Source organism: Gadus morhua, chromosome 19, assembly GCF_902167405.1.
Source record: "Gadus morhua chromosome 19, gadMor3.0, whole genome shotgun sequence".
Lineage (NCBI taxonomy): Eukaryota > Metazoa > Chordata > Actinopteri > Gadiformes > Gadidae > Gadus > Gadus morhua.
This window is the reverse complement of record NC_044066.1, coordinates 16,227,726-16,284,941: the sequence shown is the minus strand read 5'-3', so window position 1 is coordinate 16,284,941 and position 57,216 is coordinate 16,227,726. Positions and strand designations below refer to the sequence as shown.

Sequence of the window (57,216 nt, the reverse complement as noted above, 5' to 3'; positions counted from 1 at the left end):
TTTCTCTCACACATTTTGAGTGCCCTGCCTGCGCAAACATTTTCTGGACTGTCCCGTTTTATTTTGGCCATTTTAACATCTTTATTAATAAATTAATTAATAATCTTTATTAATTACCAAACTAAGAACATAAAGGCGCAATGCGTTTTACTAAAACGCATCCAATAGACGGAATGTCCGATGGTGTCGCCACTGAGGCTATAGCTGACGATTCTCTTAGAGTCCTACGAGTACCTACGAGCACCCCTGGAGTACTCGTTAGCTACGAGCGTTTTCAAGACGTTCGTTCCCCACGATGCTTTCGGGAAACGCGGTGAAAACTCTACGATGCCCTTTCGACGCACTTCACGATCCACTTAGGCTAACGACGCTTTCGGGAAACGGGGCCCTGGTCTCTACTGATGTTGTCTGTGTGTTTGCCCTAGCATATGATTGGGTGAAAACGGCTCAAATCTATTGGCTGAGAAAATTGAGGGGAGGAGCGCATTAGCATATTAACAGCACGCGTGCTGTTAATATGCTAATATGCGTTCTGAGCGCGCGCGCAGAAATGCCGGAACGCGTTCTTGGCGCGCGCGCTGAAATGCCAGAACGCGTTCTGGGCGCGCGCGCTGAAACGCTGGGCGCGCGCGCTGAAACGCCGGAACGCGTTCTGGGCGCGCGCGCTGAAACGCCGGAACGCGTTTTGGAAAACCAAAACGCGTTCTGGCCACGCGTGCTGGCGTTTCAGAACGCGTTTAATTGAAGTCGAATTGTGGCACACTCGGCTTGCCATACTGAAACGCCGGAACGCGTTCTGGGCGCGCGCGCTGAAACGCCGGAACGCGTTTTGGAAAACCAAAACGCGTTCTGGCCACGCGTGCTGGCGTTTCAGAACGCGTTTAATTGAAGTCGAATTGTGGCACACTCGGCTTGCCATACGCGTGCTGGCGTTTCAGAACGCGTTTAATTGAAGTCGAATTGTGGCACACTCGGCTTGCCATAGTAGGCCGATGTTACTCACAGCCGTGCTGATATTCAGCAACAGCACAACCTCGAGTGTGATATTGCACCATTTATTAGTTAACAGCAATAAGCAACGACATATGATCCGTTTGTTTAATGATTTATTTGGCTCCGCCAACACAAATAGATCCACAACTGGACTGGGACTGAACTGTTGCCAAGAAACACATAAATACAGTAGCTTGCTACTTTGTATAGGTCTACACGTTACGTTACGTTCCCTTGGTCCTCTTCTGACGACCATTCGTAATTTGACTCAAATCTTTTACCTGTTCATCTTTGCTCTGAAAAGTTAGGTGCAATCCAAGCTACATAAAGACCGTAACGGTTATGAGAACACCCGTAAAGCGGGGGGATACATGCATAGTTAAAAGTCCCAGTGCTGTTATACTCCATCAGCACCCATGATAAGCCTCTCGTCCAATCAAATCCATGATAAGCCTCTCGTCCAATCCAATTACTTGTCGGAACTAACTGTTGTATAAAGTTCTATAATTACAAAAAAGAAGCAATGGAACTTTACAATGTACAAGTTTATTTTTAATGAACTCTTCAGTGGTTGTTGTCACAGCACAGCTTGCATGTATGAAGCCACACACTTATTTTACAAGATGGAGCGAGGAGGGGGAAGCAAAAACATGGGGAGAAAAAGCTCAACAAATAAAATCAAAACCAAGGGATAGATAGTCAACATTCTGCCGGACATTTCTCTGCTAAAAAAATTCTCTAAAAGAATCTTTAAAAAAAAAAAAAACTATCTTAAAAAGGCCACTGAAATGCATATGTGTTTTCAGAAGCACAGGGCGACTTGATGGTGGCAAGGTATGACAGTATCGACAGTGCATGTAGACATCGTTGTTAAAAAGGACCGGGTTAGCCATAGCCAAGATATTTTAAAGTTTATTTTAGTGACAACACCTTTTCGCTATAATACTACAGCTTAGAAAAAAACAACAACTGAACAGCACTCTTCCAAGGATACAATGTGTGAAATGTTGTGAAGCAATTATATTATTATTTTTTTAAAACACTTTCTATTTAAACCGCGTAAAGGAAGCAAAAAATACCCCCCGGGGGGGGGGGGGGGGCGGCGGGGTGGGGGGGCCGTCCCCTGTAACAGAGCGGCCGTGCTGTCGATCGTCTGATGGCCTCAGACGAAAAACAAAGTTAAAACACACCTTTTTTTGTCCTCTGGGATTGGTATATGTTTAATAGTAACAGACGAGTGCATGCCATGTGCTGATTCAAACGATACATTACAGAAACCGACCTCACTACCGACTAAGAACAAAGGGGGCGGGGCTAAATAACAAAGGGGGCGGGGCTAAAGGGGGCTTCGGATACAGCAGAAGAGTGGAAACAATATCCTACCGGCAATGGACTCGTCTTTAAAGCGTTTAAAAAGTAGAAATAAAAATGCATATTGCACATAAAGTGAAAGCTTAAACTCTGTCTTGTTTCAGAAAAAGCAAGATTCGTCTTTATCTCTCGCTTTTTTGTCTCCCGTCGGGAAGAAAAAAAGACAAAAAACGTTTGGAAGGGGTGAGAGTTTGGGGGAGGTGGGGTGCATGAGCCTGTGCACACACAGGGCTCACGTGTGTGTGTGTATGTGTGTGTGTGTGTGTGTGTGTGTGTGTGTGTGTGTGTGTGTGTGTGTGTGTGTGTGTGTGTGTGTGTGTGTGGAATTCATGACGGACTTTCAACGAGAAATCCGAACGAAAATGGGTTGGGTTGGGGGGACAATTTCTCACCCCAACAGGTCGGAGGGGGAAGGTAAAGCAAGGTGTCTCTGAGCTCGAGGGAGGTGGAAAGTCAAAAGAAAGATGGATACAAGTGTTTTTTCTTACATTTTTTTCCTTATGTACAACTAAGGCTTATTGGTTAAATAACAACTCTCAGGCGCCCCCCCCACCCTCTGTGTTTCTACGTCCCCTGCTGCCCCTGCTCCACCTGTCCTCTGTAAACTCAGTGGTTCCATCCGGGTGATAAGATGTCTGGGTGGAGGTGGAGGTGGAGGTGGGGGTGGAGGTGTGGGGGGGGGGGGGGGTGGAGGGACAAATAGGAGGTAAAGAAAGGGTACGGGGGCGAGAGAAAAGGAATTCTCTCATTTCTGATGTCTGTTGCAATTAATATCTAATATGTGCGTTCCATCGGCCACTGCCATGGAGGGGTTGAGGGGGGGGGGGGGCATAGTGATGGGCAAAGCGGGGGGATGCGGGGGGCGCAGAGGACAGGCGGGGGCTTTGGGGGGGAGGTGTCTACTTGGAGAGCTTGCTGATGACTCTGATGAGAGCTCCGTTCTCGTCTTTGAGTCTCTGGTTGTCGGCTTTCAAGTCCGGTAGCGTCTGAAAGACAGAGAGAGAGAGAGAGAGGGAGAGAGGGAGAGGGAGAAGGAGGTTAGACAAAGTGCGGACACACACACACACCTAGTTGTTAACCCGACGGTCCCGGGTGGCAAACGGTTAATTGCAGCGTAGGCAGCAAACTTGGACCAATCACGAAGCCTCCTGAAAGGACTTTAGATCTTCATTTGTACGAATGGTTTTGGCTTTCCTCTGCGTGCCGAGACAGAGGAGAGAGAGAGGGGGGGGAGGGGGGGCAGGGGATGGAACCAAACACAAACTGGAGCCCCGAACGTCTGGGGAGGCGAGGGAGAGAGCAGAGCCATGCAAAACCAGTATGGCTGCCGGGCCACTGCTGCCAACGGGCAAGGCAGCCAACCGGGATTCAAACCCACAGCACAAACAAGCACCTGGTTTTCCGCTCACCCAAACCGAAACGCCGTGGTTTGGCGGAGAGCGAGAGCCGAGAGTGGTTTGTCTTCCAGGAGAACACGAGGTCACGACGGGCGGTTTGAGAACATAGAACGTACGACGTTCCGTCAAATCCACGACGGCGCAGGCTCTGATTGTTCAGAGCTGCGCCTGGAAGGAGCTTCGGTGAAACCTCAAAACGCCAATGGTTGTAACGAGTCAATTGGAGCAGCGGGGATAAACTCGCACGATGGTCGAATCAACCTGTTTTTATACACACACACACACACACACACACACACTACGGCAAAACACGATCATCTTCCTGTACAGCCCAATGTATCCTGAATGACATTTTGGGTCCCATTTGCAAAGGTACAACAAAGTTTCAGAATCGTTCAATTATCGGGGCGCACCTGCCGGGCCTTTAACTGAAACCGGAAGTTATAGCGCCCCCTTCTGAAACATGTTTGGGACCTGCTTACCGGGGATATGTATACAGTATATTCCCAAAATTGGACAACTTTTGACCAGTCCACCGCAGAGATAATGGCGTTACCAATCCAATATCATAATGATACCCATCCCCTTGAAAAGCTATCCACAGACACTCTGAATACCCAACAGGCCTCAGTCATGCAGCGGAAGCCAAGACTGCGAACAGAACGCAACCCTCGCACCCTCGGACGGACGGGGCCGGAACCAGGGGGTCAGGGTGCGTTTAGAGGGAACGAGGGGGGTGGGGTCGCGTCCCTTTACAGTACAGTACAGTCGGGTGAAACGGGGGGCTCACAGATCAGGGGTTACTGATGAGTGACCGTTGAAGTCTAAAACCATGCCCAGATCAAATTGTGTCACACCCCCCCCCCCCCCTTTCCCTTAGTGATGTGCTGTAAGAGGACAGCGACCGATTCAACTCCACGCCTCTCGGAGGAACACAACAAACGCATCCCCCTCGACATCACCTCCAAACCAGGAGGTTTGGAGCAGCACAGGGAAAAGGGGAAACGAGTTCACACGCAAACACACACACACAGACGCACAAACACACACTGTGTGGACGGCTGGGGCACCTGCCTTGCTACGGGGACGTGGCGGAGCGCGAATGGAAGGCACAGAAAAGAGTTGGGATGGATTGGAGGAGCGTGAACGGAGGGGGGAGGAAGGAAGAAAAGGGGAGGAGGAGGAGGTGGTGGTGACGGAGGTGGTTTGTTTTGGGTTTAGAGGTCGATGGAGGAGGAGGAGGAGGAGGAGGAGGAGGCGGCGGAGGCGGGCCGGCGGTTGCGGGACTGCGAGAGCTTGGCCACCACGCGGCCCAGCGCCCGGTTCTCCGTCTGCAAGCGCTCCTTCACCTGCCGCAGGGCCTGCACCTGCTTTACCTGGGGCAGGCTCTGCAGGGGGCGGGGGAGGGCGGGGGAGACACAGGGGAGGGGGGGAGGCACAGGGGAGGCACAGGGGGAGGAGGGAGGGAGGGAGGAGAGGGGAGGCACAGGGGGAGAGGGAAGGCACAGGGGGGGGAGGAGACACAGGGGGGAGACACAAGGGGAGGGAGAGGGGAGGCATAGGGGGGGGGGAGGGGGGAGACACAGGGGGAGGGAGGGAGGAGACAAGGGGGGGAGGGGGGAGACACAGGGGGAGGGGGGAGACGCAGGGGGAGGGGGGAGACGCAGGGGGGAGAGACATGGGGAGACACAGGGGAGGGAGGGGAGACAGGGGGAGGGAGGGGAGGGACAAGACACGGGGGGGGGGGGGGGGGGAAGAGCCATGGGGAGACACAGGGGAGGGAGGGGACACAGGGGGAGGGAGGGGACACAGGGAGGCCGGGAGTGGGCGAGGGACCATGGGACACAGCGGAGCAGGAGAACGGGAGAGAGGAAATGAAAGGATGGTGGAAGGAGAGAGAAGAGGGTCAAAACGGGCGAAGAGGGAAACGGAGGAATGTGGAAGTGGGTTAAAAGGAGAGGGAGGGGGGGGTACAATACAGGGACGATGTGAAATAATAAGAGGGAACAAGGAGAGGAACACGAGCACAGAAGAGGACAAAGTTTAGAAAATGGGGACAAAGTTTAGACAGCGAGTAACGACTAGCAATGCACGGGGGAGCTCTAAGATAACAGAGATGGAGAGGTTGACGACTGGCCTAGGAGACACACACAACATGGCTCGATGAGATTCAGTGGTTATTGGTCACCTGACGCGTCAATCTGAGATGATTGGACCCCCTGAAGCTTAAGGGTAAGTTCATAACCTTTGGCTGATGTTACTTCTAGGAAAATAACTGCCCCTGTATTTTATTTTGCTGGATCACAGCGTGGAACATTATCTGGCAGAGGGAATGTGTTCCCAGTGTCACCTCAAGGGGGCGCTGTTAGTTAGCGAGCTGATCCTGCCCAAATGAGGGCTTCTACTGGGTCATTATCAACATGTTGAGGACTGGATCCTTGTCCAGACTCCCTTTGAACACACTTTTTTTAAATACTGTGTCTGTTTGTCTATCTGTCTCTGGGGGGGAGGGGGGGGGTGTTCTCTGTGGGGTGTGTCTCTGGGGGGCGGGCTTGTGCCTGTGTGTGTCTGTAGAGGAGGACTTTACCTTCAGCTCCTCCTCCATCTCAGAGATCTTCCTTTCAAGCGCTCTTCTTTCCTGTGGGCGGGGGAGAAGAGCGTCACTGAGGCGCACATACACACACTGCAGGGTTCAAAGGTCAAAGGTCCAACACAACACAGGCTAAGCATGTGCTAAAAGACACCGGGTGAGGGACGGGGACAGGGGGGGAGGGAGGAGAGGGGTGAGGAAGTTTGGGGGTGTTGCGCACACACACACACACACACACGCGTGAACACACGCAGGACTGTGAGGTGACCGCTTCGGCGACCTCAGCGTCAGAATGGCAGTGAAAGAATGAATGAATGAATCGATGAATTTATGAATGGATGAATTGATGAATTAAGACATGTGGGACAGCGGGAGGGGGATATTGATCAGTTGGGTTAAGACTCCAGAAAGATGATTCCTGGAACATGTGAGGGATTGTTGGTCCCGTCCGACCCCAGGTAAGATAACGGGCTCTTTGTTCATTCCAGACAGGGAACAGGCCCGTTATGCGGCGGACATTTTGACAGGTCATAGCGGGGTTAACACGGGTGCGAAATGCTTCAGGGTGTGGCTGCCTTAAGTGGGTCTCAGCCAATCCAGTGAGACCGCATACACCATATCAGGGCCATACTATAGGGCAGTGGTACTCAAATGGGGGTACGCGTACCCTTAGGGGTAGCTTGGAGTACCGCAGGGGGTACGCCGTAAATCACAATTTTCTTTTTTTTTTTAAAGAAAGGTGAACTATCATTTATTTCTCCGGTGCCGTTGTGCTTCTTAGCCAACAGTTGCATGACGCACAGGCCCATGATTCTCACTAAATTGCGAGTACTTTCAACCTCTTAATGTTCATGTTTACACTGCCATTGGACCCCACATACATTCATTATGTTAATTAGGGGTCCTACCGAAAAAGTGTAGGAACCATATTATATTCGTTAGTATTATCTTACACTAGTAGAAAACGTTTGAGAACCACTACTGTAGGGTATTAATTACACCCGTCTTCAACCTGCAAGACATGTCAAAATGGCTGCTGTAAGAAGGGCCAATCAGGGGAGGGGGGCGGGGACATGAGGTTTCCTTCGTCCGCCATGGTGACCCGAGTCTGAGTCAGTGAGCCTTCCTGGACTCTGGTCTACAGAATCTGGACAAACACGACATGGTGACCACACACTGCCCGGAAGGTCATGTGACAGGAATGATGCGAGAGAGACTGAGGAAGATGGACCCAAAAAAGGAGCGCGAGAGAGTAAAGGGAAAGGGAAAGAGAGGGGAACCAAGAGAAAGAACGAGAGAATGGGAAGAGTAGGAAAAATAGGGAAAGAGTGAGAGATAGAGGCCAGAACGGTAGAACAACATGAGCTACAAAGAAAAGACTACAAGATAGCAAGAGAAAACAAAGTTAGAAAACCACGATAAATATACACGTACAATAACAGAACCGACCGCGAGAACGCATGAGAGAAAGTCAAATAAAATGAGACGAGGACGAGAGACAGAAAGAGGTCAAGGGAGAGACAGAAAGAGGTCCAGAGAGAGACAGAAAGAGGTCCAGAGAGAGAGACAGAAAGAGGTCGAGAGGGAGACAGAAAGAGGACGAGAGTAAGACAGAAAGAGGACGAGAGTAAGACAGAAAGAGGACGAGAGTAAGACAGAAAGAGGACGAGAGTAAGACAGAAAGAGGACGAGAGTAAGACAGAAAGAGGACGAGAGTAAGACAGAAAGAGGTCGAGAGTAAGACAGAAAGAGGTCGAGAGTAAGACAGAAAGAGGTCGAGAGTAAGACAGAAAGGGGTAGAGTGAGACTGAGAAGGTAGAGAGTGAGACACGAGAGTCGCGGGGCAACCCCCCCAGCTGCTACTGGAGCCAGCGATCAGAACGGGTGAGACAGGAGGACAGCCAGCAGTGGAGATCAGCTATAAACTCTGAAGAAAACCATACCACCACCACCACCACCACCACCAGCAACAGCAGCAGCAACGGCCCCCAGCTGATAGTGGGGCCTGCCTGCTACCTTCAGACATAAACCCAGGGGAGCCACACGTTACCACGCAGCCAGCCACCGGGGATCAGCTCAGTTAGTCCTCACTTGAGACTTTAGGAGATGAATAGCGTACGTTTTGGGGTCTCTCAGGCAGAAGCGTTACAACATGTCGGATATGGGAGTGGTGTTAAAAAAGGTGAACAAATGGCGGTTACCCTTTTCTCCATTTCCAGCTGCGACCGGTCGGCGTAGCGTTCCTGCCTCTGGAGAAGGGAAACATTGGAGGTAAGTGAGTGGGCGGGGCTAAGGCCAACTGACCAAAAACTGCATTGTCAATCATAATCACATTTCGGTTGTATCGCTTTTTTGCACAAAAAAATAATCGATCAAACGATTTTTTATCGGACAAGCAACCAGATAAAAACACAACATACCATTGAGAAACGAACATAAGATTTATTTTATGTATTTTTAAATATAAATACCAAAATGATTGATGAAATAACCAAATTATAAAATCAACAAAATTTCAGTTGACCGACTAACACACAATGCTCAGCACTGATCACAGCCGTGCTGTGTTAAGTGTTATTCAACAGATCGTGTAGCCCTCTAAAGTGATATTGTTAAGGTAAGGGAGCGGTGGGGGCCTGAGGGAACCAGGGGGGGGGGGGTCATGCGTACCGCCGTGGCCTTCTCCAGCTGGAGCTTCAGGTCGGCCAGCTCTAGGTCCGTGTCGCGTAACTGGGCCTTCAGCTTCTCGTTCTCAGCTAGGATCTGCTCATAGAGCTGGGGGGGGGGGGGGGGGGGGGGGGGGGAAGAGAGAAGACCTGGTTACAGCACAACTCGGACTGGGAATATAGTGCTGCTTTAGAGCTGTGCACGCCTGGCCTATATTACATCATATTATTTTTAGGATAAGAGGCCACAGCAGAGTGATAACCAACTGTCAGCTTGCAAAGAAGAGCATGAAAAACGACTTTAAAAACAGACTATAAAAAGACCAGTTAAATGCCCCAAAACAAAGACTGGCGTCAACCGTTTAATTTTGCGAAATGTATTACAGGAGAACTGCATACATTTTTCATGACATGGCCAGGGACCCTGAAACCGGGAAAACTACGAGGATTTACAAGAAACAAAAATCAATAATCAATAAACGGTTGGAATACCTTCTTGTAGTCAGTGTTGTCGTCCCTGTCTAGCCTGCTCGAGTAGGGCCTCCGACCGTCGCCATAGGTACGGCCGCCCACCGACTCGTTGCGTTCATAGGAAGTGCTGCCGTCATTCCTTTGACCACAACAAACCGCTTTTTAGTCAAAGCTTTATTGACAACATTGAGACAATTTAATTGAAATTGCTGGAAAAACAATGTTTTGAAATATAACTGTCCAATGCGTAGTACCTGCATAAATAATAACAATCAACATTTATAAAGTGCATAGAAAGCAGAGTTTAACATACCTTGACAGTCTGTCGCTCTGTAAAGAAAATGCAAGAAGAAAAGTATGAATGAGTATTCTTCCATCGATTCCCTTTCCATGCTGCTCAAGTTACTTTGAACAAACAGGAACATTCGATATCTGAATATCCGACCTAACCTTGTGTAAGTGAAGCCCCTGATTTAGCTTGAATTTGAACAATGAGAAAAACTTTCATAAACAGTTTGGTGGAGACCGGCAAAAGCGTAGGATCTTACTCCAGTTTTCTCCTATTTTAGTAACTGACAAAATGGCATAGATGAATCTGCTGACGACCAAATAAGACCTATCACGTGAAAATAGTTACAGGTTTGCCTTAACATTTGCCCTGCAAAGTCCAAAAATAAGATGAAAGAAAGCTTGGTGGGTAACAGGACATTTATCTGTTGAGACCCTGGCCAAGCACAATGCACTGCCTTTCTTAACTTTATTAAGAATCATCTCAATAACAATGCGAACATCTTCAAGGTAGAATTGCGTTAACCTCTGTGTGTCTTAAAATACCTGCTCCCAGACCGGCAGTTATGTGTGAGTGGAACTATGCATAATGTTTTTAATGCAAGGTTATCGTCACAGATGGCAAAACAGGGTGACTGTTAGAAATTCATAAGAGGGTGGAGGGAGGTCTATCGAGGCCAACCGGAGATTGAAAATATGTAAGCTCTCGGCTGAAAGACACGAGACATGACACTATAAGCAATGAGAGGTTTAGGAGGAGTCTGCCGTAATAGCACTCTATGTAAGCAGCTCACGCCCCTGCTGCTTAAACACGTGTGTGTGTGTGTGTGTGTGTGTGTGTGTGTGTGTGTGTGTGTGTGTGTGTGTGTGTGTGTGTGTGTGTGTACCTGAGGCTCGCTCTTAACGCTGCCGTCCTCCGAGTCCGACTGTGGGTCGGGGTCATTCTCATCACTCTGAAATATGAATAATATGATTAAAAATATGAATAATATTCATTATAATAATCAATCAGCTAAGAGGTTTCTCAATGTGAACATGCATAATAAGATGCCATTCAAAAGGCGTGTTGTTTATTGATGACAGAATTGTTCCCCCCCCGGGGGCGTGGCCTACCTCGTGGGTCCAGAAGGACACCCCCGTGGAGCGCCTCTTCTCGCGGGGCCGCCGGCGATCCCGGATGGAGCGGGGCTGGGACTTGTCCTCGCCCTCCTTCTCCTCCTCCTTGTCAGTCTCTGTGGGGACAGAAGGACCACCGCGGGCTAAGAGTTAGCCGCTAACCCTTTAACAACCACCGCAGGCTAAGAGTTAGCCGCTAACCCTTTAACAACCACCGCGGGCTAAGAGTTAGCCGCTAACCCTTTAACAACCACCGCAGGCTAAGAGTTAGCCGCTAACCCTTTGAGCAACTCTAAATATTGACCAGTGTGGGCCGAGAGTTAGCCGCTAACCCTTTAACAACCACCGCAGGCTAAGAGTTAGCCGCTAACCCTTTAGCAACTCAATATAATGACCACTGCGGGCTAGGAGTTAGCCGCTTACCCTTTAGCAACCACTGCAGGCTAAGTGTTAGCCGCTAACCCATTAGCAACTCGATAGAATGACCCCCACAGGCTGAGAGTTGGCGCTAACCTCTTAGCAACTCAATAGAATGACCCCCACAGGCTTTAGGTTAGCCGCTAAACCTTTATGAACTAAGGAGTTCTCACCACGTATACAACACCTCCAGAATAATGACAAAACACCACTAACTTGTATGTTCATGTAAACACCACCTTTCGCGGACACTGAAAATCGAAGGTGCCCCTTTTTGTAGTTCTATATAATCATAATTCATCAAGACTACAAATCCCATGACCAGGGGAAAGCGATGACTGAGTGCCGTGCGCGAGCTCCGCCGGGCGTGGCTCACCCTTCTCCGTGTCCCGGGAGGAGCGGCAGTAGGAGGAGGTGATGCCCGTCAGGGAGTTGGGCCGGTGGAGGGAGGAGGAGGTGGAGGAGAGGGGCGCGGAGGAGGTGCTCACGCTGCTGGAGGTGGTGGAGGTGGCCGAGGGGCGGTACCGCTGGTAGGTCTGAGGGGGAGAGATGGAGAGAGACGAGAGACGGAGATGAGTGAGAGAGACAAAGAGTGGATAAGTGAAACAGAGCGACAGAAAGAACGAAGAGTGAATGAGAGACAGAAGAGGCCGAGAGAATGAATGAGTGAGACAAACATGATTGAATGAGAGCGAGTCAAAGATGAGACTGAAAGAACGAATGAGTGAAACAGGCAGAAGTAGTAGACGAGTGAAACAGACAGAAAAAACGATTGAGTGAATGAGAGACAAAGACAAGAGAGACAGAAAGAACGAGTGAGTGAAAGAAACGGAAAGAACCGATGAGTGAATGAGCGAGACGACGACACGAGAGAGGCAGAAAGAGCGCATGACAGGGTGAGAGAATGAGAAAAACATTGCCGCACGCGCGAGAGAGAGGGCGGGACGGAGATCCAAGAAGAAGGGCTTTAAAGTGCCGACAAATGCACAGAAACATAATTCAGACGATCAAAAGACACACTGGTGTTCTTTAAAACACCACAAACCTAAAACATACTTCCCCCCCCCATTTAAAAAAAAAAAAGAGTTGTGGAATCTAAAATGGCAACATGGGCCCTTTCTCTGTCTCCATTCTGCTGAACACCCCCCCCCCCCCCCCAGGCCACGGGCCGGGCCGCGCACCTCGTCCAAGCTGCGGTAGCGCGACCGGTAGTCGTCCTCCCTGGTCTCCGTCTCCTTGCGCTCCTCCTGCAGCTTCTCCTTGTCCTGCTTCTCGCGCTCCTCCTCACGGCTCCGAGGGGTCCGTCCCTTACCGATCTTCTCCGCCTCCTGGAGGTCCGTCAGGGTCACGCCCTGGAGGGGGGGGGGGGGGGGGGGGCAGAGGGTGAGTCGTGCTGCTCTGGGTGGTGGTCAGTGCTGGGGTGGACGAGTGAGTGAGTGGGGCAGTGAGTGTTTCTCTGGGTCGATCCCTGGAGGGCGAGACCGAGGGGGGGAGGAGGGTGAGGAAGTCGCTCTGGGGGACGGTTAGCGGTGGGGTGGAACAGTGTGTGAGTGAGGGAGGGAGTGTTTCTCTTGGTGATTGTCCGGTGGTGGGCTCGAAGAGTGAGTGAGTGTTTTTCTGGGTGAGTGTATGCTAAGGTGAGTGTTCCTCCGGGGGATTGAGGGATTGACTGCTTTTTCTGGGGGATTGTCCTTTGGTGGGGATGTAAAAGTGAGTGAGTGTTACTCTACGCCAGCGAGTGCGTCTGTACCTGGGTAGACCTCCTAGACTGCCGCGCCTGCCTGGAGCGAGCCTTCCTCTGAGACTCCGACTCCTCGTCCCTCACTGGCGTCAGGTACGACCTGAGGCACACAACAGGGCAGATGGAACACATCGTACAGACATCTGTCCCGCATGCAAAGTGAGGCTGTGGCCTTGGGCAGCAGTCATCTTCCTTCCATCTTCCAAGCATAACAGTAGCATATCAGTCCATCAGCACCCCCCCCCCCCACCCCAACACACAGCAGGTGGCTCCTTCAGCGCACCAAGAACCCGAATCTGTTCCTTCTCAAGGTCCATCTCTATATATACTTAAAACTGAATCTAAATCAGCATAGGGACTGCTGTTGAACACGATCAAATGTAGCAAAACATGTTCAAAACGACATTATTTTAGACTTTGGGTTTCAAAAACGAAATAAGTTCTTTTTTTTAACTCAAAAACACGCGAGGCAGGAAGGCCATGTTCTGCCAACAACATTGACACTCCCCTCCTCCACGACGTCATCTGTCCTTCATGGTTGTCGCGTCTTCCATACATGAATAGTAATGTGATTGTCCTCGACCCAGAGCCGTCACGTGACCCTGGCCACTGGTCGTCACCCGTCCGACACGAGCCCTGCACGTACCTGCGTCTCTCCCTGCCGTCCGAGCCGATGATGGTGCTAGTGGTGGAGGAGGTGGTGGTGGTGGAGCCAGTGTTCATTGTGGGGATGACCGCCGCGGACTCCTTCTCCTTGTCCCGGTCGGAGCTCTCCTCCGACCAGTACCTGGCCACAAGGAAACGTTTCCCAACGTGAGCGAGAACAGAAGCACTACAAAATGGCTCCCGGGCTGAACCCACGAACGGCGGAAACGGTGTTGTGCGTACAACACACTGCTACACAATTGTTTGATTTTAGGGTGGAGGGTATGATTTAAGTTTGCTTAGCCGAATTAAAGCACCCTTTTCCGGAGCAGATATAGAACCAGCATCGCACCCACCCTCACCCAGCCTCACCCACACTCACCCACACTCACCCACCCACACTCACCCAGCAATATAAGGTGGTGCAGGGGTGCTAATCAGCACAGTTCCCTTTAACAAAAACGCCACCAGCCACGTCGGGCCAATCCCCCCCACCCAAGGACGGAGCGTACCTGCTGGTGAGGCTGGTGGGGGGCCGGGTGGAGGAGGTGCCGAGGCTGGAGAGCAGACCGCGGTGGCCGGTGGGTGAGGTAACCGAGGAGGAGGAGGTGGAGGTGGTGGTGGAGGTGGTGGTGGTTGTGGTGGAGGAGACGGGGCTGGAGGTGGTGGTGGTCGTCGGGGAGGTGGAGGTGGTGGTGGAGGTCAGGTCCTCGTGCTGACCCCGCCTGCCGAAGGAGCCACTGAAGGGACACGGCATTCACTTTAATACTTTGTACCATGAGGAGGACCGCTGATGGGACGTCGGCGGATAGTTCAGCACCAACCCCTCCCTGGTTTAAATCAAGACCGGTTGGTCAGATTTGTTCAACTCAAACCCACCATCATTGCCTAAATGTCGTGATAACGTTTATAAACTGGGTGGATACATTTACTTATTTTTATTCAAAGGACATTTAAAGTGGCATCTGTCTAGATCAGTGGTTCTCAAACGGGGGTACGTGTACCCCACGGGGTACAAAAGCGGGTACTCATAAAAATGAATAAAATAAAAAAGCTAACTCATTCACACTGAGCAAGTTTCAATTCTGAAAGAATCTGTTTCGTGCTGGTGAAGGGGGTACTCAGCTAAACATCTTAGAGGGGGGTTCACTCATAAAAATAGTTTGAGAACCACTGCTCTAGATGATGATGAAATAGGAAAGACTCGTTATTTTGCCTCTCACTTAAGATAAGGGCACATTGGTATGTTAATCGACGTAGTCTGGGAGTCTATGGTACCCCATTTAGTAATATCCCGAGTTAACACCAAGGTGGGGAGATGCTTCTAAGCTGAGATTCATTACATTAAGGCCCAATCCCATTTCTACCCCTTACCCCTTCAAAACAAGGGGGAGGGGTAAGGGGTAGAAATGGGATTGGGCCCCAAGTCTTTGGTTGACTATTTTCCTGCCTAAAGTTTCGAGCGTCGCGGTAAGTAATGGAGCGACGGCTCCATAAACGAACCCATAAACGAAGTGTGCTCATCGTTTAAATGTCATTTCTAATAACCTTCTAAGTGATAACCTTCACCTTCTCAAAGCATCTCTCCATTTGGCTTTAAGAATGAAAAAGGAATTTAGCTTAAAAAAAAGAACAGTGTGGCTTCTTCAAGTAGGAGCTAGTTGCCCATAAAACAGAGATGGAGAGACAGACAGAGAGACCAACAGAGATAGACAGTGAGATACAGACTGATGACATATATGGAGAGACAGACAGAGAGACCAACAGAGATAGACAGTGAGATACAGACAGATGACATATGGAGAGACAGACAGAGAGAGGCCAACAGAGACAGTGAGATAGACAGAAGACAGAGAGAGAGACACAGACCAAGACAGTGAAAGATAGAAAGTGAGAGAGATACAAATAGAAAGAGAAAGAAAGAGATACAAACTAAGAGAGACAGAAAGAGGTACAGACAGAGAAAGCGAGAGAGAGAAAGTAAGAGATACAGACCGAGAGAGACAGAAAGAGGTACAGACAGAGAAAGTAAGAGATAGTCAAAGACACAGACTGAGAGATAGACAGAGAGATAGTTTGAGACACAGACGGTAAGATACAAAGAGGAACAGACAGGTCCTTGTGAGACAGAGAGACATAGACCGAGGGACACAGACGGTGAGCGGCACGGACAGACAGATCTAGAGGAACCCCGCAGACGGACGGAGGTGGGGGCCGGGGAGAGGCGGCGGCGGCGGCGGCGGCGGTGGCGGCGGCGGCGGCAGGCGGGGCCTGGGTTCTGTACCTGCGGTAAATGCTGTAAGACTGGTAATGGGAGGAGGGCGACTGCCAGGGTTTAGTGTTAGAGGCGTTAGGCTCCAAGCTGGAGGTGGACCACGACTTGGACGGCACGTCCCGCGTGCTGCCGCTGCGCCCTAGTGCCAGCGTGTGGGACGTGCTGGGGGCGGGAACCACGGTGCAGAGAGGGGGGGGGGGGGTGTGCATTTGTATGTGGGAGAGGGTGTGTGTGTGTGGGTGAGAGAGTGGGCGTGTGTGTGTGTGTTTTTTGGTGTGTGTGTGTTTTGGTGTGTGTGTGTGTGTGTTTTGGTGTGTGTGTGTGTGTGTGTGTGTGTGTGTGTGTGTGTGTGTGTGTGTGTGTGTGTGTGTGTGTGTGTGTGTGTGTGTGTGTGTGTGTGTGTGTGTGTGTGTGTGTGTGTGTGTGTGTGTGTGTGTGTGTGTGTGTGTGTGGGGAAGGGGAGGTTTAGGGATGGAGGGAGGAGGCGAGAGCAGCAAGTTAGCATAGGGCAGACACGGGCACACTAATATCCAACGCACACGCATGTACACAGGTCTGGCTAATAGCGTCTGTGTCTAGGGTTCGTGCCGTAACAATTTGCTTCAATTATGAAAATTTGAATGTTAATGGTCAGAATCCCACCCATCATCAACAACTTAAAGGCACATCACCCCTGACTGGACAGTCACGTGACACAGGTCCGTGGCCGTGACACTAGTGTAGGAAGGTAGAGGATGACTAGGATGATGGGGGGGTTTACAGAAGCAGCTGCCGGCACACATGGAAGCACCTGTGCATGCACACGCACAAACGCACGCACGCATGCATGTCTCTGCGGCATCATGGGTGTGACGGGACGGCTACAACACTACGATCGTACTACGAAGGTCATCTCGTCTACGCTACGTTAGTCGGTTCACGATAAAAGGAGACGGGGGTTCACGATCTATTCTGTAGACGGTAGAAGGTCGTCTTAAGAGTCCACCCAGCAGGTCTCAAGTGATGGAGCGAGTGCTGGGTGGAGGAGGAGGAGGCGGTCCCCACAGGGCAGCGGTGGGCGGCTAACCTGCGCTGGTAGATGGGGACTCGGTTGGTGGTGGTGGTGGTGGTGGAGGCGGTGGTGGTGGACGCGGTGCTGTCGCTGTTCTTCAGGTCGTCGTCCCAGCGCCGGCGGGTGTAGGAGCTGCTGCGGGCCAGAGAGGCGGAGTCCCTGGTGGGTGGGGAAGGGGCGGAGGAACCACAGGGGAGATGAGGCAGGGTCCAGGGGCGCCACAGAGCCAGTAACGCTTCCTGACGTAGGAGTGTCTGTGGGGTCCTGTGATTTAATCCGATACTGCTAAAGAAGAACTTTCCCATGATAACATTCAGGAATCAGCAAATACTCAATGAAATGATAAAATAATGAACCTACAGCAATACCTTTTGAATACTATTCAATTCATATTACCATTCATAAAGGATGAATGCTAGGAATCAGGTAAAGGTGCTTATGAGCTCGGACAGAACTGGGTAAAAGGCCTAAAAGGTTTTTGCACCATCTTCCTGGAATAACCTGCAGAAGCAGCTCAAACTTCAGGACTGAGTAAATCTCAGTGAATTTAAATCTGTTAACAGTTTGACGTCAGGCTCCATTGGAAATTAAAAATTGTTTTGGTCAATGATCCTGTATTCAATGTATTTTCACTATTGCACTTAGTATTGAACTTGACCTTTTGGGAGTTGGGCAGACGTTACACAGAGCCAGGCGGCAGCAGTGCGCTCCACACCATGCATTGCACAGAGCTCCTGGGACTGTGATACACAGCAGTGGACTGTAGGGGGCGCTGATGTCCACAGAGCATCGGGCCCTTACCTGTTCTCTTTCTCGTCAATGTCTGAAGTGCTGGCCAGTCTGCGGGGAATGGTCGGGGCGACGTAGGCCAGTCGGGTGCTCTTGTCCTTCTCCTGGGAGGGAGGAATAGGAAGGAGAAGGCATCAGGAAGAGGGGGCGGCCATTTTACATTTGACAGTTAACATTTTTCTCAGTCAAGATTTTCTTAATTATTTCCTCAACATTTTGCCACAAATAAAACAGCAGTTTCAACATTAAAGATGGGGGGTAAGGGGAAGGGGTAAGGGGTAGAAATGGGATTGGGCCCCAAGTCTTTGGTTGACTATTTTCCTGACTAAAGTTTCGAGCGTCGCGGTAAGTAATGGAGCGACGGCTCCAATACTTACCCATGAACGAAGTGTGCTCATCGTTTGAATGTCATTTCTAATAAACTTCTCAGTTTCAACATTAAAGATGAATGTCAAAAAACAAACAAATTCAACCCATTCTTCGTCTACAACAAGATAGCTAGGATATGATGCTACACAAGGCTACGTACTATTTTTAAGTGCAAGGACACACAACTAGGGATCGACCGATATATCGGTCGGCCGATATTATCGGCCGATATTCGCGTTTTTTACGTGCATCGGTATCGGCCGATACGCGGCTGATTTTCGCAGATTTTTTTTTCGCCGTTCTTTTTTTTTTTTACTTGTTCTACCTCACCTGTTTTTAATATTTGTTAAATATTGTTCATCTACTTGTTCTACCTCACCTGTTTTTACTATTTGTTAAATATTGTTTTTTATATTGAAGTTCAATAAATGTTCCTTTTTTTTAATTGAGACTTGTAACATTTGTTATCAGCGTAATATTTATGATTGAGGCAGAAAAAGCAGTATCGGCTCTAAATATCGGCTCTAAAAAAAAAAAAAAAAAAAAAAAAAAAAAAAGGTATCGGTGTATCGGCTAAGGCTGATGAAAAAATATCGGTATCGTATCGGCCCTAAAAAATCTGTATCGGTCGATCCCTACACACAACATCAATTAGTGCATCATCCCCAAATGACCAATAAATCTGTTTACTCGACAACAACATAGTTATAACAATTCCACAAAAGCGGAAAAAAAAAAGCACAAAGAGTGAGCGAACAGGGGTCCTATACACCAGCGGCCTGCGGCCCACCTTGTCCTTGTTGTCCATGGAGACCGAGGAGGAGAGGCGCGGGCTGGAGGCCGAGCGCATCACGCCCGCCGCGTCCTTCTCCTTCTGGGACTCCTTGGTGGCCGTGATCTCGGCCAGCGCGCCGTAGCTCCCCGTCTTCCTCAGGCCCAGGCGCCACGAGGCGGGGGACTCGTCCTTGCGGTCCTCCTCCGTCGCCCGCGGCGACGACACCTTGGCCGTGGGCGACGCCGGGACCTGGAGGGATGGAGGTGACGGAGATGGTTTATTGGAGGAAGGTGGTGGAGGTGGTTGGTTGTGTTGTTTGGAGGGGGGGTTGGTTATGCTGATGGAGGTCAGGCAGACGTTAAGGAGCTGTTTGTGAGTCACACATGGGCGGAGCACATCCTGTGGAGAGTCAGGTGGTGGAGAAGGGCCGGTTTTGTTTTAATAAAATACAACAATCTTTGTTGTACACGGGAATGGGTTAACAATTGTAGATGCACTCGTTTCTACGAATATCTTTACTCTACCGAAAGCAATACATATTGTTTCTCTATTTCTTCTGACAAATGCATTAGTTGCAAGTCGCTTTGCATGAATGCATCTGCTAAATGCTCTAAATGCAAAAATCGAAACGTAAAAAGAGTAGTGTGTGCACATTGTCATTTTTCTTTCACAATTCATCCCGAGAACCTTTTATAAAATGTAATCTCAATGCAGCCGAATTAGCCTTTTAACTTTTCGGCAGATGTATTTGGATTGAAAGATATGGAGGGACATTTTGGGACATTTGAAGTTGCAGACGTAAACACATGCTCCGGTCAGACACACACACCCAACTCAGTGAAACACACAACAGACGAGAAACACCTTGAGCGTACAAACCGATAAAGAGAAACAAACAAAGCCAGGCAGGAATCGTTAGGATGGTGTGAAGTGAGGCAAGCAGAAGATAGTCTGAGGAGGTCAGTGACAGGAAGTTGAACAAGAGAGGACAAACTGGACCACGTTTAAGGGTTTGGCGCCACCTACAGGCTGGCTCCATCATGACACTCAATTATCTTATGTAGCCACTGATTGGAAAGGCAAATATGCTTAATAGATATAGATCGTCCTTAAGGTGGTAGCAAACTCTTTTGTGGTCTAGGATATATTATTTATTTTTATAAAGGACCCCCACGCGTGTAATTATTTAACTCCTGCCATTTCCGATCGCCCTGTCTTTCAAAAGTCTCATCGCACACGATTCATAAAGCTTTAGGCTAATAAAGCTTCATAAAGATCTCTCCTCTAATGACCACTCCATTAACCAGCCCTTATTTCACCACCAGATGTGATGTTGACTAGCCATCCAAAGCAGTTCAAAATCAACCCTCTAGTGACATCACACATGGCACTGTCCAACACGATGTGGCACTTAAGAATAGTACTTAGCATCATGTAGCGTCTATCCTAGCTATCTTGTATCTAAATGTACTTATCGTAAGCCGCTTTGGATAAAAACATCTACCAAATGACTGAATGTAAATTATGTGTGATGCAAAGGGGGTAAAACCAAGTGGCCCTTGATGCATGGAATTGGCATTACTAAAAGACATGAATTGGGGCTCTCGAAAAAATGGCAATAAGTTAAAAGAACCCACACCCATGGGGTCTGTTGGGAGAGCAGACAGCGTGGTTATTTATTCAGAGTCTTAGTGGTCAGTGCACGGGTTCACCATATTAAACACGAACGAAGGGGGTTGTTGGTTTGGTTTGGGGGGGAGGGGGGGAACTCTGGTGCACACCAATGTCTCACCATCACTTTTTTGGGCGCTAGAGATATGCCCGTTTTACGCAAACCCTGGCGCCACAATGCAGGACAGCCCGGCTCGGCCACGGGCGAGAGACAATCAGACTTATAAAGCAGAGAGAGAGAGAGAGAGAGAGAAAGAGCGACAGAGACAGAGAGAGAGAGAGACAGGGACAGAGAGAGGGGAAAAGAGAGACAGAGAGAGAGGGGGTAAAAGAGAGAAATCGAGAAAGAGAGAAGGGGAAGGAAATAAAGAGAAACGGAGAGAGAAAAAACAGGAGAAGATGGAGAGGGAGAGAGAGAGAGAGAGAGATAGAGGATGGGGATAGAGAATGAAAGAGAAACAGCCAAAATAAGACACATAAGTGGCAGCAGCAGCAGAAGCAGAAGAAGCCAGGAGGATGGCTTTGGGAGAAGGACATAGAAAAAAGAAGATGTTTTCTTTAACTATCGTGAACCCAAGGAGCTTTAGACTATTCCCTCAAGGTGAGGGAAGGGGGCAGGTTACTCCATTAACTGAAAAGCATGAAGTACTCGGTTTGACAAATGCTAGCCCACAAGTGGATAAGCACATTGTAAGGTCAGCATTTTAGGAAGGATCGCAAAAAACATAATTTATGAAAAATATATACGAGAAATGGTGTGCATGGCCTGCACGATGCATTTAAAGCAGTAAGGTGAAATAAATAGCCTGATTCCTTTAGTAATGCATTCCCATTTCCAATGAAGTGCGTGGTTTCCCGTTGAAATGTGAATTTTAAGAAACACATTTCAACCACAGCTTGTTCCAACTCTGACTCCATGTAAAGCAGCCACAAAGAGCAGTTATGGTGCGTTCCAGAGCCCATCCAAACCAGTGGGACGTGGGACTTATCCTACCTCCAACTAAGAAAAGTGACCTGGAATGCCTGTCGAAGTGGAACATCCCACCGTCGAAGTGGAACCTCCTACTATCGAACTGGGGGGTGATCGACCTACCCCCACTTCACCAAGTAGGAGCTAGTACAGTTCAGGTAGGATAAGTCCCAAATCCCATTTCTTTGGAAGGGCTCTGGAACGCACCATATATCTCCTCCAAGACCCAAAAGAAACAAGAAATCAGGTCAAAATAAAGGCCTGACAAGGACTTCATTTACCTCGATTTACCTCGAGTGTCATCTGGATAGAAGTGTAGAGTATGTGAATATAGGAAATCGCAGATTTGGACTATTCGAAAGCAGTGATGCCGTTGGTGTAAGAAAAAAGAACCAACTGATCCTCCGTTATGCCAGTACCTTACACCCCCAGTTCTGTCCGTTTGGCCTCCCAGGTGACGTGCTCAGAGGTGGGGCAGTGGGGGGTTTCTACAACTGGGTATAAACCAGTACACAGATGCACCTAATGCATCCGTGTCTGCGTGCGTCTAAGGTGAAGGGAGTGGCCTATCGTCACGGAAACGGTGAGGAGAGTGGGTGGGCGGTGTCCGGCAGGTCGTACCTTCTTGACCGGTGAGGTGGGGGTGGTCACCTGGTTGGTGGGGCTGGATGGGGTCGCCACGGTGACGGCGGCGGGGGGGGTCGTCACGGCAGCCGTGGTGGCGAGGCTGACTGGAGGACCGGGGGTCTTGGTCTTCTCTGGAGGGTCCAGAGAGGGGAGCAGTGAGGAGGAGAGAAGAGGAGTCAGGCTTTGGTGAGGAGGGGTGGACAGACATTTTGAACTCAAACCAATGTATTTCGCCTGGAGAGGAGAGGAGTACGTCTCAAAGCGGTAATCCTTGTCTTCATGTTTAGGAATCGGTTTTAGGATCATTAAAGTTAATCACAACGAACCGAAGCTGCGAATGAGACAGTGTGACAAGGTATAGGTTTAGTTAGAAGACAAAATGCTTCGTTGAATGAACACGACCAGACCCCATTGGGGGAGTTTGACAGGGCAACAATGTTTTATGGGAGATAATGCGACTAAGTTTAATAAAAAAAAAAAACAGAAGAGCCACAAAAGTAGGCCGTTTATCCCGGGGGAAGCTCAGAAGTTTTCCTTATTTTCATTGCTCAGTTGACTTCGAGCGGCACGTGCTTAGACACACGGGGGCCGGGGGAGGGGGGGGGGGCGAGGTTTACCTGCTTCATTCTCGGACTCAGAGTCCTCCTCCTCTTCCTCCTCGCTGGAGCAGCTTGACTCGTCCTTCTTCCCCTCCTCCTCCTCGTCCACCTTCTCCTGCTCCAGCACCTCGATGTGGGCCACGATCTTCTCCGGCTCCAGCAGCACCGTCTTTTCGCTGGGGGGGGGGAAACGGAACACACAACAACCATGGTACTTCCTGTGCGTGGCGCCGCGGCAACGGCGATATACATCAGCACACCCGGTGTATACACTGCTGCTGACAGCGTGCGTATATACACTGCCCCCTGACAGCGTGTGTACACTAGCGCCGCGTACATCTAGCAAGGGGGGGGGGGGGGCTTTTACACGCGAGCGGAAAAAGGCACTCGAAGGAGCAACGAGTCTGCATTGTGTGAAGGGAGTAGTAAAAAGAGAAACGAGAGCGGCTAGGTGCGGTGTAAACACTCGTTACTCTCCCGGTGGCAGCGCCGGCTCACCTCTTAGGCGGCTTCAGGGATTGGTTGTTGTCTCCGGTCGTGGTCGTCTCGATCAGGGGGGATTTCTTCACGTCCTTCTTGTCGTTCGAGAGCTGCAATGAGGGACCAACGGTTAGAAGAAAAGGTCTACCCTAGGTCTCGTAGGGTATTAGGATTCTACTTTTGCATACCTATATATTCACGTGACTTAAGTCATGCATCGCAATGTTGTTGCGGCCGATGCTACTTCTACCAGTGAACTCGAGGCCAGGCTGGTATCGAAAGTGCCTTGATTGACACATTTCCGGATATACACAGGCCTTCGAACAATAAGCAAGTTCTAGTGGGAGAAGAGAGAGACATACCAGATCCTGTTTCTTATGCAGCTCTTCCAAGTAGCCGAGGACATCCTCGTCTGAAACGTCGAAGGCCGTCTGACCCTGGGAAGACACGAGAAGATACAACGGAAAATCACCATGACGATCTCCATGGAGACGAGATGAGAGAGAGAGAGAGAGAGGTGTGCACGCGGATTCGATTAGTGCAAGTGTGTGTTGTTTTGTGTGCACGTATGTGCACGTGCTGTGTGTACGTGCACAAGTTGTGTGTGCACATGTGTGTGCAAACGTGTTCCTTTTGTGCGTGTACTACTTGCACACGTGTGGTACATGTACGCGTGTTGCCCGCTCACCACTTTGTTGATGAGGTCCATGTCGCAGTGGTTCTCCACCAGGATCCTGCAGGCCTCCTGCTTGCCCCAGTGAGCCGCTGCGTGGAGCGAGGTCCAGCCATCGTAGTCCTTAATGTTTACATCATAGCCCGCCTGGATCAAGAGCCTGTAGTAGTGGAGAGAGGGGGGGAAAATAAACACAAATGATAAGAATAGAGCTCGCTAGATCTGGAGTTCACTAGAAATAGAGTTCCCTAGAATTACACAATTCCTTCTCCTGTCCCGTCCCTCCCTTTAGATGTGGCTTAGGTCAGAACCAGTGTCATTATTTGCGCTCCGATTTGTTTTCAGTCGGGTTTCTGTCGAAATGCGTCATCCGCTGTCGACTTCACATGAAACGCGTCCCTGTCCGTTCTTGTGAACGGCAAGTCAATGCTCAGAGAGAGGCCGCAGGATTGGGGGGGGGGGGGGGGGGGGGGAGATGCTGTGCTCCACACGGCAATGGCAGTGCTGGCTACGGGGAGACCGGGCGGCGTTTGGCCCAGAGCCCAGCCAGACACAGCAGGCAGGCAGACAAAGGTGCTCTGCTGAGTTAGCTGGAGGTTTCAGTGAGCCTGACAGTGCTGGGTTCAATGGAGCGCGGTGACATACACTTGTGTGTGTGTGCATCAACTGCACACTGACAAAGTAGGTACAGTATATATACACGCCAATCACTGGATGCTTGTAACCAAAGAGCTTACGACACACTGTGTACATGTAATTGTACATAGATACATGTACATAGATCTATATCTGTATAGATGTACATAGATAGCTCTATATATCTGTATGCAAGTACATAGATACACATTCGTTGAACAGGGCCTTCTTCAGTGGGAATTGAACCCCTAACCATGGGAATGTAAATGTAGTGTTCAAACTGCTGATATAGATGAAAAAACTATGCATTAAGGAAAAGCCCTGCGTTATAAAACCAACTAAACAACTACAAAATTGTGGGTGGTAGTTTAGTGGCTAAGGGCGTTTTACCCCAAGCCAAAGGGTACTGGGTTCGATCCCCAATGTATGCAATCTACCGGTAAGAATCCCTGAGTAGGATGCCCTTGATGTTACAACTGTTAGTCTCCCCTCTACTAAACCTTACTCTGCAAATGACCGTAGCAAAAAAAGATCACAAAATAAAAACAGAAAGACTTTTGTTTGTTTGTTTTAGTTAGAGTACAAAATGTCAGACGCTCACTTTAAAACTTCTACGTAGCCCTTGGCGGCGGCGACGTGGAGCGCCGTCCCTCCGGACTTGGTGTGGCGGACATCTTGGATCTGGCCGCTGTTGAGCCACTGCCTGGCGTCCCGCAGCATGATGCGCTCCTCCTCCTTCCTGGCCGCCTCGATGTCCACACCTGGAGATTGTGGGGGAGAGATTCAGTGGTCAACGTTAGCTTAGCAACGCGGTGGCTAACGTTAGCATAGTTATACGGTAGCAAATGTTAGGTTAGCGACGCATTGGCTAATGTTATGGGAAACGACATGTTTGCCAAAGTCAGGTTAGTGACGCAGTGACTAACGTTATGGTTAGCAAAACAGTGGCTAACGTTAGGTTAGCAACACAGTGGCTAACGTATGCTTAGCGACGCAACCCCCCTATTTGACAACCAGGTAAGCACAACTCTGTTGCTAATGCCGGGTTCAATTCCGATACCTGTACTCTTAGGCAAACACGCCGTTCCTGTCAGAGCGAATCCCAAATGATAACACACAAATGATTTAGTCATACCTTATATCAGTCAATATTGCTCATATTTGTGTGCACAGCTGTACCCAGAGTAAGATTTAGAGGCCATCATCGTGGCTTATCAGTTAGCCTAGATTAACACCACTATTCATGTTAAAAATATGCATGCGTGCATGTGTGTGTGGGGATTACACAGGCATACGTAATCCATCAAAGAAAGACGACGCAGAGCTACAATCTTTCTTCCGATAAGACCAGTCATCATTTCCAAGTAAGACAGAACCTAAGGACCTGAAGAAACGCAGGAGGCGTAAGGGGAGGGGTGTCTGAGGATTCGCTTTTTTGGCGGGGATTACCTCACATCAAGATAGGCATCGTATCAGCATTATTCATAGAAAGGCATTGCATCAATATTTTCTGATAAAGCCACAGCAATCAGAAAAGTACAAAAATAATCAGTTTCTAGATAAATTCTGATGGTAAGGCTTAAGCAAGTATATCAAGTATTAGCAGTAGTCACTCAACAAATAGTTACTGTACACCGTAAAACCGTCAACTCTGCATTATTACACCCCCATTCTCTCGACAGACCTTATACATAAACCCTTCAACCTACTCTCCTTACCATTGCTCCCTACATCACAACAGAAGGGAGCGAGTGCTGGGTTAGTGTGCGAGCGCTGCGTTAGTGTGCGAGAGCCCAACCGGCCATTCCACATCGGTGACCCCGCCAGAGATCCAGTCATACTCTCCGTCGGGGGGTCATCTTTCAACAGGAGAAACACGATCGGGAATATTACATAACCTCGGGGGGGGGGGGGGGCAGGCCGGGCCAGCCTAGCTACGCTGCGGGCTGGCAGACAGTCATAATGACATCTATTATAGTCTGTGTAAAACTAAATCCGATCCACCGGCCACAAAGTCCCCATTGTACACCGATGGGGGCAGAGCAGTGACGGCAGAAGGAGTGGTGCCGGGTCCGACCACTAGAGGGGGTAAATGAGTGGCTTCAGCAAGATGCTTTTACCCACAGTGAAGTTGGATTTTAAAACATGTCCTTAAGGAGCAGGTAGGGGTCAGGTGATCTTGCTCAAGGATGCCTAGGTAGTCTGCAGATATTGGGGTTTGCAACCAGGACCCTGCATCGGGCTGGATTCGGCCGTCCATCTCTGGGACCAAAGACTAGAAGGAGGGCTCTGCGCGGTGTTGACGCTTCGGGTTGCATCCTGCAAGGGGCCGTGGGTGTTCCCAGTCTTCCAGACACCTGGCCTTAGCGCCACGCAAAAGGGGAATCGATGAGCACACAGCGAGTCATCAGACGAAGCTTACGTAACGACCGCAACACAACCGCGCTGAAACCTGGCTCAAGGCTTTTTTTTCTCCCCCACTTGATTTACTCCTCGGAGAAACATCACTGACTCGCTCATCTCTCCCCCCCCCCCTGCGGTGACACACACACACACACACACACACACACACACACACGCACGCACGCACGCACACGCACGCACGCCGTGGCTCCATGTTCGAGTTTGCCTGCAGGTCGCCCGCGGGGCCCAACGGCAAGCTGGGAACAGGTGGCGTGTGCGAGTGTGAGGCGAGCGAACCGGTTCTGACTGACAAGAGGTTCAACCCCTCAGTCGCACCGGGGCGGAGGGGATGGGGTGATGGGGTGCGAAGGATTGGGGTTGTGAGGCACGTCCAATGGTAAAGCACGCGGAATAGGAGGAATACATGGAAATATATCAAATAAAGAGGACTATAATGATACAATTGTGATCATTTATCATCAATAATGGTATCATAATGAGAAAATAACATGCTAAGGGTATAAAGTTATGCTATATAATTTTTATATTATATATACACAGTATTTTATATTATTAGGGATTACTTGCATAATAGTATGATAGTATGAATATTAATGGACCACTGTCCATGAAAGTTGTGTTGGAAAGTGTTGGAAATAGTTCAATGTCTTTGCGTCGCTCACGGATGCCTCTTTATGACAAGCTGCATAAAAAACATTAGCAGCCTGTAGATTACATAAGTCGATAAACGGAACTGCCTTAGTTTCATAACCGTTGCAAAACAACAAAGATAGACATCCAGTTTTCTTAGATAGTCAACAACAAGTCAACATCAAATACACTCAGTCGGTTTCAACGTCGGGCCGGGCAATTTACACGACCTGCCGATTTCCTGCAGCAGGCCAGAATCCAACAGCAGAGAGATGCCTGCCTCGAGCAGGATGCATCGGCAGAGTAGCTGTTTGCTTCTGGTTAACAATTTATCCTCATGACCGGGCAAGCGAGGGAGGAGGGAAAACCACATCACAGACGAAACAACCTCCTTACACAACGGGCGGTTACATAACACCCCTGCCTGCCTCCCTCCTCTCTCCGCTGCGAGGGCTGAGATACAGTGGACGGTCCGCCCAACACATGAGGCTAACGCCATAGCCGCTCCACGGTGTGCTTCTTTGCATAGTCATCAGCGTCTCGCCCGACTTGCAGCGACACGGCTCGCTCCGACATAACGTTTGATTTCACGGAATGATGTCATGATTTGCATGTGCAAGAGCATCGGTGTTAGAGCTTGCGTTTGCCATCGGGGCATTCGAGCTCTACGAGGGAGTGACACGGGCAGGGCCGCACCTTCGGGTGATTATCGTGGCAGCGTTTGCCCGCCAATGCGAAAGCTGATGTCACCCTCGTTAAGACAGGACGGTCGATGGCTCTGGGGGGGCTGAGGGGTGACACACACACCTCCTCTGTGCCTCACAAGATGGCTTCTCCCTCTGTGCTTTTGTTGTTTATGGTTGCCTGGAATAATCTGCGACACAGCCGATTTATAAGCAATGAGGAAAAACAAGCAAAAATAAACTGAAAATTCCTGGAAAGGCTACAAAGGCCCACAGGCTCTGTGGCGACCATGTGTGATGTAAAACCCAGAAGTGCATCCATTTGTGTTCTTTGATATTGGGAGTGGCAGTCAGTGGGAGTGTAAATCCCCCCTGTAAATCCTTTTTGAGGACCATAACAGCGTACGCAAGGACAACGTGGTAAGCAGGGACAACGTCGAGGAGGGAATAGGTTAACCGTCTACACCCTCCCGGGAATTGAGTGTAAAGGAGGAGTGATAAGTCATGCAGACAGAGCTGAGGCGACAGCGCTAGAAGTGCTGCCATAAGCGCTTGCATATGCAGACCGGGGTTCATGTTACCATCAGCCTACTGGCCCAGTGGCCAGACATCACCTCAGCTAAGGGTCAACCCCAGCAGACAACATACTTTACGACGATAGCCAAAACAGACACGCAAGATGCTTTCAAGTCGGCAACGATTAGGGCCACGAATAACAAATATGTTGTTGATTCACCGTTTGATAAATATTTGTGTTCAAATGAGTCGAAATCAGGGCCAAGTGACTAACGTGGTGGACCGATTATCTCAAAACTAAACAGTCTAACAAATTGTTAATTGACCAATCGTTTAAGCACTTGAACTGAATTTGATGTGTCATCAACAACTACAACCGCAGATTCTTATCCATATCGGAATCGAAAAATTCTTTGTAGTATTCCGAGGGAGAAGATGGGCAAGCCACTACGGAGAAGGAGGCAGGCAGCGCATCCCGGGGCTAGGGACTCTTGTCTGAACACGGCCGCTCATACGGAGAGTGACGTGGCTCTCATCGGCCTCTTAACAGCGAGGCCAAAAATAGACCCCGGCAGAAAAGAGCGCGTTTTTTAGTTCCCGATCCCAAACACAAGAGGATCATGTTCGCCTTCACCACGATTCACTTGAAAACAATCAAACAATTAAATTTCGGCCGTTTGGCGGACACTTTTATCCAAAGCGACAATAAGTACATTTGTCAGAAGAAAGAGAAACACCAATATCTCGTTGTCGGTACAGTAAGGACATTCATAGAACCAACTGCGAAACACAATCGCTAGGTTAACCCATTACCCGTGTACAACCAAGTCAGCTAGGATAAGGTGCTACACAATGCCAAGACAAACAAGACTAGCACAAGCTGGGTTTGTAGCAACCCTCTGTGCTCCAAATGATACCTTGATGTCCCCCCGATTGCTCATTTAATGGCCTGTGGATGCATGGAATACAACTACTCCGACAGAGAGCGACCACATTTACCCTGCCTGTGAGCAGTGATGCCATCACCCCAAGCAGGTTAAAGGTGCCACCTGGATGGCGACGGTAGGTTTTATAGGCCTGTACGCCAGGTTTAATAGGCCTACGATTGGCAAGGCCGAGTCAACATCGCCCCAGGGGACGAGTTTCCAACCATGACCTCATCAAAAGGCAGTTCTAACAACTTTGTCGGTTTTTTTCTAGAATGTACCATAAAGGTCTGTCCACAAAAAATTAAAAAATGACAGGATTTGACCACAGTACCTCATCGTTGCATCAAGCAATGACGAGTTGAGGTACACAACTAAGGGTCACTGGTTTAGGCTTTTAGAAAGAATACATGTCATTATTAAATTTGAAAGACGTTGTCTAACTGTGGTAACATTTTACGTTTCCCAAGACACATTCGGTTGCTGGTCTCAGAGCTTTAGGTATGTCGGTGAAAGAGTGAGTGGGTATATCAGACAGCAATTGATTGACGCACCAAAGAGTGCGTGAGTGAATGAGTGCATGTCCCATCAGTGTGCTCCTTTACCTTGGCGGTTGATCTCATTCTGCAGGAGTTCCTCCATTGCTTCTTCTTCGGCGATGTCAAGGGGCGTCTCCCCCTCGCTGTTCACCACGCCCACATCGGCCCCCTTACTTATCAAATACCTGAGAGAGACACATAAACACGTATAAATCACTATACATGTTCATATATATTTACATGACTTCAAGAAAATTAATGTTGTTTATTCTACACTAGCCAGAAGTGTAGAATATATCATTTTAGAGGAGTGTCTTGTTATTGGCATCATCTCTTTTGGAGAGTGTCGTTTTTGTAGTTTTTTTTTAAATCAATAAAAAGGTCTGAACCGTGCCATGTCCTACTGCAGGTTATTTCTGCCGCAGCTATTAATAAAATGTGGGCCAGCTGGGTCTGGGAGGCATGGCTCACAAGAATCAGACAGAAAACCTTAAAAAAACGAGTGCCTTCACTGTATAATTAGGGCTAAGTGGAGTCTTAATATTAGTAGCTCTCTTTAAGAGATATGTTAAGTCTATGCTGGTGTTACTGATAATGATTATGAAACCCTGAAGAAAGTGAAAGTCTGTTAATTTGTTTACAATAGGGCAGCAAAACATGACCCACATTAGTACTATACAGAAAGTGGCCCTGGCTATTACAATAGCTTCAACCGTTAAATCCTCATGATGTGAATTGTAAAATGCATAACCGACAAATGTAAAGCCATAATTCGAGAATGTCTTATAAAAGACATACAATTTGAAAAAGTACCACACAACACACACAACTACATTTTACCAAGCAAACAATGTTCGCAAAATACCTCCAAGAGAAGGGTCAGAGAATCGGTTAATAATAACAGCTGAGCTTTTTTGTCTGGACGTAAGCCTTAAGTCATTGCAGGCAGGCTAACACTTAAAGCAATTATACGTCACATAGGATACAACTCTCATATTAAGCTTGCAAAGGGGGTCAACTGTTCGACTAGCAGCAGTTTGGCATGACACGGCAGCAGGGTGCAGAATCACATTCCTACACTTAGAGCTACGCTAAACACCCAGGCTGTGTGATGTACAGAATACAGCACCTAGGGGACAGGAGTGTGATCGCTGCTGTTTGAAAGAAACATGGATGCAGCGAAAACAGCAACAACAATTACAACTACATCTGACATCATCGCCACACTGGCCAAACTCAGAGTTGGCCGCCCAGCCCTTTCATGGAATCAGAGGCCTTTAAAAGCCACACAGCATTTAGCTGTTCCCTGCTTTCAATTAAAATCAGACAGAGACAGAGAGGGAGAGTGATAGAGAGCAAGAGAGGGAGTCAGAGAGCAAGAGAGAGAGACAGCGTGATAGAGAGCAAGGGTGAGACAGAGAGAGTGATAGAGAGGAAGAGACAGCGAGGAAGAGACAGAGAGAGTGATTGAGAGGGAGAGAGAGTGATAGAAAGGGAGAGACAAAAAGGAAGAGACAGAGAGAGTGATAGAGAGGGAGAGACAGAGAGGAAGAGACAGAGAGTGATAGAGAGAGGGAGAGAGAGAGTGATAGAGAGCGAGAGAGATACAGAGAGAGAGTGATAGAGAGCAAGAGACAGTGACGGAAGGAGAGGGAGAGTGAGGGGGGGAGAGAGACATAGCTAAAGAAAGAGAGGAGTTCAGGCCCTTCTCATTAGGCCAGGAAACCACTTCAAATGAGAAGTACGCCGAGGACTTCCCTTCCATGTTATCGGCTGGCGGACCGCGGCCACGCTCCCCTGCTTTGCATCGTCCTGATTAGACCCTCCGCCAGGGCGATTCTCGGGTTATTTCACTGGATCCAGTGGGCTCGTGGTCTGGTGGAGTACCACCGTGGTGGGAGTTCAATTCTAATCGTGGATGCAGAGCTCGAAACCAAATCTGGGGCGCAGGCTTCGCTTGGACTCCCAGCTGATTAGGGCACCGTGTTCCAGCCCCTGGTGCCTGCAGCCTAACCTGGAGGCAACCGAGGGGAAGCTAGCTAGCTCTGTGATGATGGCAGTCGCATCGGATGAAAAACATCTGCCTAATGATCAAGTGGTACACCGTAAACAAAGGAAGGGCCTGGTTAGTGTGGCGTATCCTTCTGCCTGGCGGTGAGTGATTTTGGGGGGGGGGGGGGGGGGGGGGCTTGGACACACCAGTGGAAGAGTGCAGTCACCCACCCTCAGATGGCTGGACTGTCATGACCGCCCCCATTAGCTCATCCATCGTGAGCACACTGACCTTTTGAGTCATTGTGCGAAAAACAAAAATAGTCTTGTCCTCGACGTTGGCCCTTGGCTGACAGCGTTCCGAAGAAGACTGAGAAATCGAGGCGGACATTGCAGCCATTCCACTAGGGTGGTAGTAGTAGTAGTAGTTTGAGAGGGCGGTAGTAATCAATGACAAGGAATAGGGCGGAGGTAGAAATCTATAAGAGCGTTCAATGTCCTCCTACACTGAACATCCCCATAATGCCATCGAAGTTAGATTAAAGCAGGTTCCAACTCACAGCAGCGTTTGATGACAGCTAACTATTACAACTACCCTCCCTGTAACAACCTGTGTGCTCTGGCTGCAATGAACCCCGTCCCTTTTGAAAGAACCGGGGAAAGAGAACATTGAAATTCGAACTTAAACTGGAATTTAGCTGCAGCTATGAGATAGGCCTGCTGGCCAGAACATATTTGATGGCATCGTGCTTACACAAAGAGTGGTCACAGCCACTAACAATGTGGTGGGTCTATTTGGTTATGGTTAGACTAGTGGACACAGATAACAACCCGTTTTCGCCACACATAAATTGACAATTCCGTAGATCATAACATGATAAAAAAGGCTCAAGAGGAATAGCCTACATGCAATCATGATTTTCAAGGACTTTTATTTCTGCTAGGGACAGCACAAAACCTAGACAGTTGGCAGTGGCACAAACAACCGCTTAACCGCCGGTTTATAATTCAACCTTCAACTGGCTCCATCGGGGACGATGTCCTTTGAGGTAAAAAAGGTCCCAAAACAGTCTAAATCAAGTTAGCTCCACGGTGGCCCATCACGAGATGTTGTCAGGGGGGAAGCCAGCCGTCCAGCAGCCAGCATGGGTTAGACAGAGGTCACTAATGGGCCTCTCACGTCAGCTGGCCCACGGCCACGCAAGACACTCCTGGTCCGCCAAGTGTTTGACCACAGGGGAGGAGTTGTTGCGTTTTAGATGAGCAATGTTTGAGTCGAGTCTTTTTTCTTTAATCAAAACGTTCAATTTCGTATTTGCACTGCTCTTTGTTCACCGGTACATCATGTGAAAAAGTTTGGGTCTAAATAATTAGACACGCCAAAAAACAATGCTGTGACCCATGAGAGGTTGACCGATAGTGGATTTGTAATAAAATAAAAACAGCAATCAGAATCGAAACGTGCGGCTTCGTTGTCACGGTAACTGAGGTGCGGGTGGGGGGGGGGGGGGGGGGGGTGGGGGGGGGGGGGGGGGGGGTGGGGGGTGGGGGGACCACTCACTCTGCTATGTCCATGTATCCGCAAGAGGCGGCGGCGTGGAGGGGGATCCAGCCCTCGTTGTCGGGCTGGTTGATGCTGGCGTTGTGCTCCACCAGGAAGGTCACCATGTCCACGTTGTCGTCGATGCATGCCTAGACACACAGGGCAGAGGAGAAGGGGTGAGACCGGGGAAGAGCAACCCAGACTCTGAACAACACTCACTTCTTTGGGGTTCACCTTGGCTCTGCATAGCCTCCCTCCTTACCCCCCTACCGCCCCTTCTCCTGCGAAAAACACCCCTCTTACGTACTAATTATATGTTTGTACGTCCTGGCACTTAATGTACGCACTTATTGTGCGTCGTATGTCCTCGCACTTAAAAATAGTACTTCACATTGTGTAGCATCTTATCCTAGCCATCTGCGTTGTATACTGGAATGGGAACATGGTAATTTAAGTATATGCACTTGTTTCTATGAACATCCTTACGGTATTGCTGTTCTGAAAAACTAATTATTGTGATTCGCTTTGGATGAAGCGGCTTCTAAATGGCCTAAATGTATACGTTTTGAAATATAACTGATTAAATATGCATTACTGTACACTGGTCTTATTTCAATATGCTACCAATACTGTGATGCGCTGCTATTAATAGATAGTGTTATCTTCCAAAGGGACAAGTTTAAGATACAAACAAACGTGTGACCGAGCACATGCAACACGTGCTGCGTCTTACGAAAATGAAATAACACATTTGATGAAAACGGATAACAGAATCTTTAAGCATACAGCGACTACTAAAACAGGGATAGACAGTCAATACAAGTATGCAAATATGGCAGACAAATTACAACAAACACGCACAGCCTCGTTTCCTTCTGCGACTCAACGCATAACACACGCCACCTGCCCTTCCTCTGGCGCGTGTTAGCGTGGGTGTGTGTTGGTGTGCGAGTGTTTGCGTGCGATCCCCACATGCGTTTGGAAATGTTGGCATGCCGCAGAACTCCACAAATAGCGGGGGCGTTTGGAATACCGACCAAGTATCGACCAGAAAGCTAGCGCGAGAGCCTCTCTGTTTATCTCCCAAAATATATCTCAATACATCACCCCCCACCTCAAGACCCTCACGTTAAAACATCAGGTTGTTAATGACTCAGACAGACCGAACGCTAGGCCTTACGGGAGCAATTAAAAACGGTTAGGCACTCGCTGGCTCCGGTGATAATGATGTACACGTTTTTATTGTATGCATGTCAGACTGGAGGAAAGAGATTCAACATGTGTTTGCGTTTGCAGCATTACATCACCACTGGCGATGGGGCCTGGGTCTCAGTTGATAAAACCATTAGGATTTACATTATCTTTAACGTGCATTGCTCCTCCCCTCTGCACAAAACACGAGTCTCTGAGCTCTAGTAATACGCGACTAAGAAAGGTCAACACAGAACAGCCCATACCATTAACACCAGGGTCTGAGAACCCAAAAGGAAGTGTCACATTTTGCCTCGAGGTACACAAACAGCCCTTGTGATCAACCACATCTTTAACATACTACAAAGAAAACAATGGCACAAACAAACGCGACTAAATCACCGGAAATAAATATATTGATAGTATGGATTCCCCAACTCGTAAACACCAAACACGTGGTCCCATGATTGACCAACGCACCCTCTCTAGCGTCTGCTTGTGGGAGTTTATCACTATGTGGATGGAAGTGCTACGAATGTCTACTATCCAATCGCATGGCCAAACGCATACTCAACTCATATGCATAAAGTTAACAGAAGTTCAACCTTTGTCCCGCCCCTTTAACGCGACGCAATCCCCCGCCCGAAAGCGGCTTCTCACAATGCCTTGTCCCACAACATAACGCGTACGATACAACGTGAATAGGAGGCTTATCGAGACGTGAGGCTACTTGTTTGGTGGTCGGGCAGATAATGATGCTACACTAACTAGCATGAGGGGTGGGGGTGTTACACAGCAAGCAGACGTCAAGTGAAAGCTATTAAAAAGGCCCGAAACGAAACGGGATAGGTACAGAAGCGATGCTGATCTACACGTGAAGCTTGGAGGTGAGCAAAAGAGCGTAGTTGTGGTAGCGTGTGATAAGCTAATGAGTGAGGGCCATCCGAGGCATAGCAGCTTGAGGGACACGAGTCAGTGCTGAGTGGGTGCAGCTAGCTGTAGCTAGCAGAGGCAGGGTTAGGAGGGTTTGAGGTGAGGGCGTGCCAGCCAAGGTGCCCCTGGGCTGAAGAAGTCTTCTGAGAGCAGGCGAGCAGCCAGATAATGAGGTGACGGGCAATTAAAAAAGGAGCCATGGCCTGAGGCCGGAGAAAATGAGAGGGGAAAAAAAGCAAACACAAAAAGATGTCAAGGCTTGATCAAAGGACCGGGTCAGCCTTCGATTCTGACTGCAACAAGCTTAGTATACGCGGACGTGGGGATGTTTAGGGAGTGTGACCCACTGGTATGACGATGAAACACTCCTTTTGGGCTCTGGAAAGACTTTAACAAAAGCCGGAGTTCCACAAAACTAAAAAAGGGCTCTTCTGAGGTCCAGCCAAACACCAGAGGAACATTTGCGGCTATGTAAATAAACGGAGAGATACGGAGACAGGACAACATTGTAGTAAGTGTCTCAGATAAGATCAACCGTAACATTGTCTATGCTCCCCTTTCTGACGTGCTGCCCCACCTCCCCTTTTGAACACAGCCGCCTGCAGAGACTCCCCACCGTCTCCTGGGGGGTTGCTATGACAACGCCGGCGTTGACGAGGGAAAATAGAAGCGCATGCACACGCCGGGGCCTCGCGTACGGGGCACACCGCTATCTCGCTGGAATCCTTGTCCAAATTTGGTCCGTTTCTACTGCCGTACAAGGCCAGGGAGGTTTGGCTGCCTGCACGGGCCTCTGCAAGCTTATCTCCCTCGTGTGTGCGTGTGCGCGTGTGTGTGTTACGCAAAAGACACCAATCAAGGTACAATATGAACATGAGTCCAACGTAAGCTCCAATCATAAAACGCAACGTGTTAGGATCATAAAATGAAATGTACGACCAACTAAAATGTGATAGACTGCCGTGGTGGATGCAAAATGACTGAAAGTTATAATCCTGGTGTTGATAGTTACATGGTAAGAACAAGCATTTTGTTCTATGGATGCGTGTGGAGGGAAGTGAACAGTCGATGGTCAAGGACCATTGGTCGAAATCGACTCAGTGCTATTGGGCTTCTTTTCCAAGCTGTGAAGCGGTGAAGCACCACATATGGTGTGTTTGGAAGGAGGACGGCACGTCCTTTGTGACCTGAAGTTAACGCTGAATACTGACCTACGGGTTAAAATGACATTGTGTCGCTATGGTCACAGTGGTTGAAGTAGGGCTCTACAGAGCGAGTGGGAGGGTGAGTGGGTGGGTCTCCGGCCCGGGCTAATAAAGGGTGATTATAATGGGCTGCATTGTGGGGCAGACTGCTCCCTCACACCATCACCAGCCCCCCCTCCCCCCCCCGCCCGGAGGGTGGACGGACAGTGCTCAGGGCCGGGGACTCAAACAAAGTGAAACAAACAAATAAACATGTCGTGACTCACGGTGCTGCAGACAGACACACTGTCATTCAAACCTGTTTGGCCAGTGGGGCTGGCGGTGGAGAGGGAGAAGAGTGGATGCCTTGACTGACTGACAGACACAGATCTAAATAGCCTGACAGAACAACCTTTTAAATATCGTCAAGCTTTCCAGGAAACCGTGCAACACGGAAACAACAACAATGAATGGAACAACAGTAATTATAACGTCATGGAACTCGGATTCAACAACACAACATTAAACTACGAAGACAAGGTTCCCCGTTTGGATTCAATCTTGGTTTTCCGTTTCATCACAAAGTCACTGACTGAGTTCTGATACTGGTCATTCAGGTAGGGGATCAGGGCATCTTGCTCTAGGATACCTACAGGTAAAGCTACGGACATCAGGGACGCGACACGCCCCGGCAGACATAAGCTTGAAGTAGAGCATCCTCGCCCACTACACTACATTACACCATCCTGCCAGGAATAGTGCGGCTGCAATGTGCCGACCTCGCAGTGTGCGCACACAGACGGGCGCTGACGTTTAATGAATGTGGCGTTCGTATGTAATGTTGCCTGCTAACCATTTCTATGTAGACAAAGCCCACGGTACGATTTCTAAAAATAAACCAATTACAAAAAAGCCAATCTCAAATGGGAAAGGTAGGCTTCTGGGAAGTGGCCATCAGGACTGAAGGCTAACCTGATCAATGATAAGCGGACGTCCGACTTGATTCATCAATGCGGTCTAATGTACATTGCGTACCGGCAGCCGCTCCTCTTTCCACATTGGCCCTTCCTTTTAGAAGCATTATTTTGTAATATTTTGGGAAATTCTCTTCCCATCCTGACGACAATCAATAAATCAAACGCCATGACAAAATCTTTAAAAAAAAGAAAAAGAAATCAGTCTGTGGCTGTCGCAGACATTTAATAAGCACGTCCAATCATTTAATTCAACCCCTATGAAAATATTTGACGTCCAACCCGTCTGTCTGCCTACCTACCTGAACATACTCTGCCCTGCACACTCTGTGCCCTGCACACTAATTGCTCACGAGTCTTCCACAAGGCCAGGCGGAGCTATAGGTAAAGCTAGCGAGCTAGTCACGTGCTTTGGGGAGTGGCTTTGGAGGTCTGAAGGGATATGTTGGGTTTCTCAGCTGGATACTTGCAAAGTCTAACCTACTCTGGCTGGTTCCTCCAAATGGCTGACCCTAGCTTTAAGCTATGCTAGATCATCCTCATCTTCGTCGTATATAATCCCCTCCTCCTCCTACATGCTCAACTGACAGCAGGTTGTCGTAAAGTGGGATCCGATGCGGTTTTATCCGAGTCGTTTATTACGATTACGAGCAAGTGAGCACGGTATCCGACGGATTTCGGAATTTCCCGAGCAGCTGCTCTACATATTGACCACCATAAAAACATGAGCACACAATGAAAACATAAAAATAAAACGGCCAAACATAATTTCCCGTTTTAAAATGGAATCCCACGCAAACAGCTTTGCAAAACCGCATTATGAAAACAAAGAGGCGCTTTTGTGGGTTGTTAAAAATCCAGTCTTAGGACGTGACGGACCACATTTCAAGACACAGAAATGCTCCTACCATGTAGCTTTCAACTTCTCAGAAGTCGTCCACTCAATCACACATCTCTGGAATGTTTACACAGTCAGATGAACGCCATCCATACTTCACTGGAGGGGGGGGCAAGGCGATCAGAGCTAATAAAAAAGGGTGGGAGGTGTGTTCAGGGTCCCGAGGAGCCAATCAGAGGGCAGCACAAACAAACGCAAATATTTCAGATATTGGATTCCACATCAGCGCCTGGGGCGAAAAAAAATATGGTTTAGGATTTACAGGTCTGGAGCATCAATCGTTAGCACGAACGGCGGTTTTTAAGGCACATACATTCTCCTGTCATCCTACCTGGGAGGAGTCACTCAAGGCACCCTTTAATCCAAAATAACCCATTTTGAACTCAGCTGTCATTAGGATGAGAAGGTAGGGGTTTAAGGACATCTTGCCCAAGGCCAAACCAACTGAGGTTGGGGTTAGCCACACAACCTGACGATTTTTCACGGCAGTCACAAACAATAATCACTACGCCATCGGGAAACCCAGGACCTTGATCAGTCGAGTGTCCTTTACGGACCTATACTGCTGTTGTGTTTCCACGGCAACGTCGGGCGTGCGAGATGAAGAATGAGGCAGCGAGCGTCACCGGCGTGGATTGTGGATCTACCGACGGCGTGGACATTCCCACTCGACTGCGCGCGTGCTCCGCATGGAGAAGATTACAATAACCATCTCATGGATTAACTCAATGAACCCCTGCTGGGCCGGCCCGGGACGAGTATGGAACTTATTACGGGCACTCGGGCAGGGCAGAAGACGGCGTCCATCGCGGACACAGACACCACCACCACCCGCCCGCACGGCGAGCCTTAGGATAACACCGAGGATCACTAACTCTCGCTGCCCCTGCCAGCACACAGAGGGAGGGGGATAGGTGGAGGCCTTCTCAGTGGCATGAATAAAACGTACACAAATACATGCTCATGAAGGGGGGGGCAGGAGGGTGGGATGGACCGTGTCCGTTGCCCTGGTAACAGAACCCCCTTTGCCGTAGGTATGTATACATAAAAAGACGGAGGAGCTGGGATCGCACTGGGTCAGGGCGGTGTAAGAAATGTAAATAAATAAGTGGAGGATTCATTTTAGATCGCACTAGCTCTGAAGGCTGGACCGCCAGCCGGGGCTGTTTGGAGACCCAAGACCAACCAGGTGGGAATCTCGAGGTAGGTATTTCCAACCTTGACTTGGAAAAAACAAAACAAATATTATAATAGAGAAATGGTGAGGTGTGATGACCAGGATGCTCTTAACCTGAGTCACGGTACGATGGAGCAAAAAGGTTCCTTCCGTGGAAACTGACAGATGATGCTGGTGTCAATCATTAGAGAGGAGGAGGTACTTTGGTTTGCCCTTTTGTGACACACAAACACCCACACACAGAAGTTTTTTAAAAAAAAAACAGGCAACATATTTTGAGCTATTTTTAGCCAGCCGTAACAACAGGACTGCCAATCAATCAATCTAAATGGCTTTGGGGGAAAGCAGTGGAAGACTTTGGGGCAATTCTGAAGTTGTGTGTGGAGGGGGGGGGGGGGGGGGGGGGGGGGGGGGCACGGATCGCTTTACATAGCCGGCATCAACGTTTTACGACTGGTAGAAGAGCGAAACAATAATACCGTAGGAGCGACGGGTGATACTGTACATCCCCTTTTGGAAAAGTTCACAGAACTTAAGTTCCTGGCCTTTGAAAATCAGCCTTCCTGTTGAAAGCACAAAGCTACTACACAGTGTGTGTGTGTGTGTGTGTGGTCATCCAAGCTTAATTTAGCAGTACTCCACATCAAGTAGAGAGAGACACTCAGGGACCCCTCCCCTGCTTCACTTCCTTTGGGCCCCCGTGGACACCAGGCCAAGATAGGCCAACAGATCGGCTCCACTGGCTTCGCTATTCCTTTGACTGCTCGAGATAACAGCCAGCTCCTAGCCTAGCGGTGAGGCTACGGTTACGCCGTCGAAGTGCGATTGAAAACGGCAGTTGGGATAGGCCCAAACCCAACTGCCGTTTATTTATTTTTCCAATGGCAGCCACAAGAGCATCGCATTACATTGGTTAACCCAGGAGTTGTAATGGTTAGGTTAAGGTGCTCCAAGAGCAAGCTTACAGGTAGATGAATCGAGACCAACTAAAGCTTTGATTTATATGGTTAATTTATTTGATAGGGAGTGAACAGAAAACAATGAATGCTGGCCCTCGGGATAGCTAAAGCACTCACTGCTGACAAACTGAAAACAGTCTTCAGTTTGTTCCTCCAGTTTGAAACTTACCTTCACCCTCTTACTGCCTACAGGTAGACTGCATACATTGGGATCAAAAGGTATCCCCGAACCTCCAACAAACGGTCAAACCCCCTAACCACTAGACACCCCCCTGCCCGCCGACCCCCCCAGCCCCCAGGGCTTGCGGCTCGGCTCAAGCAAGCCCCTCCCTTCAAGATACGATCAAACCTTCCCACAGACGCGTTTGATGGATTAAAAACACGAGGCCTCCCATCGTCGCGCAGGGAGGGCGGCCATTGTTTCCTCGTTAAGGAGACAATCGCCAGGCGTATATCACGATGAGTGTTGTGTTCTTTCCACAGAACGCCCTGGTCCGTCTCAGCGAGGCCTTGGCAGTAAGGCTCGTTTCTGCGAGAGGGGAGGAAGAACACTCATCGCCGGGCAGGGCTGCCTCCCAATTACATGTACGGCGTGTGAATAATAGTCCTGCAGGCCTGCCTGAGGTCCTGCAGCCTGCTGGATCACAATGGATGGGGGACTCCAAGATCAGAGAGAGAGAGAGCGAGTGGGGGTAATATTGCAGACTTTTGTTTTCTTACTAGGAAAAGACTTCGCTCAGCCCTTATAAAGCAACAGTATGGCTTATACTGGATTGCAGTGCTGGCCTAACCCCTTCGTCTCTCAATCTCTCTCTCTTGCCCCCCTACTAGATCTCCCCCTCTCTCCTATCCCTCACCCCTCTTTTCCTTTATCATCACTCTTTGTCTTCCTCTCTCCTCTCCCAAGCCAAGAATGTATGTACTCACTGTATTGTAAAACGCTTTAGATAGAAGCATGCACCGAATTAAATACACATTTTTCTCGTGTGCATGCTCGTTCTATTTCTCCCTCTTCCCCCTTCCCTCACCCCCCTGGCCCTGCAGACTCCTACCCGTCCCTCCGTCCGTCTCTCTCTGCAGCCGGCTAGCCAGACTGCAAGCCCTAGCGGCAGCTAGTGGGGTACAGGACTAGCATACCAGCAGAGAAACTCTCAGATAAGCAACGCTCCAAGCCTCTGAAGGGGGGAGGGGGGGGAGGAGAAGGGGGGACTCTAGCCCCGCCCCCTTTCCCTCCCTCCCGATGACGTCATCAGCCCACAGGCCCTGAGCCACTTCCACAAAAGGAATTCCTTCTTACCGCCTGTATGGGCTGGGGCGACACAGAGAGCGAGAGAGAGAGAGCTTGTGGTCGTGTCCGTTGAAGAAAGGAGGAAGCATTAAGCGAGAGAGGGGAGAGACAGGCAACAGTTTAAAGAAACCCAAGACGCTCAATCTTGGTGTGTGTGTGTCTGTCTGTGTGTGAAAGTCCAAAGCGCTCCTGTTCTTCTAGAGAGGTCGGGAAGGTGGTGTTGGGTGGGGGGGTGGGATGGTTGAGGCGCTTCGGGGCAGCCAGCTGGGGTCCTCCAACCCACGAGCCCCCCACACACACACACACACACACACACACACACACACACACACACACCTCCTGCTACCGAGGACGACCATATATGGCCGTGGGATTCCCATGGAAAAATAGGGCCAAGATTAAGAAGGAAGGAGGAGGGGGGGGGGGGGAGAGACTGCAACTAACTGTGCATTTCACTTTGCTCTGAGATTAATCCAAGCCAAAACAATGGCCCAATGGAGACCAGAGTTGTGGTTGTGGAGAGAGAGAGAGAGAAGGGGAAAGGGGAGAGAGGAGATAGAGAGGTCAGCTAGCTCACAGAGGCGTGCTTTGTTCCCATTCCCATATGATCCAAAGCTAAAGCAGTGGCTACTGTACACAAGGGGACAGTAGGACTCAGTTGGCAGTCATCGACGAGAGGCTACTTGACACACACACACACACACTGTCCTTTCAAAAAGGTTCCCTGCATTACATGTGTTGCACCACTTTTTGTTTTTCTCTCTTTTTAGAACAAGCCGACAAGAATGTCACGATATTTTCAGTCTGAACTTTCTGCACGGCAACATCACTACTACTGAAATCAATTATATTTAACATCGTCTAAAGAAAGATAGAATGCGAGCGATGCGTGCGAACTAGGCCCAATATTTACATTTAGATGATATAGATAAATGGCGTCAAGCTCTGGTCGACGTGTGAGAGGGTGCATATGCGTGAGAATGCAAAGGCGCTATATGGAGCAGCGTTCATCGATGGAGCCTCAGAGAGGAAATGAGAAAAATAAACAGTTACTTCCTGTTCCTCCGGCCAAAACCCCGCCCACCCAACACCCCATGTCTTCTGCCCACTCTCTCTCACACACACACACACACACACACACACACACACACACACACACACACACACACACACACACACACACACACACACACACACACACGCCAGAACGCTTAAGGGTAATTAATCAATTGTTCAGACTACAAACATGTTTGCCCTCAGAAGGTTCACTGAGCTTCTATCATGCGTGCGCTATACGAGCATCACATAGATTACGCTGTTGTGATGATTGCATTTGGCAACTGTTGCGTTTGCCTCATTCAATGTATATTTGCTTCTTTCCGCAATATGTATTATCTCAACAACAACAAGATGTAGTAACCTCAACAATAACAAGAAGTAATAACCGTTTTGAAAATAATTTCTGCATTCATCGCCACGGCATCAACCTAAACCTTCTCCAATTGAACACAAAGTACTTTTTAAAAAACAGGAACCAATCGTAATCACAATCCAGACAAAATGACCCAGTGCCCAGCACACGTCGACCGCAACGTACCGCTACAAGCAGAACAACACTGACCACAATTGTTCTCAGTTTCGAGCGAAGAGGATCGCCTTAGCTTTAGTAAATCATGTTCATGGAAAAACAAGCATCAAGCTTTAACGATGGTCATGCCAGGCCGGGCATTATCTGCGTTTGTCCACCCCGTGTGTGTTCCCTACTGCACGGCGATTACGTCGGAAGGAAGAATGTCGGACGCACAACTAAAACGGAGAAGGTATTCTCTGTGTCTCTCGCTCTGCGGGTCCTAATTGTACTCTGCCTCGCCGTGGGACAATGAGGAATTCACACAGGCGCGGGTCCAGGTGTTCGTCTCAGATCAAACGCGGCCTCGTAAACACCGCCCTGCGTGAGGCAGGAGACTGCCGCCAAGCGCACAATGGTGGGGATGGCGCGCGCACACACACCCACACACACACACACACACAAACGCAAACACAGGAGTGCGTGTGTACGTAAGTAGAGGACGGAGACGCTGCACTACCACAGCGTTGTAGACAAACAGCTGAGGTCATCGCTGGAGGCCTCTTGGAGCGAGGGTTTTAATGCGGGCCTCGTTGGGCGTACGAGCGAGCGGGGCGGTCGAATGTCTTCTCGACGAGTCACCTCAGCTCGTTTCACAACAGACGTGACGACAGGGTTTTAATCGTTAGAGGCCGGGTCTCGTTAACCCGAGGGGGTTCAGTGTGACGCGGGATCGGACAGAGACGGATGGACTTCACGTGCGTGTGCAAAACGCTCAGCGTGAAACTTAACCCTTCGTTTTCGCCTGAGTGAGGACGGAAATCGATTGCGACCGTCCTGAACTTCTCTTAGCATCAATAAACTATACTATATAAGAACCCTTGTTTTTCCCCTTTCTCCTCCATCTGAACAGCACATAGGTCCAGGGGAAAATGAATCTTTTTCTGAAAAAGACCAGCCTACTGTGGTATTTACTAGATACAAGGGTGGGTGGTTGTGGTGTTGGTGATGGTGGTGAATGGGGTACTGGGCATGGTCAAGTCCAGCTGCCAGGTAAGGGGAAGCAGCCTATATACGTGGCAGTATCTGTGAGGAATGCCGTCTCGTACGACCCCGGGTGAGCCAGTTCCAACCTGCACAGACGCTCACATAGCTCTGGGCCTCATCCTTCTCACAAACCCCCCAGACTCCAGCAGGGCGATACGCTTCCTTTAAGGAGCGTTAGCCCCTTTCCTTTCCTTTGTAGGGTTCAGACCCTGAACTGAAAAGGACGTGGGGAATCCTTATAATTAAAAAAAAGGGAAATCGTAGGACTTTTAATTATTTTTCCATTAGTTAGTTCCGCTTTCCATTAGTCACTTGAATTGGTATGCATCTGGAAAACTTTGCATTTAGGATCCATAAAGTATACATCCAACCTTTGGCGAATTAAGCGTAATAAGAAAGTGTGATTTTATATAAAATATACTGTACATCTCTAGATGTATAAAGTGCGTTAAGAAGGCCCAACAATCTCATTGACATACATTTTAGGAAGAACAACCAACACAAAAAAAAAAACAGTTCCAGGGAAGAAGCTGCCAACTGCCTCTTTTGTGCCCCATGTTTCTCTAACTTTTTAAACTGCATCAGAGCGGTTGGGGAGAGACGGTTTGCTTGGGGGGGGGGGGGGGAGCATGCATGTCACTCAACAGATTACTTGGCATGATGGCAGACAACAGTGAGCGCACCACCAACACTTCCTGCGTTGATTACGGGGTTGGTTCGGGGCAACGTGGACCTGCTCGACGGGGATAGAACTGCCAATTATGAAAACAGGTAGGATGGAAAACACGGCCGTTTCTAAAATTAAATCGCTCACTCGCCACCCTAGCTGTTTCCACCCAACACGTACAGTCAAACAAACAAACGATATCACATCATGATACCATCATGTCAAACATGCTCAGAGACATGTCTGCAGAGATGCACGATAAACAAATGGTTTGAAGATCAGATATGTCAAAATGGAGGGTATGAGTGCCTTAGGATCTTAAGCGATTTCAACTTATTATTAGTTGACTTTGGGTATATTAATCATACAATAATTCCCAGTGCGAACAAGTGATCTATAACCACAAAACTGAACCAGCTTGAAGAAATGCAGAGCGTTATAAATTATTGCCTTACCAGCCCAGATCAAACATCCAAACGCGATCAGTGAAAGTTTAAGACCTGGAATCAGTTCCATCGGGCAAATTAAACCCAGAGAGCATTGAATCGAGTTTACTTCAGCAAGATGTTTTCATGTATGGATAACTATGTCAGGGTGTAATAGCTTGAAGCCATTAAGGATGCTGAGTTAATCTGCAAGCACTGAATAAGGGCAGGCAAGAAGAACGACTTCAAAGTCTGCTTCTGTGTGTCGTTTTTTTTTTATAATAAACCCCAACTGGTCAATATAGATGCATTAGCTTAATTAAGTCAGGATACAATAGGCTTTACCTTCCCTTGTAGTCCTAACCAATACATCTAGATTTAAAGCTAAACCAAATACCTTTGGTGATGGCTAGACAAAAGAACAATCATACAAAGAGTCTGGGGGCCCGACTATGAATTATTGAGCGTTTTCATAGTCTGTAATGTATTCTGCATTATGTCGTTCCATATGCATGGGTGGACGTCTGCTCTTATGAAGCATGGCCATAACAAAGAAAATATGTTGCCGGTGGGTAAAATTAACAAAAGAATGTCAATTGAAAACCGTCTCTCTCCCCCCCCCCCCCCCCCTCAATGTTTTCAGATGTCAAATGTCTACAGGGCGGAGAGAAAAGACAATGATTTGCGTCGAGGAGTGATCACAGCGAAGAAGACTGCTGCTGAAACAGTGATCATAATAAAGAGGTTTATGACCGGTCCATTTTAATCAGCCTGCCTTGTATGTGGTGTTGACCTTCATGAAGACAAAACCCAATATAAAAAGGCTGCGCTTCATGGAAGCAACACTTATGCTAATATGTTCACGGAGGCATGGTTATTAATAACCCAAAAGGGGAGTCGAGGGACACACACACACACACACACACACACACACACACAATGGGTTATCCACCCATTGAAGGCTGTCACGCATAGAGATAGACATCTGTCTAGAGATGCACCGATTGCAAAATTCTTGGCCGATACCGATTTCCGGTTTTTAAGGAGGTCTGACCTGCCAAAACCGGTTTTTCCGATACCGATTTTCTAAGAAATAATTATAATCATATAATATGTTGATAGGTTTTCAATGTAGTGAGTCCCCGGGACCCACAGGTGGCGAGTTGGGTGGGTCCCTGAGAAATTCAATGGGTCCCGACTCCCCAGTTTAAAAAATGTGTTTCTTTTTTATTATTATTCTATTTCTTAAATGAAATTAATAGTGTTAAACTCAATACATGAAATTGTCATCTGAAAAGCGCAGCCATTTGTATGTGGTGAGCCACTGCTTCAGAAAAGTTCGCTTTTTTTGGGAGGAACATGTAGAAGGTTGAGGCAATTCTTCTGCAGTGGGCTCATCAGGCTCAGTAGAGGGGGAGGCAGAAGTAGGTACAGGCAATGTTGAGGTACTCTCTCTAGGCTGATCAGAGTCAGGGAGGAGTGCAGAGGTAGTGGGGACAGAAAATGCAGCTGCAATAGTTTGCTGACCTGCAATAGGTTTCATCTTTTTCTTTGGTGGTATTTTTGCGTTCTCTCTTCTCTGCCTGTTTCTCGAGAAAAACGGGATCTCGTTGGAAGCGCGATGTATGCGCAGGCGCCGTTTGGGCATAACAATATGTAGGCTGCCGTTCAATGTAGTTTTCATCACCACCACCGGATTATGTTTCATTTATTTCATTACAGCACGTCCCCTAAACGTTACAACATAATCGACACGAATGAGCACAGCATCGAGCAGTGGAAACGTGGGTTTATTTACTATGAAGTTTGTATTTTTAATTGTTGAAATGAAATCAGCGGTGACGAGCTAGTTGTTTTGGTAGCGGCTAAATTAGCATGTCGCGATACTTTGAACAGGGGATCACGTCTGCGCCGAGTAGATGCGCAGAGGGTTGAAACAGTGCTTGTCTGGTCTGCTCACAAGAAGGTTTCTTTGGCCAGTTACTGTGATTAAACACGAGTTGTTTAATGTTCACAATGTATCGTTTTTCATGGGGAAAATTAGATGCGTCCCCGGGACGCATGGATAGTGAGTTTAGTGCGTCCTTTCAGATTTGAATGCGTCAGGGACGCAGGACGCGTACCTAGCAACATGATCCCCCACGGCTTATTTTTGACTTGCAAGCATTACAAACAGCGTGTTTTGGGTCGTCCTGGCACACAGTGAAATAAGTCCAAATCAGCGACATGTTTTTCTTCCCGCGCTCTGGGCGCCTTGAGCTGCTACGCACCGCGCATGCGGGTGAGTTTGATCGGCCGAAAACCGGAAATTACGACAGTGACCGGCAGGTCACCGATTGTGGCCGATTGGATACAAAACCGGCTTTTTTAATCGGCGGCCGGTTGATCGGTGCATCTCTACATCTGTCCTTAATTTCTTGTTTCACTCTCAAATGCGCTCGTGCTCACCTTGTGCCTTAAGATGAAGCTCATGCAAATCCACCAAGGTGTGTCTTGCTATGGTCAAATACACAGTGCTTGACTGGCCCACATAACATGGAACCCTGGACCAACATAATGGCTTGTTTGAGATGTGCCCTCTATGTAAACATGCTCACTACAAATTAATACAAGTACAATCAAATAGCATTTCCTTGCACTGAAAGTGATGCAGAGTGGAACCAACATCCATCTTCTGGCATGCAACTTTTAACCGTCAAATCGTCGATACCCCTTCTCAGCTAAATCACAGTAAATCGCATAATTTGATTGCGTCGCTGTTCATTTAGTTGTGACCCTGCGTATTGAGACACATTGTCTGCCAGACACCCGTCAACACACTTACAAGCACGATGAACAAGTGTGTCAACGGATTTGTTTCAGATCTTGACAAACCGAGATTCTAAGCCAATGTTCTCTTGTTATTGTTTTTTCTGTTCCATTTCAAGCATTATGTTCCATTTGAAACTGCTGAACACCCTCTTCCCCCCCCCCCTGTTACATAACTCCTCTCCATGCAAATCCACCAACTCAAGCGACTAGCCACCTGATGTGTGGGGTTGCCATGGAGACTGCACAAGATAATGTCTGTGGGGATTTCATAGCCATAACGGGAGGCTGGGCAACTTGTGAACAGGGACGGACAACTCAACAGCCAAGCAACCGCTGACAGACGCAATCGTAAGGCTGTAAGGGACTGCCTTCAATTCTGCCTCGGGCATTGACGAGGGCCGTAAACAGTAAAACACCAAAGGTCAGCTACCGGTCAACGGTAAAACAGAAAGAAAAAAACGGATAGATAGCCTGACCTATGCCCCTCCCAGTCTGCCCCGACAGACATGGGGGGACCCCGGGGGGGGGGGGGGGGGGGGGGGCAGCAGTCAGCTGGGGCCTGCCATGAGGGCGCGAGAGAGAGAGAGGGCAGCCAGGAGGGACACCACCAACCCAGGCAGAAGATGAGGACGGGACTGGGGGGGGGAGAAGAGCCGGGAGGCTTGGGGTTTGGTGACAGCTGAGGAATGCTCTGTGTGCTCGCCGGTGCAGTGTTCGCCATGGTTTCCACAGAATGTCATGCGAGGAATGCGCAGGCTAGGACGACAGCCCTTGGAATGCTACCCGCTGAAAACTGGGGTGGCGGAGCGCACCGGCCCCTGGAATCTGGGGCCGATCTCCGCTCGCATGCGGAGCCCCTCGACAGACATGTGCACCGTGCACCGTGCCGCCCCGCTGGATAACAACATTATTTTTGGACACGTTGCGGGCAGATTTTAGCTTGCGGCGTTAAACCGGCAACACATTGCTGCACAAACTGCAGCTCTGCAAATGAACGCTGGGGATCAACCAATACACAAGTGTGCGTGCTTATGTATACAGAAAGTATTGCATGACCTATTTACCGATCTGGGGTCTGTTGGCTGGCTGGCTAATGGCTGCCATCAAGAACTATAAAGTAGTGTGGAATATAGTTCATGACTCAAGCTCGGGCATAAAAACGTAATACTTATAATCAGGCCTGCACTTCAAAGCAGAGCTTCAGACTGACTCATCGCTAAACTTAGTACCCACTCCTAAGCCCAGCGAGGGGAACTTGTGTTGGGGGTATTTATAAACCTGCACCACTCACTGACGTTGGACCTGATTTTGCTGCGAAAGAGATGGAGTGATCTTTCCTTTTAGCAGCAGGAGCATGATACAGATAAGCAGCTATGTTTTCAGAATGACAGATAGATGCTGATTAACTGATTAGATTATAAAATCGTATTTGCTCAGAGACACGCCTAAGTGCAGGCTCTTTTGGAAATTTGTCTTTATACCTGCCTGAAGGGAAAGATTCTAAAAGCAAAGCATTAACCTTTATCGTCATGTTTTCTTAATTATGTAACCAGATTTATTTTACTTGCCAAATGTTCAAAACTAACCACCATTGGCTTGTGGCAGGTGTAAAATCTCAATCCTGCCTAGGTGTCGATATGTGTGCATTCACTATATATTTGTCTTAACTATAGTTTCTTAAAACCAATCATATTCATGTAAAGCATATAAGCAGATTTAATGAAATGTCGGAGGATCATTCGTTAAGATTCTGTGTTCTTGAAACATGATTCTTAAATATCTTTATCATGCGTCAATGCATTTTCAACATTGAAGCGGACACTTGTGTAATTTCATGCTTGTGGAGTTAACTCATCCGTTTGCACAAGAAGATCCATCTCTATCGTCCACTTGACCCAGACGAGCTCACAAGAGTTAATGTGAAGCGCTGGACACACACACACACACACACACACACACACACACACACACACACACACACACACACACACACACACACACACACACCAGAGATGGTCAGGTCTCCACAGCAAGTTCCTCCCCCTCTTCATACACTCAACATTTGTCCCAAAAAAGGCAAGATTTCCCCCAAATGAGGCCATGCACAAGGCATGTTGTGCCAAAATTAACAAGGACTTGGGGGTTCTTCCTAGATATCCATTGACCTACAATTTCAGTTGGTACATATGGATGTAATGCAATCCAGCCTTCACAGAAAGGAAAAAGGGTATCCTACCAATGTACAAAATACAGACCAAGTGTCAGTAATTGATAGGTTACAAAGGGATCAGGATTAAAGTTAGTCGGGATGATAACATTTTCCCAGGTCCAATAAATAGTCCCTGCAAGGACCTCAATTTTAGCCACGCACTGCACAGGCCTGTTTGAATGTATTTCCGCTAAAGGCAGAGATCTGAAAGTGTGCAATTGTCGAACAAAACTGCTGCTGGCATTGTAAACTTTTTTAAAAAGTGTATGTAAAGGTTTCAAATCAACCCTTTGCAGACTGTCCACTGCGTAAACACTTAAATCCCTTCTGAAGCATCAATTAAATAGTTTTCGTCAGTAAAATATCTCCATAACGAAACAGGAAAAAGGTTTTAACTGCGCCTTTTGGAGCTTTTGGTTTCCTGCTCCGTCCAGAAGTTGTGCAGTAGCATTGCAAAACTCCTGAGTCTGAGATTAGTTTGAGGGAGGTGACTTTATCTCAAATAAATCAGATTGTCTTCCCACTATTTTCTTCATAGTGTTTGAATTTGGAATACCCAGGTGAAGGATATGTTGCCATAAGGATAAATGTAATCCACTTCAGCTTTTAGTAAATTAGTAGATGATACCAACCCATAATAAACAATAGGCACAGGGAAACTGATTGCATCATTCTCATGTCCCATTCGAAAGTATCAGCGGTAAACACACAATACACACTATCCAAAACACTTAGTTCCATTTTCACTGCAGTCAATTTAAATTTGTATGTGTCAAAGTCTAACAGCCCAAGCCAATACAATGCTTGCTGGTTAGGAGTGGACAGAGCAAATGTGTGAAAACAGGCGAATACGGCCTCCAGCAAGGTGTTCATAACAGGGCCTGGGCTTACTCAAACTGAGCATGTGGGCAATGAGTAATCAGGTGACCTCACTGAACATCTATGTGAGCTATAGGCCCACAACATTATACTCTGGGCTAATTGATCGTTTGATCATTCCATCACTTGTTGTTCTACCAACACCACAACAGCGCACACATACACAATGACAGCTGTACTGCTGGTTGAATTGAAGACTTCTCAATCCACAAAGACAATTCAAAGTAAATATATGTAGTTACAAAGACCAGAGATGTGCTGATCCACTCGCAGACTAGTACTTAAAAACGATGAGTGGCTAAACAATGATAATACAGGTGTGGTTCGGTCTGCTGAATGCCATGGCATGACGAACAAACACATTAACAAAGCCTACACACTCACAACCCATCAACTTATTCCAAAACAAATACACAAGTTGAGTGACAAGCCTGCAATAAAAAAAAACAGCATCCAATCACAATGCTGCATATCAGTTAAATTAAGCAGCATGCAAACGCTCGACTTAATTGTTTCCTGGACAACAACCATCATTAGCTGCCATGTCGTTTAAATGAAAATATATATATAAAAAAAGAGGCTTGCTATTGAAGGGCATTACCTGGCGAAAGTTCACCACCCACGTTAGCCTATGGCTGCTCGTATTTACAACCCAGCACACACGCACACTCGACAACCCGACCACGTTACGATTTTAGCGAAGTACAGTTTGCACGAAAAAGTTAACGCTTGACAACGAGCTCGCGGAGCCCGATGTAGAATGAATCACCCGTCACAACAGCTCACAAGAGCTAGCGCCGCGCTAGCCTGCTAGCTCGGCGCTAGCGTCGGCTACTCCCGTCGCCGCTTACGTTAAGCGGTTATGAAACGGACAGCAACAACACAAATACAAATTAACCACAATGTACACAGTTATCTTCAGAACCAACTGTCACCGCAGGACTTTAGATTCCCGAACGACGGCGGTCCACTCGCCCCGTTAGCATAGGCTAACCTCCTAATGAGTGAAAACGACGACACACTTCCATACTTCTGACCCACTCACACAGGCCACAACCATGACAACATTCCCCTATTTTATTCGCAATCACCTTTCTCACATCCACCATGAGTCTTTAAAACCCTTATCATGCAATGCTTTTGAAACAACTAAGCTTGTGGGGGAAAACTCGGAATATCCAAATGCAAAGCACATTCGCGATCTCACAAAACAGTCTTACAGCAATTAGACGGCGCCCACCGATCTGGATCCGGGATCAGATATTCCCTTTATTGACGCAAACAAGTTGTCACAAAAAGAAGCCAACACACATCTAACGTCTTGTTTTCACCACCCACACTAATCACATACACAGTAGGCAGTTATAAGGACATACAGCCCGCAAAAGACCCCCAAAGAGAGGCGGTGTGTGCGGGGAAGGGAGCCGGGCTCGGTAGGTAAACAACCGGAGCCGAACGGCTTCCATTTGACAGGTGTTGCGGGAGGAGGCGAGCCTTCAGCGGGCCGCCTCGCTCCTTATCCCCGGCAACCTCAATCTCTATCCACCCAGGTGCTGTGGGAGCGGAGCAAGGCGAGCCTTCGCGGGCCGCCTCGCTCCTTATCCCCGCCGCCTCGCTCCCTATACTCCGCCGCCTCACTCCCTATCCACCCGGGGGGCTGCGTTCCTTCCCCCGCGTGGTCCCACGGCGGATCGGCTCCCAGTGTTCCTCCGCGTTTTAAAAATAGAAAATCCCCCCAAAAACCAACCTGGTGCAGCGCGGTGAGACCGTCCACGTTGGCGTAGTTGATGTCGGCGCCGCGCTCCAGCATCCGCAGCACCTCCTCGGCGTCGCCGCTGGAGCAGGCGGCCAGGAACACGGCGCCGTCGTCGAACTTCACCCTCGTCTTCTTCTTCTTGATGACGGGCGGCTCCAGGTCCGTCTCCGAGCCCAGCCACCGCTTCAGCTGTTCGTTCCGCTTCTGCTTGGCGTCCGCCATCTTCATCCCCCTCTCTGTGTCTCTTGTTGGTGCTCCTTATCTTTTCTCCCGAGCGAGAGGTGGATATACTTTATAGTGCCACTATCCCACAGCAGCGCACTGGGGCGTGGGAAGGAGGAGGTGGAGGTGGTGGTGTGGTGCTGGCTGTGGCTGAGAGGGCGTCTGGATTGTTTCCAATAATCTCGCGAGATTTCGAGGTGGACGTCAGCTCAGGGCTCTGCAGTATAACGTCATCATCGGCCCGTTAAAGGGGAAAGTGACAGGATGAGCAGCAGGGAAAACAACAAGCTCAATGTTATTAGGAATCTGATTATAATTTATTTAGAGTACATGTGTAAGTCTACGTTAAGGACAGTTTAGCCGTGTAAAGATGGGGCTTTATATATTTATAGGGAACAAATGTCATGATTTACAGAGTCCTACATTGCGTTTATTGCAATGCATGGTCTATTTGCATTCACTATCAGGTATAATATTGCATGTATAATTAAAGTCCAGATAAAAATGGTTCACTTTAATATATATAATGAAATAATAAATAATTTGTGTTTATCATTGTGGCTCCAACCATAGTGCAGTATCCCAAAATAAAGTCAAAGTCCCTGGCTGTGTGGGGATGATAACAAGGGCGGGAGGGAGGGTTAGGTGGGAGAGGCGGGGGAGTAGGTGGGAGAGAAAGGGGAGGGAGGGAGACCACAGGAGGGAGGAGGAGGTGGGAGAGGAGCGGTAGGTAAGCCATCCTTTCGATGAGCCATATAAGTGGATCCATGTGTGCAGTCAATATCCCTGCTTTTTATGAACTTTGAAGGCTGGTTTTTTTATTTATTATTTTTGCAATGATAAACAATAAACTGCAAACCACGACCTTTTTCATTGAGGATGAAGGTGAGACCGACCCCACTCAGGGCTAGAAACGGGGCCGTAAATGGGGGAGAAAGATTGCCATTCTCTGCTCTACGTGGCAGGCTGTAGAGAGAGAACCAACCAACCATCTGTGGCTACATTCGGGCCAAGACCGGCGGCCAACAGCCTGTTTTATTGAATGTTTCATCAATGACTTTAGGATGGTAGGATTCTCACCCCATCCCCGATCATGGACATGGATGTCCGTCCCATTTTTCAGCTTTCAGTCTTTTCAATGTTCCCCTATAATAGATTAGGGGATATCTTTGGGATTTGTGATACCTTTGTGATTGTTAAATTATATTATTTTATATTTAAAATAAGACATAAAAGCAACTGTAAAGCATCTTGTTAAATGCAGGCATTTTGTATCCTCAACAAGTGTGTCGTGGATATTATTTAATAGTGAACTTCTATGTAATTAAACAACCCTGTACCCTTGTACTACAGAATATCTGTGCGTTGATGTGTGTGTGTGTGTGTGTGTGTGTGTGTGTGTGTGTGTGTGTGTGTGTGTGTGTGTGTGTGTGTGTGTGTGTGTGTGTGTGTGTGTGTGTGTGTGATTGTGCATGCGCACACTTTTTAGTCTTGTTTATTAATATGTTTTTTGGAATGCCTTATAATGTTTAATAAAAAACATATATCATACAAAATATTTCATAATGGCCCAATAAAAACCTACATCAGAAAACTAAGAATCATATATGGCCCTGTATATGCCTGACTTAATGGGAATCCATTTCTTTATGTGTCTTATATTTGTTTCTCTAAGAGATTTTCGGCCATATTATTCTTTCATATTCATGACATAACACCCAGTTATGTAACAGTCCTACAATCATCCTCTCATGTGCAGACGGTAAGCCAAGGGATGGGAATAACTCCTCTGGTCAGTAAGCACAGGTAACCGTGACAACGTGATACTCAGCAAGTGAGCGAGAGAGAGAGAGAGAGAGAGAGAGAGAGAGAGAGAGAGAGAGAGAGAGAGAGAGAGAGAGAGAGAGAGGGGAGGGGTGAGAAGGGAAGAGAGTGAGTGAGTGAGAGAGAGAAGGAGAGAGTGAGTGAGAGAGAGAGGGAGAGAGAGAGAGGGATAGGAACGTAAGGAGGAGAGCGTTGGACAAGTGTGGACAAGTGGGTACCATCTGAGGGAGTCCAGATGCCCCTGTGCTCGTCCGTCTCCCGTCACCGTGACTACCCTGGCGCCCATCCACGGCGACACATTCGCCGCCGTCGCCACCTCCTCCTCCTCGTCCTCCTCGCCTTCGTCTCCCGGACCCAGACGGCCACGAGTTATCACACCCGACAGAAATAGTCCCGCTTTGATGTGACACTGGACAGGGGGGGAGGCTGAGGAGTGTGTGGGAGAAATACCCCGAGCCCTTGTAGTCTCTCGGCCCATTAGGCCCTGTCTGATTGCCGGGCTTATCCCCAGCCGACCAGGACAGAGTTAGCAGGCCTGGCAGGACAACACGAGTCCACCACGGCGTTGGGCTAATGCTTAATAATCTGGACAAAGACTGTAATAACACGCCGGGAAAACCACAGCGGGTTGAAGCCACAAATCAGGGCTTGAACCTGGAGGTCGTCGGGTTGACGTTGGTGGACAGACGTGTCCCTATCTTACGCTCAGGGTAGTTTATGCAACAAAATACCCCTGCAACGTTTCAAGGTTTTCAATGTCATGTTGTTGGTTTTTTGTGCTGCCCTCTTATCAATAGCAGCACTCGAATCTGAAATATTAAAATTAAAGAGTAAGAAGCTGGTGAATACAACTTTGTCCGATGCTCAACCGCACCACACTATTTTGTGTCAGCCGATCTCTTTAAGGACTTGAACATAGCCGGTCAGTGATAAAAGGGGAGAGATATGGAGTAGACTTAGAGCAGTGGGAGAGGGATGATAAGAGGAGGTGTTCACAGCACACCGACGGTGCTCTGTCAGACACTTTCAACAGGTGTGAACAAAAAAGCATTGCTCAACATCAGATTTGACACTTCTTAACGACGACAGCAGGCGAAAGTCCTACATTCAGACATACAGGAGACATACTCACACACAGACAAACAGACACACAGATAGACAAACAGACAGACACACAGACAGGCCGACACACAAACACACAGACAGAGAGACACACAGACAGACAAACAGACAGACCGAGAGACAAACACACAGACAGACACACACACACTGAACTTTGACGAACAATTATAATTAGTAATATGCTATTGAAGGGATTATTTTCTCCAAAGTGACTGCAGAT

The 57,216-nt window shown here is 48.5% G+C and overlaps 1 protein-coding gene across 5 annotated transcripts; it reads right to left on the bottom strand.

Annotated features, from left to right (window-relative positions):
* Window positions 1–1,519: 1,519 nt before the first annotated feature.
* On the bottom strand, window positions 1,520–54,219 carry ppp1r12a (protein phosphatase 1, regulatory subunit 12A). Of its 5 annotated transcripts, none has more exons than XM_030341722.1 (26): window positions 53,820–54,217; window positions 33,882–34,012; window positions 30,395–30,513; window positions 25,212–25,371; window positions 23,990–24,134; window positions 23,664–23,738; window positions 23,320–23,411; window positions 22,840–22,997; window positions 22,217–22,353; window positions 18,970–19,203; window positions 17,823–17,914; window positions 17,037–17,180; window positions 15,980–16,132; window positions 14,208–14,435; window positions 13,697–13,837; window positions 13,060–13,150; window positions 12,491–12,661; window positions 11,686–11,845; window positions 10,890–11,008; window positions 10,664–10,729; window positions 9,802–9,818; window positions 9,510–9,627; window positions 9,022–9,126; window positions 8,553–8,600; window positions 6,349–6,399; window positions 1,520–3,350 (listed from the first exon to the last, which is right to left on the bottom strand). In XM_030341722.1, exons 1-26 carry the CDS (start codon window positions 54,054–54,056, stop codon window positions 3,264–3,266), a joined length of 3,279 nt encoding a protein of 1,092 aa, XP_030197582.1. In that variant the 5' UTR covers window positions 54,057–54,217; the 3' UTR covers window positions 1,520–3,263. The 5 variants fall into 5 exon arrangements, with proteins under 5 accessions (XP_030197582.1, XP_030197580.1, XP_030197581.1 ...); XM_030341720.1 differs by lacking the exon at window positions 1,520–3,350 and adding an exon at window positions 4,839–5,149; XM_030341721.1 differs by lacking the exon at window positions 1,520–3,350 and adding an exon at window positions 4,839–5,149 and having other exon boundaries at window positions 22,247–22,353.
* Between the last annotated feature and the right edge of the window lie 2,997 nt (window positions 54,220–57,216).

What these genes read in the sequence shown, in the direction of transcription:
- ppp1r12a (XM_030341720.1), bottom strand. Translation starts at nt 54,056, where the DNA reads ATGAAGATGGCGGACGCCAAGCAGAAGCGGAACGAACAGCTGAAGCGG. An exon ending in TCCCTGAAGCCGCCTAAGAG is followed by an intron (nt 22,998 to 23,319) that starts GTGAGCCGGCGC and finishes CCCCCCCCCCAG; the next exon opens with CGAAAAGACGGTGCTGCTGG. An exon ending in TGTCCTTCTGGACCCACGAG is followed by an intron (nt 10,730 to 10,889) that starts GTAGGCCACGCC and finishes TTCATATTTCAG; the next exon opens with AGTGATGAGAATGACCCCGA.